Below are 69,771 nucleotides of genomic sequence, written 5' to 3'. Positions count from 1 at the left end.
CTACTCAAACTTGGTACTGCTGTTTGAGGGTAAGAAAACCAACAATCAGCTAGACCAAACCTCATGGAAGGGAACTGCTTGTTTGAGGAATGGCATCCTGCCTCTAGACTGGGACTTCTCATTAAAACACCCATCTAAAAAGGACTCCACTTGGATGAAAAAAACCCTGGTTGAATTTACTTGTCTCAAGTCAGGCAGCAGAGACTTGGCCCTCTCCTAGCCTCCACAGCCCTGCCCTTGCCACTGCACTGGATCATCTGAACTGCAAGCAATGGGTGACTTTTTGTCGCCCAGTATTTGTGGAAAGCCCTCCAGAGAAGCTGTGTTCAACACAATGCAGAAATAGATATTTTTTATCCTAGAGCATTTGTAGGGAAAGGAAACAATCTTTGGCACTGGTCATCTCCATCAGAAAGATGTGCCTGAGGAAGAGGCATGTGAAGCATGTCATGGGCTTTGTCACATCTGGCAAAAGTGCTCAGTACTGTTTGCTAGAAGGCGATGTGGCCTGGGGCTCCTTGGAGCCTTCATTCCTCTTCTTCACCGGCTCCTGCACAGGTGGGCGTTCAGCCTTCTGGTTTTCCATCCCCTACAGAGACACAGAGAAACCCCATCAATCTTTAGAATAGAACTAGGAAATTCCTTCTTTAAAACACCAGTTAGAACCAGGATCACTGCTACCAAGGCCTAGGGAAACATTTCCTAACTTACAGAAATAAACAGACCAGAGATTCAGTGATGCCAACTCTTTGTTTTTGGTACCCCAAGGCAGGTTGTGGGTGCTACCATACTGAGCTGCTGTCTAAAATCCCAAATTTATGAGTTTTGACCATAAATGGGAATTATGCAAACTGGTAGGCAATGAGTGGTCTTAAAGGAAGCAGCAGAAAAAATTGGACTCTTTGGGGGTTGGCCCATTGTGTTGGAAGTTGATTTGGTTCAACACTTACTCTCCCTGCCCCTGCACAAAGAAAAAATCCCTTCTGTAATGTAGATATAAAGAATAAAATCCCTCCCAATCAAAGAAATTATTTTCCACTGGATGCTGCTGAATTTACCAAGCTTCTTCCAGCCCCACAGGGCTTGACAGCAGGGCAGTATTCCTAAAAGACAGACAATAATTGTAGTAATTAGGATTGACTTGGACATCTTTTGTATATTTGGAAATTTTCTTGGTACTACTAAGAGACTTAGAGTCTCTTTTGCAAAGACTCTGTTATGTTCAGAAGCACTATTGTCACTTAATTGCTTTACTGAGGGCAGGGTAGGGAGAGTGCTGTGGGGGCTTACACGTGAATGTAAACCCATTTTCTCCTCTCTCCCTTTCCTCTTTGTGACCCATATTCAAAGTATTCAAAACCCTACTTTTCCCCTAAGAATACAGTTCCTGTGTGGTCTGCAGAAGAACAGGCTGAGGATTAACAGCTCATTTTCAGGAATAAAATGATTCAGCAAAAGAGGAATGAGATACAGACACATTGGGTATATTTGATCTCCTATTAGCAGTGGCAATACTTGCACAAAGGAGACATTTGTCCTGCCAAGCACTTACTTTCTTCTTAATTCTCTTCAGGATATCTTCCAGGTCATGCGTGGAAAGAGATTGTTCCAAAAGCTTTTTAAATTTTTGATTACTAAGCAACATCTTCACCATCTCCTGTCCATAATGCCTAAGGAAGGAAGGAAGGAAACAAAAGAAAAGTGAACAAAGGAAGAGTGTTAACAGAAGATGCTGATACCTTAAACTCATCGGGTGCAATGTTTGCATGAGAAGGCATTACCTAGACTCAGCAAAGAGGGAGATTTACCTCACTTGACACTGCACAGTGCTGTCAGCTGAACACAAGAGGCAAGAGGAGAATGTGGGCCAACAGAAAAATACCATTTCTCTCTGAAACTGAGGGTGTGCTTCTGTGGGATCAAAGGATCCCAGGCAACAAGGGAAACACATCTGCTTTGTTGTCAGAGCCTATTAGCAGTGTTCTGCTGCCCTTGCACATACATTTTCCTTCCTTTAACTGGCAGGGAAGCCAGGACAAAACACCTCATCCTTGCTTTTGATTATTCTATACTATCTGTATACACATGGGCAGCTAGTTGCTCTGGTGTTCTTGGCAGCTATTAATGGGAATTTCATCATCAAAGGAAGGGGATTTTGGTGGCTTGGGGTGATTTTGCCACTAGGAAACCACAATTTTCTTCAAGAAGAAATTTGGAGGTCACTGAGCCACAGATAATAGCACTCTAGAAATCTGCAGAAGAGGTTTAGAAAGACTGAATACATTGGCTAAAGACCTCTAAAATATTTCTAGGGAAGTCTTAAGTTAATGAGAAACAGATGTTTGGGATCCTTCAGTGATGAACATTAGCCTACACTTGGCTTTCTCTTGTGCACCTAAGGCTAAACAAAACTGTTGGACTGGCTAATCAGAGCTCTTGTAATCTCAGTAAAGAATCTCGCAAGTCACAGGGAGCTGGCAATGCTCCTTGCTGCCAACCTCAGGTTACCTAGTACAGTCATTTCCCCAGACAACCCAGAGCAGTGGTCACAGCACCAAGCCTGACAGAGCTCAAGAAGCATTTGGACAATGCTCTCAGGCACATGGAGTGACTCTTGGGCTGTCCTGCACATGGCCGGGAGCTGGACTGCATGACCCACATGGGTCCCCTCCAACTCTCCATATTCATGATTCTATGCCCCTTAGCCACACTGTGAGGTCACTTATTATTGCCTTGAGTCTCCACTCTTTCTGGTTTTAGTTTAAAGCCAAACACAAAACGGTTTTCCTGTTCTAGGAGGTGAAAGAAGATCATTACCTCGTGTCCTTGTGACTGTCCTGAGCAAGTGTCCCTGCCACCTGTGCCAGCCTCTCAGCCATGGGTGTGCCTGCAAGCTTTGTGACTCCCATTTTCTCCATCATGGACAGGAGGAGTTCGGCCGTACACTTCCGTGCCGGGACGTAGCGGCTCCTGGGAAGGAGAGAGCAAACCCTGGGACACAGGGAGAAAGAGCAGCAGCAGCACAGGCCTTGGCCACAGCCTGCTCCCTGTCCTTGCTGGGGGAAGGAGCCTGGCTTCTCCCTGCAGCTGCAGACACCTGTAGAAGGTTCTGTCCTCAGATAAACACAAAGTTAGCATTGTACAGATGGGCTGTCTGCATGGAAAAGGGAAGCATTCAGTCTCCCTGCACTATTGGATGCTCAATTTCTTTCCCGAAGTTTACTCGGAGAAAGATTAAAGTAATAGGTTACATATGAATTATTTAGAAATTAAGGACAATTCGTGCTGACCCATCAGAGGGCACCCACTACCCAGAGCTGCAGCAGGATGAGGCTCTTTCCACCCATTCATCCCCAAATCTGCAGACCCCTGGGAAAACACAAATGCAGAGAAAACACACCGTGGGCCGTGAAGTTGAGGAACACCCAGCAATGCAGCCTGTTTCTTTTGTAAAGCTTGGCAAGGGATACGTCTGAGTGCTTTACCATATTCCAAAGCTGAGGAAAGGGTGGCAGTCAGTTTATCCAGCTTGTCCTATTCTAGAGGCTGTCTCTTGGGAACTATCAGGCCCAGCACCAACACTTCAGGCAGCATTTGCTTCAGCTGTCCCATGGCACTCAGCTGGTGAGGGTGCCTGGAAAGTGCTCCATCATCTCAGGGCTAACATGAAACATCAGTTTGAATAGAAAACAGAGCTCTAAGGCCAGGACAGTCACACAAGACTCCTTTTGGCCGGAGCTGCACCTGCTGTGCAGGCTGTGCCACACCCAGCACATTCTCCCTGATGTGCTCCATGCCCCAGCAAGTACCCTCTTTATTTCTCAGAAAGGAGAAATGAGGTTGATCAGAGAATCAAGTCACTGAGTCCACAGAAGATGCAGGATACAGGGCCCTTCCCTTCCACCATTCCTGTTCTCTCTGTCATCCCTTCCCTCACCCACACACTAGAAGGTCAAGAATATCACAGAAAGAAGAAGAACCTACTTGACTCCATTGTCCATGAGAGCAGTCATTGCTCGTGTAGGAGTCACGTTCTCTACCATCATGCCCAGGCTCTGACAGGCTGCCTTCTGAATAAACTCTGGGGAATTCCGCAACATGTGGAGAAGGACTGCAGCAATCTGATCCACCTCGGAGTCCATGTCCTTCCCCAAGATCGCAAAGAGCTCTCCCAGAGTGACAATTGCAGAGCAGGACACGTTGGTCACCTGGGGAAGTCATGAGGGGAAACATAAGCATCACCTTGCAAAGAAAACCAGTTTCCTTAGACAAGACTCCCAGGAAATCACAACACGTCCCACTGTGTATAAAAGCACAGTAGGAGCAGAAGAGCCCAAGCATGAAAGGCACTTACTCTGGCACCAGTTTCTGCCCACACACCTTCTTACTGCAGGCATGAAAAATAGGCTTCACTAAAGTGTTCCACTTAACCCTTCTATAATGTCTACTGCTTTGATTTTAGGCCCTTTTATTTGAAAAACATAGAAGCAAAATAAAGAAAGGGCTGCTTTCAAACCATAAAGGCACAAGGCATAAAGATAAAACAGTCAGATGCTCCTGTTCAAAAAAGCAACACCTGTAGTTGAAGCACCCAGGCAGAAAACAGAAAACACAGGCTCAGGTCTACAGACTCATTTGCAGTGTTCAATTACAGCTTGGGCAGAGATTGGGAATCTGGCATATCATGTTATTAGTGTCTCTTTTCTGCCTTGCATTATAATGGTACCTCACTCACAGACAAGTGTCAGATATTCGACCTACCAGCAAATACAGCTACATGTACACACAGATCCTACAGATAGCTGACAGACACTAGAAATAGAAGGTCTAAAACAAGAATGAAGGCAGTCCCTGAGCACACATGGAGATGAACAAGCACATATTCTACTCTACAAGCCGTGTATCAAGTATGGGGGACAATTCAGAGCAATGTTCTCACCTCTCTGGTAACTGCCAAGCAAATCTCACGAAGCCGACACAGCAGGACTTCTGAATGGGACTCAGCCAGCAGTGTGATGTTCAAGAGTCCCTTCTTCTTCCGTTCCCTGAAAGGCAAGTACAAAAAAGATTGATTTTTCTCTCTACCCAAGCACTTGGCAGCACCCTTTGAAATCACCAGGCTGGCAGCTCAGTCAAAGCATGGCAGGTGCTTTTCAAGGAGTACTTAATGAAATCGTGGAACACATTGCCACAGGATGCTGTGGCTGTCAAAAGCATACACAAATCCAAGAGGCAAAGAGAGGGCTTTCAGAGTCTTCATTTGTGACTTTTCTGAAAATCTCTGCTATTAAGTCCCTCTGTCATCACTGCTTCCTAGAAGCTGTGAGGCCAGGCCATGCTGCTGGTTCTTGTCACCTCCCTGTACCTGTCCCTGAGACACAGTCCCATTGGGCTGTTACTGGGACATTTTCCTTCTTTGGCAGCCCCAGCAGGCAGTTCAGCACTGAGAGTCTGCACTGGCACTCTAGAGCTGAGTTTCCACTCTACAGTCGAGGCCTGTGTGTCACCCACTCCACCTCACACATTCCCCAAAAAAGCAGCAGGATGTCCCAGAAGATTAAGATTCCACCCCTGGGCAAGAACTGTTAAAACTCTGGCTTTTCCCAGAACACTCCGACCTAAAACAATGCCCACAACAGCAAAGTGTTATTGAAAAGGTGCAAACAACTCCATCTCTCAGCACTTGCTTTGTGCAGGCCCTCAGCTACAGGAAGGTGTGTGAGGCAATCAGGGCTGCAGCCAGGGCTGGCAACTGATCCCATGGGCACCCCTGAGTGTCATCAGGACCCCCACACCTGCAGAAGCTCTCTGCACCTCCCAGGGCATCAAAGAGAAATGGGGAAGAGAAAGTGATGGAGAAGGAAGACTCGCTCACCAGATGATGATCGACAAGTCTCGTCTTTATTCCCGAATCACCGATTATTATACACCCTTTAATTAGCTCATGCATAGTGCAAAATCCCAGCTCACCATTGACTAACTAGCTATCAGCTAACTACGTGCTGTTTTTAGTATAACTATTCCACTTTCCCAGGCTATTTGCTCCACCACCTGTGTATGTGCATTACTTCATCCGTGGGCCAAGGACACAGTTTAATTGGGATAGCAACTCCCTTCATTCTGTATCTTGGTCAAATTAATCTCACTGTGAGCTTTAGCTCGGAGCTAGCTTGTTACAAAGCTCTCAACAAGAAAGCAGAAGAGAAAGGGCAAAGCAAAGAAGACTGCACAAGGAGATGCAACGTGGCTAATTTTTCATGCTTATCCCTGTGAGAATGAAGCATCGACCAGTGAGTGGATGCTAACCCAGACATCAAAAAGACAACCAATATCACCTAACATTTGGAAGGGTATCACCTCTGGGCCTCCTTCTGTCTGTGTAGAGTTTTGGGACGCATTGTGAGTATTGACAAAACATCTCAAGCCCGTATGATTCCTTGAGAAGGAAAAGTTGAATTGCAAAAGTGCAAGATTCCCAGAGGATTTTATTTCTCTTTCCTTCTCTTCTGCCATGAGCCCTTCAGGAGTAATGGTAGGCAGAAGGACTTGAAGGCACAACTCAGTCCATTTCTCAAAAAGAGGAGCTGCCTGGAGCAGCTTCTGGGACTCACATGCAGGAGTCCCTGCCATTGCTGTCAGCAGTGGGAGCAGAGAGGAATCTTACTCAGTCCCACTGGGCCAGTGGCCCAAGGCACCCAAATCTCTACACTCAAAACTGCTGCCATCCTGCTTCTGCCTTCAGCCAGCAAAGCATCTCGTCCTACAGCTTTCTCTCTTCCCTCAGCATTTCCTTTGCAGCTCCATGGAGCAGCAGCCAAAGCCAGGAAACAGCATGGACCTGCTGCAGTTGGAGCAGTGCTGCAGAGCAAGGCCAAGAAAAGGCTGCTCTCCACTCTTTATCCTCTCACAGCTCCACAGTGGTTTCAGCAGTGCCCTTTGGCCCTCTGGGCTCTCGGGGCTCAGAGGCACCAGCGAGACACGCTTCTGACCGACCTTAACGCCAAGAGGGACACAGAGTGATGGGGCCTTTCTTACCAGTCGTCGCTGCCCAGCAAGGACAGTGCCTCCTGCAAGGCCTGCTGTGGATCTGAAGAGGCTCTGTCCTTCTGCCTGTGCCCACGGAGCGGCTCCTCTCGGCGCTGGGCACCAGTGGCCGTCTGCGAGGTCACTGCAAGGACAGGGTCGGCCATGGGCGCTGCGGCCCGGGCAAGGCACCCGCCATGGAGCGGCCTGCAGCCCCATCTCCCAGCCAGGGTTCCCTGTGGTGCCAGCTGGCACTGGGGCTGAGACTTCCCTGCTCTCTGGATCCTGGGGCTCCCTGCTTTCTCTCAGCCTCCCCAGCAGGGCACAGCTCCAGGCTAAACCTGACAATTGCCCCCGCAGCCCCAGCTCCAAGTGCCACAGGTGCCACGGCCAGCGGCAGGTTCCTGAGGCCGCAGAGCTCCCACTCCCTGCCAGGCAGTGCCAACAGCAGGACTGGCCAGCCCAGGAGGGAACCCCTCAGTGCCCCTCTTGTCTCAGCACCCTGATTTCCCCAGCCCTGAGGACAGGGGCTCTCGGCAAGTCCCTGAGGAGAGACCTGCAGCTGCCTCGTGACAGCACCAAGCCAAGCCTGAAGAACCCAGCCCTGCTGGGCCCAGCTCAATCCCCAGGGAGCAACAACCAGGGAACAGCCACACCTGACCCTTCACACCTGACAGTGCCTCTGTTTCCATTGACTTCAAATATTCTAGACTACCAAGCTCCAGTAACTCCAAAGTAGATTTGCTGTTCATTCTCAGGACACACTATGAACCCAAGATCCCGGCTGTGCTGGCTGAGGCAGGAGGCAGTTCGTGCTCCTTTTGCAAGGACAAACCCCTGCAGGAAAATGCTGCCATGGAGCAGGCTTACCCGAGGAGCTGCGTGGGAAGCTGCCATCTCCATGGAGGGTGGGCGTACTGGGCTGTAAGGGCACCGTGTCCTGCTTTCTCACGACTGTTTTCTTCATGGCGCTACCAGCATCTTTGTACACTGGGAGCTGTGCCATTGATAGGTGGTAGGCTGAAGCCTGCAGGGACCAAAGAGGAGCCTGTAAGTGGAGAGTGCTGGACGGGGTGACGATGGAAAAGGCCAGAGAAGTTGCTAGAGCTGGGTAACATCTCTTTGTTGTCCCAAAGAACTACAGGTATAACAATGGCACACTAACATGGGACAGTGATCACAGAATCCCAGAGGAGTTTGGGCTGGAAGGCACCTTTAACCACCATCTAGTCCAACCCCTGTGAGCAGGGACGTTGTCTAGATCAGGTTTCTCAGAGCCCTACGTAAACTGGCCTTGAACACCTTCAAGGATAGACCAACAACAGCTTCCCTTGGCAAATCCTGCCAGCTTTTCATCCCCTTCATTTAAAAAAAATTTCTCCTTAATATCTAATGTAAATCTGCCCTCTTCTAGTTTAAAAGCAAACTGCAGTGACGCTTCTCCTAAGAAACAAAGAAAACCCAGAGTATTGCTTTGCTTTTGTTCTTCTGTTCCAGAGGCAGGCAGGGAAGTTACCAAAGTGCAGATAGCCTGGTGTGATGCCCTTGGGCTGAGTGCTGCCCCTGAGGGCCCCGCTGCCGCCCTCGGGCAGCGCTCACGGCCCTGCAGGCTGAGCCCCTCAGCCAGGATTCAGTTGGGAACGCTGCTTGCTCCTGGGACGAAAACACAAGCACTGCCTGGGGCTTCAGCACAGCTCTACAGCATCAGCTCCTCAGCAGGGAGCAGCAGGAGAAGGATCTCTGGTGTTTTCATCAGAAGGAATGGAATTTTGTTCCTTCCAGGTTGCAGCCTGGTTGAAAAGCATCCTTTTGGCCTCACCTTCCCTGGAGGCTGCTCTCCAGGAGAGAGTCTGAAGCCCCAGTGTACTTTGCAAGACAGAATTTTCTACTCTGAAAGACTTTACAAGTGGAGGTGGGAAGCTAATATTCTGTTACTGACTCAATGAGGCCATGGGCAAGACACTTCATGTCTCTCTATTTTTCTTTGGGAAACAGAATTAAATCCTAATGCAAGCTTCTTACTCAGATGCAAGCAGAACAGCCCCCCCAGTCTGATTGCAACATTGTGCAAAGGGCAAGCAAGTGGTCAAAAAGGACCACTACAAGTTTAGCCACCACTTACTTGCTTCAGCTGCATCTCCAGGCTCAAATGTCTCTGGAGGAAGCTGCAATGATTTTTCATTTTGTCTCCTCTTCATCTCTTCCAACAAAATCTCCATTTTCTTCTGCTCTAAGTTCTCTTTAGCCAACCTGCACAATTCAGCGCGGGTCTAGGTGCAATGGAAACACATCACAGACTGTAAGGAGAGACACACCAAGCAGACACAACATCTCATCAGGAGCACAGAGTGCACAGAGTGCCACAGTCTTCCATGCAGCTCCATATCCATTCCAATAGTTTCAGAGGAATGTCTCCCATGCTCGCCTTGGCAATTACACACAGTGAGGTGGAACACTTCACTGCCACAACCTCACACTGCTGCAACTGCAACCTATGTCAGGAAGCCCTGCTTGAAGCATGAAAGTCATAGGAGTGCTCCAAGACAGATGAAGAGCTCACATGACAGTGAGCAGGCAGTGCAGTTCCTACAGGCCATGGCAGAAGAACGAAAACCATGTGCAATACCCAGCAAGAAGGGGGAATGGCTGTTGCTTAACACTCATGGCCAGGAATTGCAGCTGTTTCTCACATCCTGGCTTCTGAAGGACTCAGCTCTGAAGGACTTGGTCTCTGAGGCCAGCAGACCAAAAGGAGGAGTCTTGTGAAAACAAGTTGCACAAATGCTGATGTTAATGAGCAGAAAACTTGAGAATGAGAGGGCTGTGAGATACAGCCACAAAGGTAACCAGGAAAAAGCAAACTCTCCCATTTTAGTTTGCAGCCTTGCTTACACTCAACATTAGAGTCTTTGCTTCTCTGCATCCAAGGATGCACTTCTCCCACATTCACTGATGTCTAGCATGATCTGCCATTCTGAACTTCTCTAAACCAGCCTTTGCACATAAAGAATGCTTCTGGCGTGACCTTAGCACCATCTCCAAACCAGTCACCTTGGCACTACTGGAAATAGCCAAGCAATTGCTCTGTAGCTGTCAAATACATTCCCAAGAGAATTCCCATCCCCCAAGGAGTGGAAGATTATGATTTTCAGTGGCATTTTGGGCCAAGCACTAAACAGCCACTGGAAAGGAAGTCTGCTCATCCCTGTTCTTATCCCTTACCTTTCCAAAGCTGTCCCTCAGCTCTTTGTCACTCCTAAGACCAGGACTGCTGGGATGATCTGTCTCCTTGGCCTGACTCAGTGAGAGGCCTGGGAATGGAACCAAAGGTTCCTGTAAATCTCTGGCACCACGTGTTGGAAGCAAAAGAAGCTTTGCTTTCCTCATTAGATGTGCCCAGTATTCTGCAATCCTGTATTTGCAGGGAACAAAGTGCTCATCCAAAAGTTCCACTTTTGCTCTCCTTCCTTGTTCCAGGGGTTTATTCTCTGCTTTCTTTTCAGCAGAGACATCCAAACCCAAATAAACATGACCTATCTCAAAATAATTTTGATCTTGGCTGATATTGACAATTCAAAATGTCCTTAATAGAAATAGCTGATGGCTGGTCATTCTGAAACACTCCCCAACAGAGCTGGTAGAACTAGGAGAACTAATTCTTCACATGGTTTCACAGAGGATAAAATCATGTAGCAGTCAAGCACTATGAGAGGTATACCTGTCTTAAAACTGGATTCTATCACCCTGCAGAATGATTGGGTCAGTAACAAAAGAAAGACAGGAAAGGATGAATGACAGAAGTGATTTATAGTCCAGAATTAATCCAGAAAAAATGTCATTTACTTACTGAGGACTACCGCTGCCTAGCTGCAGTAAGCATTGCAGTTGCATATACACAATTAAGGAGTTATTCCAAGGGTGCCATACTCAGGATGTGGCAGAACAAACCCTGAGCAAAGGGAAATTCAAATTTTTCTGAATGGGAAGAGTGGAGGGCAGGTGATTCTGAAATGCCCTCCAACAGAGCTCTTAGAAGTAAGAGAACTAATTTTTTACATTGTTTCACAAAGGGGAAAATAAAAAGGCAGCCAAGCAATACAAAACGAACACTTCTCTTAAAACTGGGGCCTTTCAGACTGAACAATGCTCTGGTCAGTAACAAAAGAGAGACAGGAATCATTCAACGACTTAAGTAATTTCCAATCCAGAATTAATCCAGAAAAACTATCCCCCTGCTTATGGAGCAATACTGGTCTACTGCTGCATTCAGCATTGCAGATGCATTCCAGCAATGAAGGAGCCAATGTGCACAGACTCTCTGGGCTGCCACAAGACCCTTCCTCCCAGCAGAGAGCGGCCCAGCTCCCACCTCACCTCTGTGTGAGGCTGAGCCACGCTCACAAGGGAAGAAGTGAGTTCGGTGAATTCCCACCTTTACAATCAATCCATCTAATGGGTGAGGCATGCAAGGGATATTTTCATTATTCAGAAGATCTCTCTGCTTTTTCTTTTCATGCAACTACCATCACTAGAATTCCTTTGAAATGTATGGAGCTGGCAAACCAGGAGAGAAAGCTTCTACAAATTTGCTTATGTGTTGTTCATTACCCATCCACTACTTTGAAATCCCTTTCCTTCTAAACTGTGGGCAACCCACAGTGGTCAACAGAATTTGACAATTACAACTCAGAAGTAATTGCTTTCCAAGTTAGTGTTCATGGCCTTTGTTTCAGTAACTCCCGCTCAGTTCCAGGTTGGGTTTTATTGCTTCATTGCTTTTCTTTCTCTTCACAACAGAGGAAGTGCTGGCACATGAACAATGGCACCTCATGTTGGAAGAAGCTTTGCAATCCAGGTTACATGTCCCCAGTACTCAAGGAGTCTGCATTTGCAGGGCGTAAACTGGCCATTCAATTGGAAATTGCCACTTTTGCTGTGCTTCATTGCTCCATGGGTTTTTCTTCCTGATTTCTTTCATGCAGTCAACAAACTACTATTATAAAACCCAAAACCTACATAAACATGATCTGCCTCAAAACATTTCTGATCTTGGGTAATACTATCAATTCAAATTTTTCTCAGTGGAAATAGTACAGGGCAGGTCATTCTGATATATTCTCCAACTGAACTGTTGGAAGTAAGAGAACTAAGTTTTTACATGGTTTCACCAAGAATAAAACCATGTGGTATCCAGGCCATTAGTGAGGAATACCGCTCTCTTAAAACTGGATTTGTTTCCTGCTATAAAACGTCCCGGTCAGTAACAAAAGAGAGACAGTGATGGATTAATGAGATGGTTCATTCCTAGTCCAGAATTCATACAGCAAAATTGGCAACGACATTGATGAGTGATACTACTCCCTTGCTGCATTAAGTATTGCAGCTGCATTCCATCAATTAAGGAGTCATTCCAAATAGGGCCATACCCAGCATTTGGCAGAACAAACCCTGAGCAAAGGGACCAGGTGATCAGATCCCTCTTTCTGCATCAGCAGAATTACTTCTCCAAGTCTCATCTCTCCTATCATTACACAACCAGAGATGCCAAAGGAACTACAACAGTGTCATTGAAGCTTACAGCTTGAAAGCAGTGGATGACCCAGAGGTGCCAGAGACTGCATTTTGTCTGGCACAATTCCACTTGTCAGGGATCAGGCAAGGCAGGGACAGGGACAAGGCAGGAGGCATCTCCTCTCCCAGCCTCAGCCTGCAGCACTGACACAGGCAGAGACAGCCGGGGAAGAGATTTGTCATTGGGAACCTGCCACAGGTGGCTTTGGGCTTGTGCTGTCAGAGGATGACAAACTCACACCCTGCCTAGGCTGCAGCCATTTGGAAGTCTCCTTCTCCTTCACTGGAAAATTCAAAAGGACTTTCATCGTAGAAGATATTCCTATTCCTCCCAGTGCAAAACCAGGCAATATACAGGAATCTCCTTCAAATCTCAAGGGATTCAGATCAGAAACTACCCCAAGGAATGGTTTTCTCCTTCAAGGGCAGTCGGAAGGAGTGGAAACATTTCTCATTTCATGCTAATTGGCTTATTTTTCCATTCCCCATTTGGCACTAGAAAGGCTGCAAGGAGATAAAAGGCATGTGCAGGATGGAGAGGAATGTATCCGTTTCCTGCCCAGCTTATCCAAGAGCCCAAGGTACCCCTCCAGCTCCTTCCACTCAAAAATTAACACTGGAGGAATTTTCACTGCACCACCAGAGAACACTCCTAGGGACTGGGCTCTGGGAGAGTCCACTGAGCCCATTAGGAAATTGAAATACATTTAAAGATACCTTTAAATGAATGGGTTTTAACCAAGCTTTCCAAATGTCAACTCAGTGTGAAGACTAGAAAGGCCACTTTTGGACAAAATGTGGAATACAGAAAAGTTCGCCTAAATACGTGGGACAGCTGACTGTGCCAAATCACCACAGGAGATGCGAAGAGTGAGGTGAAAAGTACACTGGAGCCCTGTGCCTACCTGCATACTCTGGGCTCTTCTCTTGGCTTCTGGTGCTGGGTCTTGGCCTGGAGAAAATGGAGGACAAAGGAACATATGAGGAGCTAGAAAGAGAAGGGAGGGAATGGACGTACCATGCAAGGAGGCAAACCTTCTAAGCATGGTCCCTGTGATGAAGGAGGAATTGCAAAACATAATCCCAAAGACGAGTCATTGTCCTTAAGCTTTCAGTTGCTGGAATCACAGAGAGCTGGCCAAGCTCTGGCTGAAATAACAGCCAAGTCCAGCTGGGGACCCATCCTGACATGCTTTGAAGCCCTGCCTCCTCTTCCCCAGCACCACCTCTGCTCTTGGGGCATTGCTCTTGAGTTTGACATTCTGCTGGATCACCATAGATGGGCAAAATGTGGTGTTGCCAGGATTTTTAGTGAAAAAGCCTCTGCTAGGATTTTTCCTGTCCTGAGGAGCTGAGGGCCTCAGGAAAGAAATGTAAACAATAATTATCTGCTGCTGTGGAGTGCCACAGGTGAATCTTCCATTGGTTCATGTGGATTGTTTTCAATCAGTGACCAATCACAGCCACCTGTGTCAAGGCTGTGAGCAGTCACAGGATTTTTGTTATTGATTCCTGTTCTATTCTTGTCTTTGTAGCCTTCTGATCTTTCTCTCTCTGTTCTTTTAGTATAGTTGTAATGTAGCATTTTAGTATAATATATATCATAATAAATCAGCCTTCTGATGAAAATGGAGTCAAGCCTCGTGTCCTCGCCCAAGGGGTTGCAGTCAAAGCAAGAATTGGTGACCCCTGGATGTGTGAAACTGATGGTCACCCCAAGAGTGACCATGGAATCTAGCCTGGAGCTGAAGAAACGAGACCTTGAAGATGGGCAGAGTTCACAGCCAAGGCAAACAGGAGAACCTGTTGGACTTTCCTGGAGATTGTGTCCAGATGCTGCAGAGCAGCAGAGCTGCACAGCTGGATCCACAAGGACACTGTCTAAAGGTACTGTTATTTTTTCCCTTTCTGAAGATCCTGCCATTCGCAAAAGGTGGGAGGAAAGTTGGAAAAATGTACCTTCGGAAGCTCAGGTTCCGTTTACTGCGTCAGAGGAGAAAGTTATTAAACTCTGGTGCAGATGGGGACGCAGGGACAGAATTCCTCAATGTATGTTGGAGAGACGGTGTTATGAGTTCTTCAGATGGGCAAAATTTCATAGATTTATTACAAATGTCATAGACTCCCTTGATTTAGGTTTTTGGGAGTTCATGGACGCTCTTTTTAGGTGGACAATAGTCCAGCGTGTTTCATCCCCAATGATGCATGCAGTGCACGTACTGATTTATGGCGTTATCTTGAAATGGGGACGGGCTGCGGGGGACATCATGGCTCGGGTGCGCAGTCGCGTTCTGTCCCCGCCAGCTTCGGCACGAGAGGAGCCTCTCAAAGAAGACGAACCGCGAGTTTGCAGCCCCCCCGTGAAATAAATGGGCAGGAGATCTTTCTCCTTTTTAATGCCTTTATTAAGAAGAATCAGCTCAGGTGGGAAGAAATCGACGGGTTGCGCCCTCGCCGCCGCTGCTCCCAGGCGTGGCACGAAGCAGGAGGATGATGCAGTTTTGTCCGCTGGTCTGCAGGCAGAACTGGGGACTCTGTCCTCACGGGAGAGTCGTTGAGTCCTTGGTTTGTTGGTTTAGAAACCCGGGGGGTCTCTTTAATCAGTTTCTTTTCAGGTTAGGGTGAGAAATAAAAAGATTCAAGCAGGTACGGGACAATGCTCCCATCCTTAGACGTCACTTTAAGTCACTTGTTGGCTCGTGATTTTAGGGGTTTTTCTTATAAAAACTGTAAAACTGTAAAAATCCAGGGTGCACTGCGTTTCTTATTTGCATGCTGTTTCTGGTGTCACTGCCCATCTCTTTACCCTGGAGGGTTTCCCTTGGTATCTTCTTGGTATGCAGCCAGCATCAGGGAAACAATCAGTTAATCACCTGCCATTAACAGGTATTTGAAAAGCTTTCCTTCGGCAGTGAAACTAAAGGAGGCTGACTCGGTCTGGCTTGGTTTTTTTAACTCTGAAACTTAAAAAAAAATACAGCTTTCTATTCATAACACCCCGCACTGCCCACAGCTGAGCAAAAGTTTTTCTCTGCTCCCTAGGAGCAAACAGATCTGCCTTCCCCCCCCCCGCTCCTTCTCTTGGGGGGGGATGAAAAACCGAACCCGCCGCTTTCCGGGCCGGCCCCGCCCGCTTCGCCGCGAAATTCTCCGCTTCCCCCACCCCGGGAGGGGGCGGATCCGACTCCGCCTCAGCCAGCCCCGCGGGAGGCGCCGGACCCCGCCTGCGCCGCGGCACCCGGAACCGCCTCCCGCCGATCCGCCCGTGTTGCCAGGCAACGCGATCAACAACAGTGATTCCCCGGCTGTGCTGCTGTCCCCGGGAGCTGCAGGAGCTGCCTCCGTGCCTTCTCTCTCTGCATCCCAGTCGGCACCTGAATTCGCAACGGTGCAGGCGGCGCCTGCGCGGGCTGACCCCGCTCCGAGCCCGCCGCCCCCGCCTGTCCCGCTGCTCTCTGCCGATCCAATTGCAGTGCAAGAGCATGCCGAGAATGGTGCTGAGCCCACGGGATCGCCTCAAGAGCCGACACCAGCGCCCGTGCTGCCCGCACCACCCACCCCAGTTGTCCCGCAGGTTTTTGAAGCTCCGTCATTCGCATCAGACCCTGTGAAGAGCCTGTCCTTCCGTGGAGGGGGCATGGCCCTCCAGCTAACTGCAGGAGCAGTTCGGCTGGCTGTGTTCAAAATCAGTATGGTTTCTGGGTCATTTCGTGTGTGGTCCGGGGCTTCTCCCTGGGGGTTGGGGTGCCTGCCTCCCCCCGAGCGCCCCAGCGGCCTGGGGGAGTTGGCTCCTGTGGCATCTGCCTCTGGTTCCCAGCCCAGTGGGGATGGGGGTGCCGAGGGGCAGAAAGCAGGAGCAGTGGCATTTTCATTGCAGGAGCAAGAGAGACAGAGCAAAGCAAGCATTGCTCACTTGCTCTGGGGACAAGAAACCCTCAGATCTGGGATGACAATTCCTGAGAAAGCTTCTCTTCCCGAGCTGCCGGTGTGCACCGGTGCTGCTGGGGGGAGGAAGCAGTGGGTCATTTCTGCTCTAAAGACACTGGCAGCATGGTCCTGCCAGGTTCTGAGCATGCAGAGCCCGCCTCACAGGCTGGTTCTGGGCCGTTTGGCTCATTTCCCTGGGCCGGGGCCACTGCCCCGTCCAGTGCTGGGTTTGGGGACTTTGCTTTCCCCACAGGGACCTGGGCCACCATTCTGTGAGCCAGGTCTGGGTTCTCTGGTCCGCCCACCAGGACCAGGGCCACCGAAGGGTCCTAGAGACCCTCTGCTGCTGCTACTCTTCTTCTCATGAAAAAAAAAAAAAAAACAAATTATAAAGAAAAGTGGAAAGAGCTAGCAGCTCAAAAGCATTGAAAAGCCAAAAATTAGCCTCAGCCCAAGTGGTTCAATGAAGGGCTGTGGCCAGGGCATTCCAGAAATTTTCTCTGAATTGTTTGATGACTGTCGATGGATTTTTCATGATTCTTGTTTTCTTTAGCAGTTCTTTGTTTCAGAATTCTGCAAGCCTGTTTCAGGACCAAAGGGGACTTCCAGAGATGTCAAAGAAGGAACATCTTCAGTCCATGGACTCTGTCCTGAAACTCAGCTGCTTGGACTTGAAACAATGAACTTTCTGTGCATGAATCTTTGCATTTTCTTATATTTTAGGATTGTTTTAGTGATAGGATAGAATTTGATGTTTGATAAGTGAAGAATTTCCCTGAATGTTCTACAGGTGAAGAATTTCCCTGACCATTCCACATAAGCAGATGATTGAGATTTTGATTGGCAACAGATGAACCTTAAGAGGTGCTTGTTCTCTCTTCTGCAAGGGCCCAGTAGAAGAGATTGCAAACATTTCTTTTTCTATTTAATTTAATAATTTAAAAGGGTGAGATGTAGCCAGGATTTTTAGTGAAAAAGCCTCTGCTAGGATTTTTCCTGTCCTGAGGAGCTGAGGGCCTCAGGAAAGAAATGTAAACAATGGCTATCTGCTGCTGTGGAATGCCGCGGGTGCATCTTCCATTGGTTCATGTAGATTGTTTTCAATCAGTGACCAATCACAGCCACCTGTGCCGGGGCTGTGAGAGTCACAGGATTTTTGTTATTCATTCCTATTCTATTCTTGTCTTTGTAGCCTTCTGATCTTCTTCTCTCTGTTCTTTTAGTATAGTTGTAATGTAGTATTTTAGTATAATATATAACATAATAAATCAGCCTTCTGATGAAAATGGAGTCAAGCCTCATGTCCTCGTCCAAGGGGTTGCAGTTTAAGCAAGAAAGAAGCTCAGAAATGTGCTTGTTCAGAGGGGTTTATCTTGAGCAAGTGGCTCTGGTGAATAATTTGCGATCACAGCCACTTGGGCAGTTCTGGAAGCCCTGGAAGTTACTTGCTGAAATACTTAGTACCAATCAATTAATAATACAGAGTGCAATACACACACTCCAACCACATGGCTGTGTCCCATTAGACTCTTTGTGATCTGATGTGACATGTTTGGGGATTTCTGCTCTTTGGCCATTTGTTTCCTCTTACGTTTCTCTGCATTGAGGCAATGCCCTTTTCAGAGAGTGGGAAGGAGCTCTCAGAACTGCCCCAAGTCCATCCCTGCACAACACTCACAACTCACAGCCAGGAGACAGCACTGCTGGCTGAGTCCAAGAGAAGCAAGAAAGAAAAGCTGTACCAAGAGGGAGGTGCACAGGAATGTGTCCAAGTTTTTCCTCTCTCTGTTAATGAGCATTTGTTTTCTCTGTCTGGGCTGACAGAGCCCTCCAGAGAAGAAAACACAGGGATCTCCTTGCCAGAGCCTCAGCACTGGGGCATCTTCAGCCCAGTGAGCTCCAGACAGCAAGGGACCTTGGTGGCCCTGACTGCAGTGCTGCCTGCAGGGCTGGAGCTGTGCCCACCCAGGAGCTCAGAGAGAACAGCTGCTTTGGGAGCTCTTCTGGCTGGGACCAGCCGTGGCTCTCAAGGCTTTGGGCAGAGTTTGAGCTCTCCCCCCACATGCCCAGGTGCCCAAGGGCAGGTTGGTCACAGCAGCACAGGGCAGTGCCCAGCCTGACAGAAGGAATTCCTGTGGCAAAGGGCAGGCACAGAAGCACATGCTGAGGGCTTCAGCTGCACATTGGTTTCACTTGGCTCCTGTGGCACAGCCAGGCAAGGCGCTGGGCTGTCCCTGAAACATCACACAGTGTTCCCTACTGCACCAGGACAGCCCCCACCAACAGCAGCACGGCACAAAGAGCTGGGCAGGGGCTCTGCAGCTTCCCAGCGCTGCTGGACAACAGGGGCAGGGACACCAGGGACACCAGGGCACTTGCCAGCCTGAGCACAGCCCCAGTGGCTACTCACAGTGTTAGACTGCAGTCTTTCCCTCAGCAAAAGACGAGGTGTCGGTGTCTTTTTCGGGAATCCAGAAGCCATTCTGAAGGGAGGATGTCACAGAGGAGCAACAAGGCCTCAGCAAAACCTGGAAGGAGCAACAATGGAACTCTGAAAATCCAGAACCCAATGCGTGGCAGACTCAAGGCATACACTGCTGCTAAACATTTTATATCATTTGAAAGTAGCTAAGTGCTTGCTTGGCATAAGTAGCTAGTATTGTTAGGCCTCTAGTTGGACTTTATTTGGACTAGATGGCTCCCTTGTGCAATTCAAAAATGGATCTTGCTGAAATCTGGAGCTAAAAAGCTGAACATTAATAATACTTAGAACAGACAAAGCTGTAGCTTAAATATTACTTAAAACCATCTTGAGTGGACCTCCTCTTCTTTAGGCTAAACAACCCCATCTCTCTCAGCTGCTCCTCACTGGACTTGGGAGAGACTGCAATGTTATGGCTCATGGCTTAAATATTGCTACAAAGGACTTTTTTCCAATTGTGACAAAACTGTACAAAGAAGCTGAGAGTACCCAAGCCCACCCTTCCCTGAAAATGCCTCCTGACTGGAACTTGAGACTGGCAGTTAAGGCCCACATGGGAACTTGAGGCAAGATAAAGGTGACACTATTGCCCCATTAGCTCAGGTCTCGGGAGAAGTGAACAAGGCCAAGGGAGAAAAATAGATCCACAACAAAGCCAAAGCCAGCAGCTGTCCTGAAAATCAGCTCTGTCTGCCTTCAGGCTGGGCAAGTCACAGCCACAGACTCCTCTGCTGAGGCCAGGTTTGCACACACACCTCCCATCAACAGAGGGGCAGGAGGAAATTTTGGGTCTGTGGCGCAACCTCTGGTAAGGGGCAGTGGACACCCATCCTCCCTCACACAAACTGGCTCAGCTCTAAAACCCCCCACCCCCAGAAGGCCACATCCAGGGGACATTCCCATCAGGGGCAGCTCAGGGGGTGTCATAGCCCATCAAAGACCCCCAAAGTGCCCCCAGAGCCATTCCTGAGCCCTTGCACCAGATGACTGCATGGCATGCAAAGTAGCACAATAGATCCGAAAATCCACAGCCCAATTCGTGGCAGACTCAAAGGATATACTGGTGCTAACAATGTATATTATTTGAAAGTAGCAAAAGACAGAGCCCAACTTGCCCTTCCCCAGGGAGGTACCTGGGCTGTCCCACCTTGCCCAAATCTGCATTCATCCATTGGAGTCTTACATTTTGCGAAACCTCACCACAGAGAAGACCAGAAGAGGATTGAATGGGATGGGATGGGATCCATGGAATGGTGATCTTTTCTACTAAATCTGTCTCTGTCACTCTCTTTCATGCCCCCTTCCCATCAACCTCCGTCCCCCCCTCCTTTTTCTATTTCTTTCTCCCTCTCTCTTCCTCACATTTACTGTTACATAAAATCCAGACTATCCACTTTGGCAGATGGTCTCATTTTGCACCTTAATTCAGGGGCACCTCCTTAATAATTTTAATAACCAGATCATAACAACCCACTGAAATTTGAACAGAACTCACTCACCTATAAGTAGTTTAAATAAACACTACAGGAAAAACTCTATAGACTAGTGTACTTAGGAAATGTTGCATTTGTTCAGTGAGCAAAAAGCACCATCAGTAGACCATCTATTGTTCATCCCCTCAGCTGTACATGCCACCATCCTGTATCTCCCTGTGGCATTCTCTTTCAGAGCACAGATGGGACAAAACCAGAAAGTACAATTTGAGTCAATCTTTACCTTCAAAGGAAATTCAGGAGTCCCTCGCAAAGACCAATGCTTTGCGAGTTCCGGAGTCGCTCACAGAGACCAATTCTCTGCCAATTGACAGCAGTGGCTGACAGAAACCAATGCTGTGCCAACAACTGCCGTGGCAATGGCCGAGTGCAGCCGCCTGAAGGCGCCGAGGCTGCGAACGAGCAGCCAGGGCCGAGCTCTGGCGCTGAGGCCGCGGCGCCGGCACAGACGCTGAGGGCCCGGGCGCGGTTACCAGGCAACCGTGGCATCGAGCGCGGGGCCGGGCCGGGCCGGGCCGGGCCGCACGCATTGCCAAAGGACATTGGCACTGTCCCTGCTGACTTGACTTGTGTCAAGTGCTGCAGAGCCTTTCTGTAGCCAGGAAAGTTTAAAATGTGCTGACAAAGGCACCTATGGCAGGTCTGTACACTGCTCTTTGTACAGCACCAGGATTCTATCCTGGCTGGAGCCCCAGGAGGGGCTGAGGCAGCTGCAAAGGGGCTCAGCCTGGAGAAAAGGAGGCTCAGGGGGCCCTTCTGCCTCTGCACAACTACCTGACAGGAGGGACAGCTGGGTTTCGGGCTGTGCTCCCAGGAACAGGCACAGGAGCAGAGGGAACGGCCTCAGGCTGGGCCAGGGCAGGCTCAGCGTGGATGCTCCCCATGCCCTGCCCACAGACACAGTGGCTGCCCTGACGCCAGGCTGGGGCTGGGCTGGATGGCCCCGCTCAGGGACACGCTGCCCACAGGGGGCCTGGATTGTGCTGCCACAAGCACCAGCCCTGGCCTGCCCTGCACTTGCCTGGGGCCACACCAGCCCTGCCAGCCCTGTCCCAGCTCCTGGGGCCCTGCTGTTAGCACAGCTGATTTTAGTGCTAGCAGCAGAATCCAGCTTTGCTGCTTCCTTTCTTCCAGGACTGATGCCGATGATGGCCACCGATGTGACGCCTCTGTAAATATATTTGAAACGGTAGAAGAATTCTGTAAATATGTTCTGTGGTTAGAAGTTCTCTGTAAATATGTTTCGAAGACTTTTAGTTCATAGGATCCCATGTAAATAAATCCTGTAGATTGTTATTGTTGTTGTTGTTATAAGGATCGTTGTAATGAAAGGTGTTCTGTAAATACTCGTGTTTGCCGATCTTCGGCAAATAAATACTGCCTCTTTTTAAAACCTCACTTCTCTTTGTCATTCCTTTGGGTACAGGCAGCATTTGCATAGTTGGGATTTCCACTTCTTCCGGGATCCTGGGGCTAGAGTTCCCTGGGGCTGCTGCCACGGCCACCCCGCGGCTGGGGCTCCCTGTGCACAGGGGGTCCCACTGACACCACTGCTGCCGCTGGCCACTGCTGCTGCTCCTGGGCTGGGGCACAGCCGCGTCCCCAAGAGCTGAGCTGTCACCAGCACATAGGGGGCTCTCACTGCACTGGCCCCTGCAGCCATGCCACCAAAGCAAGGCAGGAAACTTTCAGCCACCCTTCCTGCTGCAGCCACAGGGCTCTCAAGGCCTTGACAGCCTTGGCAACTGTGGCACCTGCATCTGGGCTGCTGCAGGGGCTGATGTTTAAGCCTTGCAGCCTCCAAAGGCTCCGGGCTCTGCTTCCCGGCCTGCCCTGCACTGCCCTGGCTCCGCCTTGCTCAAGAGACAAAAGCCAAGCCAGGGGATCCTCACCCTGCCCACATTCCTACTGCTGGCAGCAGCCACTGGCTCCTGTCCCCTACTCGGGTGACAGCAGGACGGACAGGACAGGCTCTGCTGGGCAGGGGGTGGGGGGCTTTGGGCCCTGTGGGTGCTGCTGCTGGGGACCATGGGCCCAACAGGGCCCCGAGCTCAGCCCCTGCCTGGGCAGCTGCCCCCAAAGCCCCACACTCCCCAAGCATCACCATCACTGGCAGCAGTGGGAAATCCCACGTGTTTCAGGAATGAAATTCCCCACAGGAACTAAACCAAGGGCTCCAAGTGGAAAGTCAGCACTATTAAAAGACTATGCTGGAGTAGACAGGCAGGCACACCTAACACTAGACCATCTGGCCAGGGAGGGAAATTTCACTAAACCTGAGGATCAAGCAATAGACCTTCCCTGAGCTGTGTTAGAACAGATAAAAGCTACAACCACAGCTCTCATGCAGACACCTGATGGAACACCACCTACTCCAGACTTCACAGACATTTGGCAGGGACCTGGGCAATCCTTTAGAAAATTTATTGACCACCTTACACAAGCAATAGAGAAGCAAGTTGACCATCCAAAAGCCAGGCAGGAACTGCTTACTAAGCTTCCTGAAACAAATGTTAGCAACTCCTGTAAAGACATTTTATGCTCTCTACCCCTCCACCCAAAACCTACCTTAGCACAAATGGTCGAGGCATGCACCCTTAGGGCATCCTTCCACTGTGATGCCAGCATAGCTAAGGCTACCAGGCAGGGTCTAGTAGAGGTGCTAATAGCCTGCCAAGGTCTTCCCTGATGTAGTCATGAAAAAGGATCTTGTTTAACTGTGGGGAGATGGAGCATTTTCAAGAGAGCTCTAAAAATAAAGGCTATTACCAGGGACCTTCTAGGTGTCACAAACATTCTCCTGACTGCCCCCCTCATCAACACGCTTTCCAACACCAGCAAAACTGATGGCCTTCGGGAAACTCCACACAGGCCCACAGAAAGGCCCCACGCAATGACACCAAATGCAAGGCCTTTCCTCCCTCCTCTCCCCACCGTCGTGGAGAACCAGCACATCAACCTTCTCAGACCCATTGGGATGGCTCGATTGCCACACAAGAACTCGACAAATGACAGCTCTGCCCTGGAACCCAAAGGCAGCTGGTAAGCTCCTTTTCAACTCAAATCCACCATGTTTACGTTCACCACATTCCAGCAGGCAAATATGGGCCTGAAGAACGGCCAGGAGACATTTGGATTTGAAGTGACACCAGGGAAGGGATGGAGGGACTCAACAAGGAGACTACCTGAGAAAGTCACCTTGACACCTTTGCAGGACAGAACTCTCCAGGCTCTATGCTCAGACCCTCCCCTTTTCATCCCAAAAGGAACAGTCATAGCACAAGCCTACCTCATAGCCGACATGATCACCCCACCAGCTGATCCAACGGTGATGTGGGCACTGATTATGGGCCAAAATAGCCCCCTTCTGAAGTGTGCTTTGTCATGACAAGGGAGAAAGATATGTCTTTCTCGACTATTAGATACAGGAGATGACATCACCCTGATTTCCCACACTGGCTGGCCAAAAGAATGGCCACTGGTTCCAGCTGCTGGGGTCATTTTTAGCATCAGGGGAAGTCTCTACCAGCTTTTTTTCCAAACTGAAGCAGTTTGGAAAGAAAAGGACTATTGACAGCTCAAGGAAAGCAAATTAAGCATCAAGAAGAAATCTTAAAATTGCTGGAGGCAGTACTAGTACCTCAAGAGGTTGCAGTTATGCACTGCAAAGGACATCAGAAAGGAGAAACAGACCCCAAAAGGGGTAACAGGTTGCAAAAAGAGCAGCAGAACAAAGCCATGCTGAGTTTTGGGCACTAATTCCCAAAGGTAAGGAACAATATGACAATGATGTATGTCGTATAATCAGAAAGATCTAGAATTAGCAAGGAATTTATGAGCAGAACAGAAACATATTGTTTTTGCAACTCCTCAGGTACAGACAATTATACCTGAAAAAGCATTGTGAAAATTAATTACAGATGAACATAATTGTATACACTGGGAAGAGGATGCCTTACATAATTATTTGAGAAGGACAAGAGTAAGATGCAACCTGTACTCTAGTGGAAAGCAGGTAGCCCAAGGGTGTGAAATAATGTCATAGAACCAATCCACAAACTAGGAACTAGAGTTGAGCTTGGCACAGTAGACAAGGGACAATATCCTGGACAGCACTGGCAAGTTGACTTTTCTCAATTGCCAAGGAAAGGGGGCTATAAATAGCTTTCACCTTTCACTGATTCCTTCTCAGCGTCACCTGAAGCATTCCCGACCCAAAAAAATAAAGCTAAAGAAGTTGTCAACATTTGGTTAAACAGCATAATGCCCTGGTTCAGAGTGCCTTTAGACATCTCCTCTGATCGAGAGCCACGTTTCCTAGCAAATATTGCACAGCAACTTTGCAATAAGCTCCAAATCAATGGGCACCTACACATGCTGTATTGGCCGCAGGCCAGCAGCCAAGAGGAAAAGAGGAATTATCTCCTAAAACAACAAATAGTCAAAACTGGACAAGGGGCCAACATACCTTGAACCCAGGCCCTACCTTTAGCTTTATTATGGATTCCAGGAGACCAAGAACAAAAGAAAATCTGAATCCCTTTGAAATACTGTACAGAAGACCATATAAGCATAACTGTCAAGGGGAAGACATTGTACAAGTTGGGGAGGGGTATCTGCAGAACCATGCTGCGCAACTGACAAAACAGCTGCAGCAAATAAATCAACACATTTTGAGCAGAGGAGCAAGAGGATGCTCCTCTCCACAAATCCAGCCTGGGGACCAGGTATACATCAAATCCCCGGGGGGAAAGCCTCTTATCCCAAAATGGAAAGGACTCTATTTAGTACTTTTAATCACTTATACAGCCTTTTAGGCTTGAAGCGTTAACCTCTTGGCTACACTATTCCAGAATTAAAAGACTTCTGCAAAAGGCAAGAGGAGTACACAAGTGGACCTCAGAAAGAACAGAAGAAACCAAGATGCGCTTCACACCATCATTGTCTTCCTGATATTTCTGATCAGAATCCAAGGCACAGTAGGTGACTGTCACTACCATCATGATCTCCTTGGCCTGCGAGATCCTGCTAGATGAAACACTCAAAAATATTCAGGACCTAATTGGCTAAAAGGGATTAATAATGTAAAAACTCTTTACACTATTTTAAGGATTAATGACTGAGCAGTTGAAGATTGAGGAAAACCTGACTCCATGCCAGCCTTTCTTGACCCACCTGAAAGCAGGACCTCTATGGCGTGTGAATTTGAAAATCACATACCTCTTTTAGTTGTGATTATTACTGTGACCATGCACATCTGTGACCTTTCTAACAAGCAGCGTGTGAATCCATTCTCATGTGATTCCTATCAGGATTTTGCGCTATGCAAATTAAAATGGGAGACTATAACCTAGCACAAGATAGTTCCCTTCTTCTGCAGGGCACAGGTGGGGTGGGAGGACCATCATCACACAGAGATACAGGAATTGAGCCTGCCAGGAATGCAACCCAACACATATTGTTTCCAGCAGGCAGCTCTTGTGCCACTAGAATAATAAATCGTCCTGTTGGTATGCTTAGTACATGGAACAGGTCTCATAGAGGATCTGCTTTTGAGAACTGAATTTCATTCTTGGCTTATTCCAGGCCATCAGAAATAGTCACCAATCCAGTTGGAGGGGAAGCCGGGAGCACAATCATCCTGTTAGGATATATCATGCCCAATGTCATGACCGCGTGATGGCAACCCAGATATGCATGGACTCCTGACAGCACAACTACATCCTCTTATGGGCTGAGGTACTCAGAATACTCAGCCATTTGTAGTAGGAACTTTAGTAAAGTAAGTGTAATTTGTAATACTACCAGGGGCCAGTGTAAGGTTTCTGAAGGTTTCTGAAACGCTTGCCTAAAGGCAGGCAATGTATCTGAAGAAACCAGTTACCACGCCTTGGGTACTCGACAAGGAGCGAAACAGAATGGGTCACACAACAGACATTTAAAATTAAAACAAACAACTTTACATTAGCAAACAATGGCATAGCACGGGACCCATGTGTGAAATAATATAGTCTTTCACTCTGTGGTAAGAAAAACAAATGAACAATTGTTGCTTTTAGATCCACAGTACTCTGAAAAAGCTGGATGTAAAGATAGAGGCTAATAGAACCAAAATTAAACAGCAATACTACCCGTTCATACAGCAAAGCCTAAAAGGCTGGGAGACATGGATACATTCCCAGACACCAAATCATAGGTCTAAAAAAGGCTTAAGGGGACACTTTGGGTCTGAACTGGGAATATGAAATTCTATTGATCAAGAAGTCTTAATAAATGAAGCACAGTGAGTTTTTATATTTGACAGACACAAACTCCTCTCAGATCAGCCCTGCTAACACTTGCCCAAACCCACAGCCTGGCAGCTAACCTGTTAACCACCCTGGCCAACAATACACAGCAGGATTGTTTCCAGCAGTCGTTGGCTTTATGGGGAAACTACAGGGTAACATTTCTTTAGCATTTCAGTGTGGACAAGCTCAGCTGTGGCTACAGTCTGTAATCTCAGGAAAACTTAGAAAAAGGAGAGCTGAGGAAATTGCCAAGAGAATTAACTAAATCATGCCTAAAAATGAAACCACAAAGGAATTTGAAAAACACTTCCACACTTGGTGGCAATTGGTCAGTTTCACATAGAATGAACAGAACCCTGCAGTCTTTTACATTAACCATTAAGAATGCAACAAAATACTGTGTAATTCCAGTTTTGGCCCTTGGAGTTATAAGAACTCATGTAACTCTCAGTCCCGTTCAGCATAATGTCTGGGCCATTTTCAACAAGAAAACTGGAAACTGGCAAACTCTTAGTATCAAAGCATGTGTGCCAAGGGATGCACTGAATTTTGTGTGCAAAAATGCAGGGCTTGACAGAGAGGATTGGTGTCTGCACACTGAGGGCAGCCCTTGTATTTGTGAAATGAGCCCAGTAACCCATGCACAGTCACAGGTATGTTATGTGGGAAGGGGATGTGCCTGGGTGAGATCTGCTTGCACAACTATTACAACAGATTCATTAAATGAAACTGCTAATGGTAATAACTTCTCTATTTGTAATTCACAACCAAAAGCAGATATGACTTGAGCTGCACCACACAATAACTTCTCTTCAGATTATGCAGAATGCGTACGATGTGTATCATGAAGCACCCAAATTCCAAACTGGAAGGAACATTGATGTTCCAAAACAAATACTGTACCAGCCTAATATATAATGGCTAGTGGCAGAAGTCAAAAATGCATCTCACAGAGCCTTATGGACACTCAAATTGGTATCAAAGAAGTTACCAAAATCATCACTAAAATAGAGAAAGATAGAGAACATCATGAGTCAGATGTCTTCTTGTGATGGACAAATCTGCAATCACCAACAGCTCCTCAGATTTTTAGCTTCCTCAGCAAACCCGTTCTAAATTTTTAAAAAATTAACCCTCCTCTAAACCATCATGAACCTATGGATGTAGTAGAAAATTAAAAGAGCAGCATAACAGTACATATCTCCTGTGGACTGTGGAGGAAATCTTGCAAAAGAATTTGCATCAGGATAAAGAGAAGGGGAGGATGAAACAAGGCCTTTGTTTGACATAAGCACAAGCAATTCACATAAGCAAACAAGTACTTAGCACAGACACAGGGAAGTACTTAGCAGCAGTTAGCATAAGAAAAACCTGGCGGGCCTAACTTGACAGGAGAGGGACTTGAAAAAAGCTTTAGACACATTCTAGCAGAAGAAGGAAGGGCAAGTAGGGAATGAGCCCTGTGCAGGGAAGGCATGAGGAAGAAGTGCTGCTTTAGGGCATGGAGACCGCTCTGGCCAGCGCCTGCACATCAGCTTCAAGTACAGGAATCTGACAGAATGTATTTCTAACCCCCTGCCTATGAAATCACCTCGGCAGGGTAAAGATGGATGGTATTTTTGATGCAATTCCTACATCAACCCACTGAAATTTATACATGGCAGAGAAGCATTTTGGTGGGGTGCAGACCCCTGCCCTCCCGTCAGCTCAAGAAAAGGGCTTTTGGTGGACAGTGCATTTGTCTGCAGATCTCTTTGAATTAGGGAGACCCCTCGGGACTGCTGTATCCTGAGGGAACACCATGGGCCCTGACCTGTGCCTCAGCTTCCAGGACCGCTCTTGACCAGCATCCTGACGTGGATGCAGGACAGCTGCCAGGCACTGCTGGGACCCAGCGGGACAGGACTGGCTGTCTCGTGCCCACGTAGCCCCCCTCACACAGCCAGGGCCACCCCAAAACCAGACAAAGGCTCACGTGTCAGCAGAGAGGAGCAAGGAGCACTGGGCTCCTCTCAGGGGATCTCAGCGTGGTGCTCCAGTGGGAGGGGCAGGCAGGCCACCCACCTTCAGGGCATCCCCTGCATCAACAGGGCGTGCATTTTGGCCTTTTCATCCCTCCACACCAGAACCAGGCCTGACATCTCCTCCTCTGCAGTTTTTCCACTTAGGACGTCATCTCATGCTTGGCCAGCGCATCAGATGAGGCCGCAATGGCTTCTGATACCACCTCCATGCCAACCACAGCTCCATTGTGTGCTGTTCCTCTTTCACCGGTTGAGTTCCCATCAATTGACCAATCCATTGTTTCTCTCAAGGGTCACATGCCCACCAGTTCAACCATAAGGTTTCCTTCACTGTCTGTTCTTCATTATCTTGCTGACGTGCACAGCAGCGGATCAAATGTGGCAGGGCCTTAGACACGATGTGGCTCCTGACACACAGGCTCCTTGTGCCACTGCTGGCCTTCCGTGTGCTCAGCAGGATCTGTACCTGCACAGTGTTGTGGAACTGCACCTTCAGCACAGGGACCGTGCCAGCCTGAGCTGCCCTTGTTCCTCTGGGTCTGTGCACAAAACACGGCGTGGCAGAGAACGGCAGCAGGGGCCTGTGTGTCCCAGGGCCCCGGATTTGTTCTGCTGCAGCTCCACAGGGATGCAGGCAAAGTGAAGAAGCCAAACTGTTTATTCATGGAAGGCGAAGCAAAGGGTTGAGCTGGGAGGGGGAAAAGGGGAAGGGCAGGATCTGAGGACTAGAGGGAAAGAGCCGTGAACAGGGAGGGAGAATGGAGGGAAAAAGAAGGGATGGGCAGAGTCTGAGGGCTGGAGGGAGGGAGCTATCTATAAGCAAGGAGAGGGCTGAAGCCATGCAAGTTTCCCACAGGCTCAGCTGTGCCAATCATCAGCGGTGCCTGGAGCTCCAGCTGGTCTCTTCTGGTCTCAAGGCAGTCTCATCTTCCATGGCATTTGCAGGTCTTCTACAAACTCTGGTTCTTCTGTGCCAGTTCTGCAGCTCTCCCACTGACTATCTGTTGAACTAACATGTATGCCTGGGAAGGGCTGTCATCTCTCCTCAGGGCTTGAAGGGCTGGAACGGACAGGAACAGAGCCACAGTCAGAGCTTGGATCTGTGGGAATCCTAGGAGACCGTCCTGCCAGGGCCATCCCACCCAGCTCTGGCCATGGCCACAAGAGAGGGGGTGTCAACTGGATCAGCTGGCCACGAATCCACACTCCCACATCCCTGCAATCTCTCTGTGCTCTGCCCATGCCACCCCTCATGCATGTTATGAATAGAAAGTTGTATTTTTTTAAGTTTCAGAGTTAAAAAAACCAAGCCAGACCGAGTCAGACTCCTTTAGGTTCCCTGCCAAGAAAAGCCCTTAATCACCCGTTGATGGCAGGTGATTAACTGATTGTTTCCCTGATGCTAGCTGTATGCCAAGGAGATACCAAGGGAAACCCTCCAGGGTAAAGAGAATGAACAGTGACACCAGAGACAACATGCAAATGAGAAATGCAGTGCAACCTGGGTTTTTACAGTTTTACAGTTTTTATAAGAAAAACCCCTAAAATCACGAGCCAACAAGTGACTTAAAGTGACGTCTAAGGATGGGAGCATTGTCCCGTACCTGCTTGAATCTTTTTATTTCTCACCCTAACCTGAAAAGAAACTGATTAAAGAGACCCCCCGGGTTTCTAAACCAACAAACCAAGGACTCAATGACTCTCCCGTGAGGACAGAGTCCCCAGTTCTGTCTGCAGACCAGCGGACAAAACTGCATCATCCTCCTGCTTCGTGCCACGCCTGGGAGCAGCGGCGGCGAGGGCGCAACCTGTCAATTTCTCCCCACCTGAGCTGATTCTTCTTAATAAAGGCATTAAAAAGGAGAAAGATCTCCTGCCAATTTATTTCAGCTTGGGGGGCTCGTCCGGGATAGCCACGCCTGAAGAGGACACCAGGACTGGGACGGCCGCCCACCCTGGACCTGCAGGACAGCTGGCTATCAGGACCAGAGAAGATCGGCTTGGGACAGTGACACGGAGCAGCGTCGGATAGGTGAGAATATCCGGCGGCGGGAGAGGGAGGCGAGCGAGTGTGTGTGAGTGAGACGAGGGCCGGCAGCTCGGCTCCTCGAAGCGAGTGAGGACCCCTCAGTACCGCGGTTCCGCACCCCCGCGAGGGGGCCGGCCGGGAACAGGGGGAAGCGAGTGGAATTGGTGATTGAGGCGCCTCCAAAGGGGTAAAGAGGACCCCCCTCCGGGCGTGCGGAGGAAATAGTTGTGTGAGTGGCACGCACCCCACAGGACCCCCCTCCGGGCGTGTGGAGGAAATAGCTGTGTGAGTGGCACGCACCCCAAAGGCTCTGATACAGGTCCTAACGAAGGAAGTTAGGATTTAGGATGTCAGGCAGTTTGGCTCTGACAGAAGAGGTCAGGCACCCCTCAGAAGCCAGGGTTTCGAGGTTTGACTGTTTGAGCCTTGGCAAGGGAAGGCCAAGGTCTCTCTAAGTCCTGACGAAGGAGGTCAGGCGAACCTCAGAGGTCAAGACCTCGAGGATGTTTTTTTGTATTTTGGTTGTTTGTTGAGTCTTGGCAAGAAAGCCAAGGTCTTAACAAAGTCCTGACGAAAAGGGTCAGTGAAATTGGAGTTTTGGCAGGAGGTCGAGACTTCTTAAATAAGATATATTTCCTTTAGAGAAAAAGTCATCTTGTGATTTGTTTAGAGGCAGAAAATAATGGGAGGGTGCGGTAGTAAGAAAAGTGGCCAAAGATTGAAGAATATACCTCCCCACAGTCCCCTAGGTGAACTATTAGAGAAATGGGACTTTATAGAAGGCACAGAAGGATTAGATAAAGCTAAGATGATTCATTACTGTTCAGAAGTGTGGCCAGACTTAGAAGTGCAAGGAGGATGGCCATGGTGTGGGACGAAAGACAAGTGGATGTGTCAACAGCTGAGTAATTATCTGACGGCTAGAGAAAATACTGATGCTGAGGAACTATTGTATATAGCTTGTTGGTTGAATGCTATAAAGAATGAAGGAGTGCAAATTTGTAAAGTGCAGAGCAAGAAAGAAGGGAATGAAAGAGGAGATGCTAGAATTAAGGAAATTGGTAAAAGGTGGGACCCCCTAGACTACTTGCCTCCTGATGCCCCTCCACCTTATAACCCTCTCCTTCGAGCACCTCAAATAGCAGATCCAGTTCTTCTCCCGGCTGCCATGGGGGTCATTCCCTCACCACCCCCTTCGACTCCTTCAGCTGCTTCTGCACCACCACTAATACCTACTACACCTGCTGCATGCTCCACCCCTTCTCCAGCTCCACCTAACATGCACCCAAGCTCTTCTCCCTCTCCTACGGCAGTCCCTCCACCTCCTCCTAACTGTGACATAAATACCTCCTTATCTAATAACCCCTTATCACCAGGTATAGCCGTTGACTTACAGCAGGTCCAAGTTAATGCTATTACCCCTCAAGTGAACAATCTTGTGTCTGAAGATGGGCCATACTGTAGTACCCGATCCAGGACCTCCAAGGCAGAGAGACTTTTTCCCCTTAGAGAAGTTCCTATGGGAGGAGTAGCAGGAGGTGTTGGTTTTGTAAATGCTCCTCTAACTGCTTCTGAGGTGAGAGGATTCAAGAAGGAGTTAGGGAATCTAGTTGAAGACCCCGTAGGCATTGCTAACCAAGTGGATCAGTTTTTAGGTCCAAATTTCTACACTTGGGGGGAGATGAATTCCATTCTAAATATATTATTTTCCCCAGAAGAGTCCCGAATGATTAGGGCCGCAAGCATAAGAGTTTGGGAAAAAGATAACCGTCCAGGGCCCCAAGTGCCATCAGGAGAAGACAAATTGCCACTAGTGGATCCCAATTGGAATCCTAACCAGGAGGAAGGGAGGAAGGCCATGATGGAGTACACGTCCTTGATAATTCGAGGGATAAGAGAATCAATTCCCAAAGGAACCAATACAAAACTGGCATTTGAGAGTATACAAGAGAAAGATGAAACTCCTGCCACTTGGCTTAATCGCCTGAGGCGGAACTTTCAATTGTACTCCAAAATAGACCTGGACACCAGCGAAGGTGAAATGCTACTAAAAGTCCATTTTGTTACTAAATCTTGGCCTGATATACGAAGAAAATTGGAAAAGATTGAGGATTGGCAAGAAAAAGATATTAATGAGTTATTGAGGGAAGCATTGAAAGTGTATTTAAGGAGGGAAGAAGAAAAAGCAATAGCCAAAGCCAAGATCATGCTTGCTATAGCCAGAGAAAGTGTGGGAGCAAACAACTCTTTCCTACAGTACAAGGCCACAAAAGAGTGGGGGGGGCCACCACCAGCAGCAGGCAAGGATAAGCCAGTACTGTCAGGGACAGGAGGCATGGAGAGGCCTCGAGTCCCTTTGAGTGAAAGCTGCTGCTATTACTGTGGAGCAACTGGACCCCCCCCCCCAAGACTGTTTAGCCTAAAGTTGTGAAACCTTTGCTAGCTGATCAAGATAGCAAAGGAAGCAGCTTTAAGACCAGAGGATCTGGTAAAAGGTTTTTTTTAAGCAGAAACCACACCCGAGTAGGGAAAAAGAAAAAAAAGAACTCATATTTTGTGAAATTTAAAGTTACATCAAGGGATATGGGGGAGTGGTTAATATCTGACGGACGGGTGTTGCTAAACAAAGCACTTGCTGGGATAGTGCTAACAGAACTACAGAAACTAACCCACTGGGGAGTCCAAGGACTATGTGATTATTTCCTAAGAAATAACCTGTGCATAAGCGGATATGACCTAGCAAAAACAATTATAAAAGAGTGTTTAACTTGCCAAAAAGGTGAACCAGAATGAAATAGTGAATACCTTAGACTCAGACTGAGGTCCTAATTTGTGGCCCAAACATTGCAAATTATAATTGAAGCTTCAGGAATAAAGTGGAGATTGCATACTCTGTGGCACCCCCAGAGTTCTGGGAGGGTGGAACAAATGAACAAAATTCTCAAAAATGAATTGGCTAAAGTGTTTACCCCTAGCACTCTTGCGCATCAAAATAAGACCCCGGTCTGATATAAGGATTTCACCTTATGAAATGATGTTCGGATTGCCATTCTTGTTAACACCCTATAGCACAGGAGACTACCTGGAAGGAGAAGAAGCTACAAGGAAATATTTAGAAGTAATTGGAAGAACTCTAGAAGGACTTAGAAAAAGAGGATACCTCCCCCAAACCTCCCCTCTTGATACAAAAGCACACGACATCAACCCAGGAGATTGGATTTTAATAAAATCCTGGAATTATAGACCATTAATGCCTAAATTTGAAGGCCCCTTTCAGGTACTCCTCATCGCTAATTCGGCTGTGCGAACCAGAGAAAAAGGTTGGACTCACATTACGAGAATTAAAGGACCAGTCCCACCCCCGAGCATTGGACAAGATTCTTCAGTGTCTGGTATTGGACCAGATTCCACACCACTCTCACCCCCGGGCATTGGACAAGATTCGTCAGTGTCTCCTTCTGGTATTGGACCAGATTCTACACCACCCTCACACTCTAACTCAGGACAAGATTCAACTGCATCAGGAGTTAATTCAGCTGAGTATACTATTATAAAAGGACCAAATGACTTAAAATTGACATTCAAAAAGACTGATGAACTGCATAAGAAAAAAGTTTAGAATCATAATAACATGTCTTGAAGTGTTTTAAGAAATTTGTAAAAGTTAAAAATTGTTAATAAGTAATTCTGGTTAAGTCGGCCCAACTTGGTACCAAAGACCCCAGGTTAATCTTCTCCAGAGTGCTCCCCTAGGAGGGACCAAATTAGCAGGGACAGATCAAGAGAGGTTTAACCAGAGGAGCAAGAGACTCTAAAGAACTTGGAGACTTCTTCTCAGTAAAATCCTCAAGAGGCAAGGCCGGGTGGGCAGGCTGTGCAAGATGACCCATACCGGACTCTTGGGAAGGGTAGTAGTGCTGGCTCTGATTGCTGGTGGTGCTCTGGAGAGCCCAGGAGAGCTGTGCAATGAGTACTACCAACCTTTCTATGAGAAAGAAGTAAGCTCCTTGCTGAGAGTCCACAACAATTGTGTTAACCTCTCCCAATTGATCTTTTATCAAGAGAATAAGAAAATATATTGGATAACCCGGAACACCGCCACCTTTAGGCAGCCACTCCTGGGAGAGCACCCTGTAGGAGAAACCTGGTGGTGCTTTGAACGTGATGCCACTGAAGCAAACCTGGTAAATCTGGTAAAAGGAAAAAGTATTTCTAAATATTGGGAGGGCACGACAAAAATTAATCTCTTTCAGGAAACCCTTAAACGCCTGTTTTGGGTCAATGGTACCACAACATCCACTGAATTGCCAAGAGGCTGGTCTAGTAGTAGCATCATTAGAATTATAAAACAAACTGTCTTTATAATACACAAAGAATCTGGATCAAGTTTAAGAGTTCCTATATATGAAGATTTGAGAAAAACAAAACTGAAGGAACAATATATGTTAAACAAAATTTTGAAACTACAATCAGAATTGGAAGTAATATCTAATCAGACCGCATTGGCTCTTAATCATATTAATGACCAACTCAACCAAACCAAAACAGTAGTTTATCAAATCAAATTAATTGTAGCAGTCATTAGAAACACTTTAAACGAAATAAAAGAACTAGCATATTTAAGAAATCAAAAGACTCTTACACTTGATTCCAGTTGGTGGGATAATCTATGGATTTTCAAAAAAAGTTGGAAAACTATAACCTTCACTGTGGGTACACTTGTTAGTCTGTTCTTATTTCCATGTTTAACAAAAATAGTGACATCTGCTGTACAGAATAACCTAAGGATCTCTAAAGGAATTAACCTGAAAAAACCAAAAAAGGTAATGAAGCTTAGTAAATATGATCACCCAAGAGCTGAAGAAATGAATTATCAATACAAAAAATATAGGAAATTCTATGTTAATAAGCCAAAAATTATAAGTTGATGCAAGCTTAAGCTTGATCAAAGAAAAATAGGGGGAGCTGTTATGAATAGAAAGTTGTATTTTTTTAAGTTTCAGAGTTAAAAAAACCAAGCCAGACCGAGTCAGACTCCTTTAGGTTCCCTGCCAAGAAAAGCCCTTAATCACTCGTTGATGGCGGGTGATTAACTGATTGTTTCCCTGATGCTAGCTGTATGCCAAGGAGATACCAAGGGAAACCCTCCAGGGTAAAGAGAATGAACAGTGACACCAGAGACAACATGCAAATGAGAAATGCAGTGCAACCTGGGTTTTTACAGTTTTACAGTTTTTATAAGAAAAACCCCTAAAATCACGAGCCAACAAGTGACTTAAAGTGACGTCTAAGGATGGGAGCATTGTCCCGTACCTGCTTGAATCTTTTTATTTCTCACCCTAACCTGAAAAGAAACTGATTAAAGAGACCCCCCGGGTTTCTAAACCAACAAACCAAGGACTCAATGACTCTCCCGTGAGGACAGAGTCCCCAGTTCTGTCTGCAGACCAGCGGACAAAACTGCATCATCCTCCTGCTTCGTGCCACGCCTGGGAGCAGCGGCGGCGAGGGCGCAACCCGTCAATTTCTCCCCACCTGAGCTGATTCTTCTTAATAAAGGCATTAAAAAGGAGAAAGATCTCCTGCCAATTTATTTCAATGCACACAGGGAGCGAGCCTGCCGCAGCCAGGACAGGGATGGCAGCTCCCTGCCCAGGCACTGCAGCTCTCCCTGCCAGCCCCGCTGTCAGCCCGCTGCCCTCACTCACTCTCAGTGAGGAGCTGGAGCTCTCCTGGCTGCCCCCTCAGGTGCCGCCCGGCCATCCCTGTGAACACAGAGCCTGTCACGGCGGCAGCGGCACAGCTCCCTGCCAGCGGCGCTGCCAGCGCTGCGGCCACACGCCCTGCTGGCCCGGCAGGGCTCAGCCCGGGCCCTTGCCGCACGCTGCCGCCCAAGGGCACGGCTGCCAGAGGGCGGCAGCAGCGCCCGGGCCAGGCGGGGCTCCACGGCGCCAGGCCCGGATGGCGCTGCCGGGGCTGCGGGCGGGGCTGGGGCCGAGCTGCGGCGGGCCGGGGAGGGAGCCCGGCCTCGGGGCTCACCCATGAACCTGATGGCCGCCTCTCGCAGGGGCTCCTGCGGGCTCTCCAGGTAGCGCAGGGCCCATTGCATGCGCTCGCTCGCTTGTCTCCTGTCCTCTAGCAGCTGCAGAGAGCAGCAGCAGGGAAGGCTCTGCGCGGGCTCAGCCCCTGTGGCGGGCGCTCCCTGCGCCCAGCCCCGGCCTCCCCTGCCCGCACAGCCCTGAGGCGCGGCCAGCAGCCGCTGGCGCCGGGCTCCGCAGGGGGCAGAGGGCCGGCTGCTGCCCGGGGAGCCGCGGGGCCGCCCCGCAGCACTGGGGCTCCATTGGGAGTCTCATTCCAGAATGAATTTGTGGTAGACTAAAGCCCCTCACTCCCCATGTCGAATAAATTAAATTCCTGCCCCATAGGCCTTATACTACGCAGTACTGTTTGCTTTGATTAATTTCTGGGCATCATTACGCAATGGATTTCAGTAGCATCATCCCAGGAAAGCTTTTGGTCCAGCCCTGCATCCCTATTTCAGACTGTACAGAAATTTTGTGGACTTGTTCCCACTCTACCTGGAATCTTCCAGCTTTGCAGATGTTCAGCTATTACAGCCCTACATGGGAGAGACATTAATTCATCGAGGAAATGTTTCCAAAGGCTTTGTGGGCAATCCTTGCTTGGTTTCGGTAGTGAAATTTGTATCCTGGCAATGTTGGAACTCATTGACTTTTTCAGCATGTGTTTGCTGATGTTTGCATCTGGAAATGGAGAAGAGATTGTTGGAAGCTTGATATATTGCGATGCCTGAACTTCCCTGTTTGTGGCTCCCCAGTGCCGTGCTTAGCAGGCACCCGGTTGTGTTTGGACATGAGCTACCACTGTCAGACACGCAGCAGCTGGAGCATTGAACATCAAAGACTGAGCTGACGTTTTTCCCAGAACACAAGGAAACATGGCAGTGCCTCTGTATAATCTGACTGTCCTGTGAAATTCAGCAGCTGGTGGTGTTCAGGTGCTGCTGCTGCTGTTATAGATACACAGTACAATACTGGCCTTTTCAAATGTTGAAATGGATTCTACATGTGTGGTGTTAAAAGAACTTTGCTATAAAGATCTCGTTTTCATTTCTGTTGTTAACTAAAACTTAGAAACAGCTGATGTAGTATGCTTGTGTTAAAATGCCTGCTTGCATGGGATACCATCCAATGAACATGTGATGAGGACACCTGCTACAGATATGTCAACTATCAGCACTCACGGTCTGAAGAAAATGTGGACCAAAACCTGTCACCGTTGAGTCAGGAACCGAAGTGAAGTGACACATTAACTCTCTTCAGCAGGTTAATGCTGAGTTTATTAGAAAGCCATTCCTTTTTATACACTGTTCCAATACAGCTGGACCTGACTGGTCATTTAATCAACACCCCGTCACCACTGGCTAATTAAGAAGATGCCCTTTGGTAACCATCTTATCAGAAAACAACTGTTCAAAACACCAGCCGCAAGATTGTTTTCATTCTTTCTCTCAGCCTTTTCAAAACTCCCCAGAACAATTCCTGGGAATGTTTATGTGGCCTTCTCACTGACCAGGCTGTCAGTATCCACAAAAGCCCGTAAATGGAGGTGATGATAAGAATGGACTAAAAGCACAAACAAGGAATACACATGCTCTAAAAAGGCAGGCATGAGGAGGAGCCATGCTAAACAGTTCTTGAAACATGGAAACTGGTTTGGAGAAAAGTTCAACATGCATAATTGTTTGTGAATATGTAACAGGCAGATGCAATAGAAATGGTATACAAAGAGTGTTTTCAAAATAGCTGGGATAGTCTAGGCTGAATGGCAAAAGGCATCCAGTCAAAAATATTTGCTTTATTCTCTCCTATTGTACTTTATTACATTTTCTAATTTTTTTAACAGGAGAGTGAACCTTGTTTTTCACACTGCAATCCCTTCTATGAAAAAAATCATGACTAACAGCCTCTGCCTTCTCCCAGACACCAAGTGTTGCAGCAGTGCTCCAGGCGCTCCTGCCAACAGCCCCTGCAGGGAGGAGCACAGCCCCCAGTGCACGTGGGCTTTGGCTCCCTGTGGCACACAAGCCCCCCGGGGCACAGGTCTCTGGGGCAGGAGAGGGGCAGCAGCGCTGCCAGGGCTCGGGGGGTGGCAGCTCTGCTTGGGTGGGGACTCTGCCACACCTGCTGATGGCAGCGCTGCCTGGGCCCCAGGGCTCAGAGCAGCATTGGTGCCCTGGCCCACACGTTCCCTGTGCCTGTCACAGCCGCGGCTTTAGGATGGCCAGCAGCCGGGACGTGTCCCAAGGAGGCCATGCCAGCTTCCGTGGAAGGCCCCGTGCCCTTGCCAGCACGGCTGCCTCGGCAGCCCTGGGGGCTCCTTCTGCTGCCCTGAGCCCGCAGAGCAGGGCAGCGTTTGCTGATGGGCTGAGCCGTTCCTAAAGATCCTGTCGGGCTGCCTTAGACACTTGGGGCCAGGGATTCCTTCCAACCGGGGCCACTTTGGGTGGGCTGGGGGCGGCCCCAGGGCAGGTGGCAGTGTGTGCAAGGTTCCTTTGTGACACACTGCAGCACGGTCACTGTGGCATGGAATGGAGGAGTGTGTCCTTTGTGACATGTGGTGACATAGGAGCTGGCGGTGACAAGAGCACGGCACAGCGCACAGAGCAGGCGACAGGACAGGACGGGACAGAGCGGTGCTGTGAGGAGCCCCCGCACAGCGCACTCGTTCGTGTCCGACCCGGAGCTTTTTCCAGACGCTGTTCCTGCAGCTGGCCTTGCGGCCAGACTGTGGCATTTGGTGACTCGGATCTTTTCCAAGACATCTATCCCTGTGGCCTGTGCACTCCAGGCCAGACCGCGGTGGTGACCTGAATCGTTGTTGAGAAGTCTCCTGTGATTTTGGCGGGAGTCCTCAAGACCAAAGTGCAGGTCTTGCTGCTTGCTGTCCTGCTGCCTTCCTGAGGCTTCTCTCTTGCTGGTGCTTTCAGCAACTGCAAGACTTGTTGACTTGGCAATATCCTGAGGAACCTCTATTTAAGGTGCCCTCTAGGCCAGACTCTGACATGGCAGGCAGATTCCTTGGCTTGTTCAAAGTGCTCAGGGGGAAAAAAAACAAAGGCCCTGGAGCTGCCCCAGCAGAACAGCCTGAAGAGCCGGAGCAGATCCAGACACTGCAGGATGGTGAGTGTCAGAGCTGGGCCACAGGGCTGATGGCTGCAGCCAGTGTGGGCCCATCCCATCCCATCCCATCCCATCCCATCCCATCCCATCCCATCCCATCCCATCCCATCCCATCCCATCCCATCCCATCCCCTGGGGACATGCCCATGGACAGGACGGAAGAGGGCCCAGGCAGACACCCCACAGTGGCCGTGCTCCATCTCCCTGGGGCACCCCGGGGCTGTCCCTGCCTGGGGAGCGCAGGGCTGGGCTGTGTTCTCCGGCCTCTCCCGCAGCCCCTCAGCTCTGGCTGTGCTCGCTCTTTGCCAGATGCAGCCGTGGAGCGCACACAAGAGCAGCAATCCAGCCGTGGCCGCTTCCACAGAACCCTGAAGGTACCTGCAGCCATCCCAGCCATGCGCTGGGCCTGCTGTCCCTGCTCAGCCGAGCACTACGCTTGGAGAATGCCATGCAGCATCTCTGGCTTCCCTGTCCTGCAGATGTTCCGGAAGTTTCTGCGAATTCAGCGCAGAGAGACCGGGACCAGTGCAGCTGAGGGCCCAGCTGAGCCTGACTCGGGGCTGACCGAGCTCCAGGCAGAGCCTGATTTCAGCCTGGATTCAGCTGAGCACTTTCAAGACTCTGACACCATAATGAATGAGGACACTGCAAACGGAGACAAGGCAGTGACTGAGGACGTGGCCATGACAAATGCCAACACTGGAGAGACTGAAGCCACCGCAAATTCTGACACCACGCCCACTCCAACTCTGATCGAGGAATTAATACCAGAGTATTTCAGGGACCCTTGTTTTTCGTCTCAGGAGCAGCTAAGCAGGCTGGGATCAGGCCTGGAGGCCTCCCAGGACTTTGTGCCCCCTCAAGCCGTGATCACTGGGGCCCCTCAGCCTTTGAGGCCAGCACAGTGTGGCAGGAAGGGAAGCTGGGGAAGTTGCTCCCTTGAAGAGCGCTCCAAGTTTCCCCCAGGTGTCCTCCAGGTGCCAGCCATTGTAAGGAACATCCACCAGAGGCTGGTGTCCCATGACACTGTGGATGCCAGGCTGAAAATTGACATTGTGAGGCTGGCTGAAGAGCATCCTGTTGATGTGGTGCTGACCCTCCTGCGCTGTGCCCCAATGTGTGACAGGTACGGGGCCCACGTGCCTTGAGAGCTCAGGGCTCACCAGCCTTTAGGGCCCGTGGCCCATCACAGCCCGTCCAATGGGCTCTGCCAGACAGGCAGAGAGCTCCAGGACCCTCGGGCCCCTCTCTTTGCCCAGCCTGCTGCCAGTGCTCCCTCCCTGCCCCTCAGGGCACCGGGGCTCTGTCACCTGTGCCCCCACAGCTGCACAGGGCATGGTACGGTGACTGAGACACCCCTGACACAGAGCCCTGATCCCACAGAGCTGCTGCAATGATGTGGAGAGCCATTGCTTCATCAAGACTAACAATGGAGAAAGTGCTGCCAACACTGGTCCGTGTAATGGAGGATTGGCCTCTGAGCAAAATGTGCACCTCCGATGGGGACAATCAGGATGTTTTTGCCCTGGCTGTGAGTTTCTGGAACTGGTCTCTTCTCAGCCCCCGGATGCCTCTCCAGCAGCTCTCCATCCTCTCCCTGCCTCAGTCACTGGGCTGAAACCTGGGCTAGGGCCAGGCTCAGGGGCCACCAGGCCCACTGCTCCCCCTGCATCTGCCCCTGGGCCCTGCCCCAAGGACACCTCGGCACTGAGCTCCGTTTTGGGCTGCTTCTCTTGCAGGCAACTCTGGTGATCTGGGTGATTGTCCAGGTGCCTCTGTACCATGAGACAAGGATTCATTCTTTCTACCCTCTGTTTACGGCTCTGCTCTTCCACGTTGTCATCACCACACAGCAGATGCCACCAGAGGAAGTTGAAAACTTCTGGAGAGCATGCCAGGAGGAAAATCGCCTTCCCTGCAGGCCCAACAGGTCCCAGTCCTCCTGTCCTTCCCATGCCCTTGTGGCCAGTGCCAGTGCTCCCAGTGTGACCTGGGCTTTGCTCTGCACACAGGTTTGCAGTGCAGGCCATGAAGGCTCTGCTCTACCGACTGCAGTGTGACCAGGAGGTGATGGATATGGAGCGTAAGTGTGGCTGGGACACGCTGCTGACTGCTCACACCCAGCACTATGCCGTGGGTCTGCTGGCCAGGTGAGACCCCCTTCTCCTCCACACTGCCCTCAGCATTTCTGCCCTGTGCCCGGGTGCCCCACACAGTCCCTGTGGTCAGGGGCCAGAGGGCCTTGACGCCGAGGGACGGCCAAGGAGACTGGAAAAGGCTGGGAGAGGAGGGTGCCCCAAAGGGGCCACCTCCCACAGCGCTCACATCCCCTCCAGGGATGCTGGGGAAAGACCAGACCTCCGTGAGTCAGTCCTGGCAGAGGTTTGGTCCCCCCACCTCAGGCTCTTGGTGCCTTTTTCCCCCTTCCAGGGAGATGCGCCATGTCTTGACCTCCATGTGTTCCCATGTCGCATACCGCCTTCTCCTCGTGCTCAGCTGTGAAAAGCCAAGGTGGGATCTGCCCTTCCTGGCATTCCTTGTGGAGGTGAGCCTGGTGGCCAGCACTGCATCGCTGAGCTGCCTCCCAGCTCTCTGCCCTCTCATAGCCACAGCTGCCTGGGACGGTGCCCATGCCCTGTGCTGCTGCCTGGGCCCAGCCCTGTGCGGTTCTGGGCTGCTGCTGGCCGGGTCCCCCATCACTGCCTGTGCCTTTCAGGTCCTCCAGTGCCTGGACTTGAGTAAAGGTGCTCACACTGTCCTGAAGATCATGTCAAGTTGCCTGCACAGCAAGTGCAGGGAGAGGCGTCGCCTGGCACTCAGAGGCCTCGTGGTGCTCAGCAAGGATCCCTCAATGGTGAGAAGGGGCAGCGGCTGAAGCTGCGCTGGGGAAAGCAGCCCCATGGGCTGGCAGGGCTTCAGCAGCTGAGGCAGCTGCTCCTAGCTCTCCTGCCTCACCTGCCCCAGTGCTTTGGGTCAGGCCTTTGGCCTGTGGGCCCTGCAGCAGCAGGCTGGGGTCGCAGTGCCCGGGCGCTGTTGGCGGTGCAGCCGTCCATGGCCTCCCAGCTCAGCCTTGTGTTCCACACAGGCCAGACCTATACGCAGCGTGTCTCGAAGACTTCTGGAGCTGCTGGGTGATGCAGATGGACAGGTGGTCAGCATGTCCCTCTCTCTGTTGAAGAAGATGCTCCAGAAAAAACATCTCATGATATCCAGCACTTCTGCCCCAAAGCTAGCTGAGGCACTCCTGCCACTCTTTGACCGTGTAAGGCTCTGTGGCCCCAGCCATGGGCACTGGCCGCTGGCCAGAAATTTTGTGCTCTCTGGATATTCAGGCCTTTGCCCAGGAGTACTGCATATGTGATGCTTAGGCCTTTTTCTCCTTCTTTCCTCCAGGACAACAGCCATCTGCAGCTGCTCTCCATTTCCCTCTTCTGCAACGTGATGGAATTGGTAGTGGAAGAGGGTAAAAAGCCCCTGAAGAGAATTGTGAGCCAGAGCCTGCTCCCACTCTTCTTGCACTGCCATGAGGAGAACCAGCATGTGGCAGAGGTGAGGTTTTGTGTGATGCTGGTGGATCTCTGGCAGGGGGCTCGGCTGCCTCCTGCCCGGTGCCTGGTGGGCTGCAGCCTCCTCCAGGCCCTGGCACAGGGATGTGAGTCCGGTGCCCTGGGCTGTGGGGCTATCTCTGGCTCTCTGCTGCTCTCCAGGCCTCTATGAAAACGCTGTATTGTGCGGCTGGCTTCTTGGAGAAGACGGATCTCCAGAGGGTTCTGAAGACAGAGCAGCCATTGAAAATTAATGAGTGCCTGGTAAGGAGGGCCTGGAAGACCCAGGCTCAGCCTGGAGAAGGCCCCTAAGCGCGGTGCTCAGTGTGCGGGGCTGGCAGCTGTGCCCCTGCCTGCTGCTGCACCCAGAGGCGGCGCGGGCTCTTCTCCAGGCTGCTGTGGGCCCGAGCCGGGTGCCCATGGAGCCCCGGCGCGGCGGGGCTGCGGGGCGGCCCCGCGGCTCCCCGGGCAGCAGCCGGCCCTCTGCCCCCTGCGGAGCCCGGCGCCAGCGGCTGCTGGCCGCGCCTCAGGGCTGTGCGGGCAGGGGAGGCCGGGGCTGGGCGCAGGGAGCGCCCCAGGGGCTGAGCCCGCACCAAGCCTTCCCTGCTGCTGCTCTCTGCAGCTGCTAGAGGACAGGAGACAAGCGAGCGAGCGCATGCAATGGGCCCTGCGGTTCCTGGAGAGCCCACAAGAGTCCCTGCGAGAGGCGGCCTTCAGGATCATCGGTGAGCCCCGAGGCCGGGCTCCCTCCCCGGCCCGCCGCAGCTCGGCCCCAGCCCCGCCCGCTGCCCCGGCAGCGCCATCCGGGCCCGGCGCCGTGGAGCCCCGCCTGGCCCGGACGCTGCTGCCGCCCTCTGGCAGCCGTGCCCTTGGGCGGCAGCATGCGGCAAGGGCCCGGGCTGAGCCCTGCCGGGCCAGCAGGGCGTGTGGCCGCAGCGCTGGCAGCGCCGCTGGCAGGGAGCTGTGCCGCTGCCGCCCTGACAGGCTCTGTGTTCACAGGGATGGCCGCGCGCTACCTGTCCAGGAAGAGGGAAGAGCTCCAGTTCCACAGTCAGGGTGAGTGAGGGCAGCGGGCTGGTAGCGGGGCTGCCAGGGAGAGCTGCAATGCCCGGGCAGGGAGCTGCCATCCCTGTCCCGGCTGCGGTGGGCTTCGCTCCTTGTGTGCATGAGGGATGGCGTGGCCAGAGCACACAGAGCGATTGCAGGGACACTGCTGGGGGGATTCGTGGCCAGCGTCTTGTGGCTGATCTCGTGGGCCCCTCCTCTCTTCTGGCCGATAGAAGAGCTGAGTGGGACACCCTTGATGTAGTGGTTTTGCTTTGCCAATTTAGGATTTCCTGGCCAATGTGCCAGTTGCTGTGGTGGGTTCAGTTCTGGTTAATCAGCAGTTCGCTCACCAGAATGTATTTACTCATTTCCCCTTTGAGATAGAATTAAGAGAAAGCCAAAGCAGGCTCGAGCCTTTAAAAGGGTATGAAGAACAATTTAAGAGTAACTAAAAGAAAGAGTAATAAGAGTCAGAACAAAACCTTCGGAACACTTCTCCTCCCCCTACAACCTTTTCTTTCCCACTGACAATATAAAGAGACCAAACGAAAATTTTGAGTCAGTTTACTACCTCTGCAATAGTCTTTTGTCTCTTTGCTTAAGGAGAGAAGTCCCTCTTATTAATGTTATGGAGACTTTTCCATAAGAAAACAGTTCTCTCGTGGCTCTCAATTTCCATGAATAGCAGCCACCCAGGGAAATGTGCAATGCTGAAATCACTCCCATTTTCCACAAGCTTTTCCCACAGCTGGGTTTATGTGGCATGTCAACTTATGGGCAACTGTTTTAAAGATGAGCTGTTCAAAAGCAAAGTTCTTGTTCTCTAAAATCATCTTCATCTCTAGCAAGAGAGATCTTCTGTTCCTGGGGGCACAGGATCTTCATCACTCTTCTCCCTGTCTCTGTTGAAACTTCTCCAAGAATCACAGCTACTTTAACATCTGCTGACTTTAGCATGGAGGTCTTTGCTCAATACCTACTATTTGAACACTTTCATCTCCCCATACCTTCATGCGTTATAGGGAAAAAAGTATCATTCTCCATATACAGGAGAATTACAAGAGAATTTTGGCCTAAAACTAAAGGCATCTCCTCATCTTTCCCATCTAGGGCTTGACTTCTTCTTCACGGACCTCAGCCAGGCCTTGGCTGGGCCAGCAGTGTTACCTCTTTGTCGGCCAGAAGGGAAAAGAGAAAGTTCCCTGAGTTTCTTTTGTTTTTAAGATGTGTTTTTCACAGAGGCTTTTGTGTACAGCTTTCCAGATTATCAATTCCCAAAGGCAGCCATTGATTGGTTTCCTAGCAGACACGGAGGAAGCTGCCAGCAGCTTCTCCCAAAACATGATGTCTGGGGTGCACAAAGCAGCACACCTTGGCAGGAGGGTCTCCTAGGATTCATGCAGATGTGGGTGCTGACTGTGGCTCTCTTCTTTGTTCCAGCCATTTCAGTCCCAAGGAAAGACACTAGTCTGTCCCACTGAAACCTGAATATTCACGCCCGGTTTGCCAGAAGAGCTGAAGAATTAGGTCCATCTTCAGGATGCGGTGAACCAGTGTCCCAAGAACAGCAGCAGGAGACACTGAACAGGACACCATTTCCCATTGCCACTGGAGCTCCAGGCACAGCTGATGATTGGTACAGCTGAGCCTGTGGGAAGCTCGCATGGCTTCTGGCCCTTCCCTGCCTGTAGATACCTCCCTCCCTCCAGCCCTCAGACACTGCCCATTCCCTCTTCCCCTCCCATATCACCCCTTGTTTTTGGCTTTCATTAATAAACGGTTTGGCTTCTTCACTTTGCCTGCATCCCTGTGGAGCTGCAGCAGAACAAATCCGGGGCCCTGGGACACACAGGCCCCTGCTGACGTTCTCTGCCACGCCTTGTTTTGTGCACAGGAACGAGGGCAGCTCAGGCTGGCACGGTCCCTGTGCTGAAGCTGCAGTTCCACAACCCTGTGCAGTTACAGATCTTGCTGAGCACACGAAAGGCCAGCAGTGGCACAAGGAGCCTGTGTGTCAGGAGCCACGTCGTGTCTAAGGCCCTGCCACATTTGATCCGCTGCTGTGCACGTCAGCAAGACAATGAAGAACAGACAGTGAAGGAAACCTTATGGATGAACTGGTGGGAATGTGACCCTTGAGAGAAACAATGGATTAGTCAGTTGATGGGAAGTTAACCTGTGAAAGTGGAACAGCACACAGTGGAGCTGTGTTTGGCATGGAGGTGGCATCACAAGCCATTGCAGCCTCTTCTCACGTGCTGACCAAGCATGAGATGACGTTATAACAGGAAAAACTCCGCTCCAGAGGAGGAGATGTCAGGCCTGGTTGTGGGGTGGAGGGATGAGAGGGACAACATGCATGTCCTTCTGATGGAGGGGATGCCCTGAATGTGGGTGGCCTGCCTGCCCCTCCCAATGAAGCACCATGCTGCATCTCCTGCTCAGTGGCTTTTCACCATTCCAGGGGTTGGTACATATTCTTTGCAAGAGCAGCTGATCAAACAAAACTGGATTTCCAATCACAAGTACAATTAAGTCTTTCTGCATGGGAATCCTCCAGAACCTGTAACACCCCTGATTTTAGAAGAGCCAATCTGAGGATGCTCTGAACCCAGCTGAGAGGGATTCCATGGCAGGTATCCATGGAGAGCACAGGGGCTGGGAATGCTGGAAGTTTTCAAGCATAGCATCCTGAAAGCACGGCAGGGCTCCATCTGTGCACAGCATCATCAGGAAGAGGGCAGAACTGATGGAGAAGGAAGACTCGCTCACCATATGATGATCGACAAGTCTCGTCTTTATTCCCGAATCGCCAATTATTATACACCTTTTAATTAGCTCATGCATAGTGCAAATCCCAGCTCACCATTGGCTAATTAGTTATCAACTATCTACGTGCTGTTTTGGTATAACTACTTACTACTTTCCCAGGCTGTTTGGCTTTACCACCTGTGTCTGTGCATTTCTTCATCCGTGGGCCAAGGACACAGTTTAGTTGGAATGGCAACTCCCCTCATTCTCTATCTCGGTCAAATTAATCTCACAGTGACCTTTAGCTCGGAGCTAGCTTGTTACAAAGCTCCCAACATTTCCCCCATTTTCTTTTTGGGCCAGAAGTGTTGTTTTCCAAGCCCTTCCCATCATCTGACTCACTATTCTTTGTACGCAATTAAGCAAGCATGGTAATACAGCATTAGCAATACTATTACACCTAATATCCCTATAGCATACATTGCTGCTCTATTCTGCAATACTGCATGATTTACACTTTGTACATCTTGAGACAGCATGTCCAATATCTGTCTTCTTTGCTTGTTGAATGGTCAACGTTTCTCTTGCTCTTGATAGAGTTACACATTCTTCATTGAAATCCATCTGGACTTTGCACCTGTTAAAACACAAACAAATCCCACGTCCCTGCAGGACTGAAGAATCTTCTCAAAATCCTGGAGGTGAAGAATGGGTCCTGGTTTCATTTTGCAATGTTACATAGAGAAATGTTAAGATAAGAGTAATTAGGAATCAATTTAGATAATACACACAACAACATATACAAGATCAGAAAATTACTAAACACTACAACACTGAACTTTTATCCCAGAGTCTGCGACAGCTGATAAACCTTAAAATGACAGAGAATTGGAGAAATCATGTCCGGATTCATGTTTCCCCCAACTCCTTCTGAAAATAGCTCAGCTATCATAGATGGTCAAATCGCCAAGTCAAAAGGACTTGAATACTATTTGATGCAGAAAACATCTGGGTTGATTGTCAGTCACTCCATCCAAATAGAGCTAGAGCTTGGCCAGAGCCCGAACTCTGTAATAATAATTAAAAGAACGACAAAACTGGCAATTTGGATAAAAACTTTCAGAAACATCTAAATAGTTAGGAAATAAAAGACAGAATCTTGAAGAGACACGTGTCTTGCAGGTGATCACACCAAAAAAATAGAAAAACACATGAAAGCTGGCTGTAAATACTACAACAATACCTTAATAATAATTCTTATCACAAAAATCAGAGAATTCACATAATGTAATCAATTTATCAACAGCAAGTGTTCAAGGAAGTTAAGACAACCCCTTTTCTAAGCATTCATGTAATATTAACAACAATCACTATCAGCATTACTTATAAAAACTAAAAATAACAAAGGTTATAAACTTAATATAAATAATTCTTAAAACTTTGAATCATTGGGGAATCGACTGATGACCCCATAACAGGGTCTGATTGACCTTTTCCAAATGCTCTGTCTTCCAAGACGCCTTGGGTAATTGAATCTTTACTAATATTTTCATCTTTACATGACATTTTGTTTCCCTGGGAATAATTTTTTACAATAAAAGCAGTTCCTCTGGCATTTTGTTACACTGAGATTTCTTACTGATTGACAACAATCATTAACTGAAGGATAACAGGCTGGTAAAGCTGGACAGTTTGCATAGATATTTAAAAACAAAACTGAGAAAGATGACAGATAATTTTAAACACAAATAATTTCACTTAAAATAAGGACAGTACAAAAACAATTAGCACATTTACATCCATTTATCTAATGCCATCTCTTAATGAATAGAAGAGAGCAAAGACCATAAAGACTATAGTATACAGAAATATTACAGTTTAAATCTTCTCACATGTAGTCCAAACAGAAACTAGGAAGTTTACTTAGACTCTGCCCCCCTAAAAGGTTGCTCCCGCCTCAGGCAAGGGAAAGGCAATGAAGTCATCAAACTTAAAGCTATCAAACCCAAATACTCAATCACTTTTAGAAAAGCAAACACATTTACAAAAAAACCTGGGAAACTAACTGTAAAGCCTGTGGAACAGTTGGGTGAAATGCCCCGTATAACATCTGCTGCATGATGAAGCACTGTGTGAATTTGCAGAAGTTTTCTATCCTGATCTTGAAGGAAATTCCTGACCTGTTTTTTCTCAGACACTTGTTTGAATTGTTGCGATGGGCTGGTTGCCAGGCAGCTGTGACAGGGCGGTGCCCTGAGGAATGTCTGCCCACGCCCGTCCCCGCCTGCTTGGGCACAGCTTCAGCCTGCGCCACCTCGGGGGTGCGGAAAGGAACGCCCTCGCCCGGACCCGCGCAGCCGTGATCTCCTTTGGGCTCCGCTCTGCCTGGATTTCCGCTCGGGCTGGTTCCCCCTGGCTCTGCGCCAACAGCCGCAGCCTGCGGGAGCATGTCCCACACCGCTGGTGCTTTTGTGCGGTTGCAAAAAGTGAAAAAGCCCTCCCAGGTCCAGCTTTCGGGTTTCGCGTTACTGGTGCGCGTCCGCCGCCGCTACCACCGGCACTGCGCTTGACGCTGCCACGTATTCGGCCCCCGCGTCTCGCCTTGGCTGGCCCAGCCCCGGCTGGCACTTCCCTCGCGATCTGTGCTCTTTCCCTACGGACAGCTGCCGTGCGACTTTTTGTCACCGTGCGTGTCACTGGACCCATGGTGCGCGTAACCGCCGCCAGCACCGAGCATGCCGCCTCCGCAGCGCTCGGTCCGCTCCGCCGCTGCACCGCTGGGACCGCCGCCAGCACCGAGCATGCCGCCGCCACCATACGCGTTCTCGCCGCCGCGTCCGCCCCGGGCTCTCCCGCGGCCCCTGTCGCTTTCCTGGTCCCGAACTTACGCCACTCTGTTAATTCATGTACTATATAAGGATTTTGAGAAACTCCTTGTGCATACTCGTAAGCTAACAACTGTGGGAGCTCTTTCTGCAAGTCTATGTCCTTAATCTGCTGCTTTTTTAAAAAGCAAGTAAATAAATCATATGCTGCTTGCCTTTCCATTTCTAATCAGCGCTGTTGCAAGGCTTTCAGACTCCGGAAGCACGTAGGTTGGGACTATCTATATAGCTCCCAGGGCCGCGAACTCACAGTGGATCGTTTGCCGTCCCCCCCTTGCTTCAGAGGGACCCGCTCCTACTTCCCGATCCGTGGCAGCCGTGTCCGTCCGTAGTCGTCTTACGGGTTCACGTCGGGGTCAGCCATTTGATGGAGAAGGAAGACTCGTTCACCAGATGATGATCTACAAGTCTCGTCTTTATTCCCGAATCACCAATTATTATACACCCTTTAATTAGCTCATGCATAGTGCAAAATCCCAGCTCACCATTGGCTAATTAGTTATCAGCTATCAACGTGCTGTTTTGGTGTAACTATCACTACTTTTCCCAAGCTGTTTTGCTTTACCACCTATTTCTGTGCATTTCTTCATCCGTGGGCCAAGGACACAGTTTAATTGGAATGGCAACTCCCCTCATTCTCTATCTCAGTCAAATTAATCTCACAGTGACCTTTAGCTCGGAGCTAGCTTGTTACAAAGCTCCCAACAACTATTGATATTGCCAACGCATTTTTCTCCACTCCGCTGGCAGCAGAATGCAGGCCACAGTTTGCCTTCACCTGGAGAAGCTCCAAAACATCTGCACTATATTGATGACATCATTGTATGGGGGAAGACGGCAGCAGAAGTGTTTGAGAAAGGAGAGAAAATCATCCAGATTCTCCTGAAAGCTGGCTTTGCCATCAAGAAGAGCAAAGTCAAGGGACCTGCTCAAGAGATCCAGTTTCTGGGAGTGAAGTGGCAAGACGGACGACGTCAGATTCCCACTGATGTCATCAACAAGATCACAGCAATGTCTCCACCATCCAACAAGAAGAAAACACAAGCTTTCCTAGGTGCCATAGGTTTTTGGAGAATGCACATTCCTGAGTACAGTCAGTTCGTGAGCCCTCTCTATCTAGTCACCCGTAAGAAGAACATTTTCCGCTGGAGCCCTGAGCAGCAACAAGCCTTCGTCCAGATTAAGCAGGAGATCGCTCACGCGGTAACCCTTGGCCCAGTCAGGACAGGACCAGATGTGAAGAATGTGCTCTACTCTGCAGCCGGGAACCATGGTTTGTCCTGGAGCCTGTGGCAGAAGGTGCCTGGGGAGACTCGAGGCTAACCACTAAGATTTTGGAGTCGAAGCTAAAGAGGGTCTGAAGCCAACCATATTCCAACAGAGAAGGAAATTTTAGCAGCCTATGAAGGAGTCCAAGCTGCCTCAGAGGTAATAGGCACCGAAGCACAACTCCTCCTGGCACCCCGACTACCAGTACTGGGGTGAATGTTCAAAGCAAAGGTTCCCTCTACCCACCATGCCACCAGTGCTACATGGAATAAGTAGATTGCTCTCATAACACAGCGCGCCCGTATTGGAAAGCTGAATTGCCCTGGGATTCTGGAAATAATTACAAACTGGGCAGAAGGTGAAAACTTCAGTCTCACTGATGAAGAGGAACAAGAAGTGACACGTGCTGAAGAAGCTCCTCCATATAACCAACTGCCAGCGGAAGAAACACAATATGCTCTTTTTACAGATGGTTCCTGTCGCATGGTAGGAATGAATCGGAAGTGGAAAGCAGCTGTATGGAGCCCCACACGGCAGGTTGCAGAGGCCACTGAAGGAGAAGGTGGATCAAGTCAACTTGCTGAACTCAAAGCTGTTCAACTGGCCTTGGACATTGTTGAAAGAGAGAGGTGGCCAAAGCTCTACCTCTACACTGATTCATGGATGGCAGCCAACGCTCTGTGGGGATGGCTGGAGAGGTGGAAAGAGGCTAATTGGCAGCGTAGAGGAAAACCAGTTTGGGCTGTTGAAGAGTGGAAAGACATCGCTACCAGTGTAGGGAGGCTACCTGTGAAGGTCCGCCATGCAGATGCCCATGTCCCCAAGAGTAGAGCCAATGAGGAGCACAAAAACAATGAGCAAATAGACCAGGCTGCAAAGATAGGCGTGTCCAAGATAGACCTAGACTGGGAGCATAAGGGAGAGTTATTCCTAGCTCGAGGGGCCCATGATGCCTCAGGTCATCAGGGCAGAGAGATGCCACCTATAAGTGGGCACGAGACCGAGGGGTGGATTTAACCATGGACAGTATTTCTCAGGTTATCCATGACTGTGAGACGTGTGCTGCCATCAAACAGGCCAAGAGGGTGAAGCCCCTATGGTATGGTGGGCGGTGGTCCAAGTACAAGTATGGCGAGGCCTGGCAGATTGACTACAACACACTGCCCCAGACACGCCAAGGCAAGCGCTACGTGCTCACAATGGTAGAAGCCACCACGGGATGGTTGGAGACCTATCCTGTGCCTCATGCTACTGCCCGTAACACCATCCTGTGTCTTGAAAATCAAGTCCTGTGGAGACATGGTACCCCTGAGAGGATTGAGTCAGACAACGGGACTCATTTCAAGAACAGCCTTATCAGCACCTGGACCAGAGAATATGGCATTGAGTGGGTGTACCGTATCCCCTACCATGCACCAGCTTCGGGCAAAGTGGAAAGGTACGATGGGCTGCTAAAAAGCACCTTAAAAGCCTTAGGTGAGGGATCTTTCAAAAATTGGGAGCAGCATCTGGCAAAGGCCACCTGGTTAGTTAATACCCGAGGCTCTACCAACCAAGTGGGCCCTCCCCAATCAGAGCCTTTGCACAGAGTAGATGGAAACAAAGTCCCAGTGGTACATGTCAGGGGTTTGTTAGGGAAGACAGTTTGGATCAATCCTGCCTCGAGTACAGACAAACCCATTCGCGGGGTTGTTTTTGCTCAGGAACCAGGTTGCACATGGTGGATAATGCAAAAAGATGGAAGAACACGATGTGTACCTCAGGGAGATCTGATTGTTGGGTGAGAACCATGTATAAATATCACTGTTTGCTGAATGTTGCCACCATTGTCTGTCTATACCTGTATATTAGATGTATAATGTATGTGTTTGTAGACTTAAAATATATATTAGTTTTAGTAGTAAGCCGACGATATGGGGATAAGGGGTGGAATGTCCTGGGTTGACTATATGACGCTTTAATCCCCAATCGTCTTGTTCTCTTTATACTGAAGAATAATTTTTACACCTTTAAGACTCTCTTCCAGACAGTGGAGAGGGGAGGGAAGAAGCACACAGTTTGTTTTCAGACTGCTCTCACTCCTCCACATTCCTGCTCCTGGACTGTGTTGTCTGCGGATGGACAGACAGACGGACAGAGCTCCTTTTTTCCCTTTTTCTTGCTTTTAGTTAGTTTTAGCTAGCTGAGGCAAAGAAGTTCTCCGGATTGTGATTTTTTCCTTTTTTCTTGGACCTGTTCAAGCCTGCTCTGGACTGAACACCCAGAAGAGCACCGGCAGCTCCACCTGTGGCCCCTGGCCGGGCCTGGGCAGCAGCATTTCCAGCACCAAAGAGACTGATCAAAGACTGAGTGAGCCGAGCTGCAACCCGGGGAGGGGACTGTTCTGAGTTTGCTTTCCTAGGATCAGTGAGAAGTTTTATTGTTTAATATTGTTTGGTTTCTATTGTTTAATAAACAGGTTTCTTTCCATTTTTCTGCAAGGAGATATTTTCTCCCGAACTGGTTGGAGGGGGGAGGGGCAATTGAATCTGCTTTTGTAGAGAAGCCCCTTTGGGGGTTATCTCCCAAACTTGCCCTAAACCAGGACAAATACAGTTAGTGGCGCCCAACGCGTGGCTTGAGAAAATGGAAAAAAGCCTTTTATGGATTGTAGGTGTCCCTGTCTGTGATGTCCACTGTTCCTGGAAGAAAAGCAAGTGCCACGGTCACTCCAGTCAGGCACAGAGGGTTCTTCCATGTGCCCCCAGGCTGGCAGACACTGGCACAGCAGCAGGACTCTGCTACCAGAACTGAGCCTGGCTGGGTCTGGGATGGAGCTTGTGCGGAGCAAAGCAGGCACAGGACAGGCTGTGGATGGCCACCAGAATCCAGTGCCCTGGCTACAATGTCCCTGAGCAGGGAGCACCCAGCCCAGCCCCAGCCTGGCAGCAGGAGACCCACTCTGCCTGTCCTGCTGCTGGCATTGCTCTTCAGCCCAAGATCACGGCCTCTTCCTCACCTTTTCAATCAATGTCCATGTCCTCAATGGACTCTTCCATATCAACATCCATCTCCTCTTCCTCATCCACATCCACGTCCATCTCTTCCTCTCCAGAGTCTTCTCCATCAATTTCCATCTCCTCATCCATATCAATCTTTGTATCCACCTCCATCTCCTCCTCTCCGTCTGGGACAGCCTGCAGAGGTAGCAAAACCTCAGAGTGGGCTCCCTGTCCCACTCCATCCCCCCAGAGCTCCAGCCCACCTGGGCAGGTGGAGGGTGTCCACCTCCATGGAATGGCACCATACCTTCCTCAGGACAAATGGGAGCATCCTGCAGGGCTGGATGATGAAATCCAGGCACTCAGGAGCTGTCAGGAATGATCGGGGTATCGGGGGGATAAGAAGAGTGAAAGGCGAGGGCAGGAGCAAGGTGCAGAGCGTGTCAACACAGCGGCCAATGGTTGTGTTGTGCCCTTTGCTGGGCGCTGGACGTTCCAGCTGGAGCGTGGGCTGTGACATCACAGTTCCCAGGCTCCATCTGAAGTGGACAGTGGAGACCATGGAATGATGGAGTCCCTGAATGGTTGGGCTTGGAAGGGAGCCTGAAGAAACATCTTGTTCCAAGCTGAGCAATCTTCCCCCAGAGCAGGCTGCTCAGAGCCCTGTTGCCAAGGATGGGGCATGCACAGCCTCTGTGCACAGCCTGGGCCAGTGCCCCACCACCCCCAGTGGAAAAGAGCAGCTTCCTTAGATGCAGCTTCAATCAACCTGCTGCAGCTGAAAGCCATCCCCCTTGTCCTGTCAGCACAGGCCCTGCTGAACACTCTGTCCCCTTCTTTCCTGTGGGAGCCTTCCAGTCCTGCACAGCCACAGGGAGGCCTCCCAGAGTCTCCTGTCTCCAGGCTGAGCATCCCCAGCCCCACTTGCCCAGCACTCAGTCACATCAGGGCCAGTCAAGGCTGAAGGGTAGCAAATAGCATCAGGAACTGAGAGATGCAAGCTTTAGACCCAGTTTTGTCTCTAAATGTACAAAATTAATAACAGTGGATGGGAAGATGGTGGGACACTGGTTCTGTTCTAACTGGTGATTTATTTTTCTTCTTTTCTGTCATGCTGCCCCAGGTTTTTCTGTTTGAAAGGAAGCTTGGCACAATGTCCATTGTCTTCTCCATTTGTGAAACACCAAGCGGAGTCTGGGCAGGCTGATGATGCAGAGCAAAACCTGAAAATATACTAGTGATCCTGAGCCTGGGGGATGCAGCTAAACCCAGCCAAAAGGAATTTCTGAAAAGCTGATCCTGGTTTATATTTTCTTGAGTTTGGCTATGCCAACTTCCCCAGTCATTTCTAAAAAAGCAAACAAAAACTCAAGCCAATTCAGACAAAAACCCAAACAAACAAACACACAAACAAACCCACGCAAACCAATCCAACAACTAGATAAAAAACCCCAAATAAAACCAAAGGGATTGAGGAGTTAGTATTAGTGGTGAGAATAGCACAGCAGGCAAATGGCTGCTTCCCACAGGATCACCATCAAAAGCCACATAGAACAGCTGCTCCAAAATATACCCAACAGCAGAAAAAGAAAAAGTGATGCACGGCAACTTTGGGGGCAGCTCCACATTCAGGTGAAGGATGAGCACGCAGTGGTACAGATCCAGCATTGCCCACCCTCCAGGCTGCTCTTTGCTCCTGATGAAAGACCCTTGCAGGACTGTGGCCCCTCTCAGTGCAGTGTCAGTCACTGCCAGAGCTCTCAGCTGAGCCACTGGCATTTCCAGAGTGACATCCAGCCACAATCCTGCTGCCTGCTGAGCACCTGTGGAAGATCCTGAGCATTTTCATGCCTAGCAGCACAAAACAGCTCAGGCTTTCTCTGAACTGGTTTTCAGGAGAGGTTTCCATATCCCTGTGAGATCTGTTCATCCCTCAACACGTCTGACTTGATGTACAACGAAGTATTGGGTTCCTCCCTTCCTTCCTCCTGTGTGCCAGTGAGAAACCATCCATGGGAATGGAGGATGTTGTGTGCAGGGCAATGTATTCCTGGCTTGCCATTTTGCTTCACTGTCACTCAGCTGAACATGGTCCTTGTCTAAGAAGGACTTCGAAGAAATGGGTAGGAATTTTGGCTCTGAGAGGAGCGGAAAGCATATTTTCTAGACCACATTGCCAGCAGATGCCGTTTGCCTGGCAGAACAGTGATTGCCACTCATCTTCCTGGAAAGAATGTCAAGACCCATTCAGAGATCCCAGGTTCAGCTGGCCTTTGGCTTTGTCTGTCTCATTTCACACATCCACTTTCAAGGGCCATTAGAAGAGGCACATGTCTGCCTTGCTACCCAGAAGTGCTGTAGTTATTCCCAGGAAAAAAAAAAAAAAAAAAAAAAAATTGGCTGTCCTGTGGTGTGGTAGAAATCCCATCACAACTGTGACTCTGTGAGCAAAGACAACTGGTGCTTTTTGGGGCTGTAACAGCTGAGAGTGTGGCAGAGCAGGTTTGATATTCTTTTTAGAGTCCTGACAACATTGTTCCCAAACAATCTTTCTCTCCTGTCTTCTGTCATCAACTGTGGAACAGAGGAAATGGAAGGGATCAGAGGTTTGTTTAAATGTGCGCTTATTTTTAAGTCTTCAAATAGTGTCAGCTCGATGCGTGATACTTTAGAAATTGGATGAGTAGCACCTGTTTCATCCCAGCGAGAGGTGGGATTGAAGACTTCCAACAACAGAAACACTGGATGTGCAAGAGCTCAGTTTTCCACCCCTCACACAAGTAACTTGCTGTACTATTTTCAGCAGCCTCAGCCAGATCGATTAAAATCCTGCTCCAAACAACAACAGAATGAAAATGTTCCACCAAATGGGGAAAAGGAAGAAAAGTGGGCCGCAGCCCTTTCTTCAGAGCTTGTGTTGATTTTGCCAAGTCAGATGCAAACAAGGTTTGCCATATTTCTTTCCCAGAAAAATGCAGCTATTGAATAGAAATCTATCTCTGAGGCTGCTAAGTTGGGTGCGATTTTAGAGCTGGGAGGAGCAAAACAGGTTCCAGAGAAGCCGTGGTTGTGTCACCCTTGGAAGTGTTCAGGGCCAGGTTGGATGGGGCTTGGAGCAACCTTATTAGCGGAAGGTGTCCTGAGTCTGGTGAGTCCCTGAAAAGAAACTTTTGGTTTTCCTGAAATGCTGCCTTTGCAAGGGGAGGTCACAACTACCCCACCTAATTTGAAATGCCCTGATCAGAACCCAACTGTGTTTTCTCACAGGTGAGGAGGGATTTTCACTTGTATTTTATGGGGGATTTTCACAGTGCAGAGCAAGAGCAGCTGAATGGGTTTGACAGGCAAAGAGGGCCAGTGTGGCAGCAGCTTAATTCCATGGAGCTTTTCCTTCTGTGATCCCGTACAACCTGAGGCACTCTGGGGCTCTTGAACCTGGCAGTTGGGCAAGTTAATCATTGGAACAAGTGATAAATTACCCTGCTCCACTCTCTTGAGCATGGGTGTGATGAGCCTTAAGTAAACCTGTGAGCACTTGTCAGGATGGGAGCTTGTTCTTTGCCAGGGAGGAGGGAGAAAATATTGCTTGGAGTAAATAAAGCAACTCTGCTTCCCCTGGAAGAGGAAAAGAAGGAAATAAATATGTGAATGCTGCATGGAGTCATTTGCACAAGGCTATATCTTGTCTGCTATGCAGGAATGTTCCAAATAAACCAGGCTTCTCCTGATCATTATTTTTCTGGGTTTCCACCACATGATACAAGAGACTCTCAATAGATCCCTGTCTCCCCAGCCCCAGCGCCACGGCCTCCCCCAGAGGATGTTCCACGAGATCGACCCCAGAGCCTGACACGGGGACGGGGGGCCGAGGCCCTGGGGGGTGGGACAGGGGGACAGGGACCCCCGGCAGCGTCCCTGTGTCCCCCAGGGCCAGAGCCTGGGCCAGGGCTCCTTCACCCTGTTACAAACGAGGGCTTGAGAGCACTGAAAAAATCCCAGGAAAGATATCAGCAAAAAAACGTATTTAATATTAAGTGATAGCACCACAAAAATTCCTCGGCAAGAGTCACTCTGCTCCTGACTGGACACTTCAGGCACACCGAGAAAACAATCCAACAACAAAACCATACCATACCAAACCAAACCCAGGCAATCAAACCAGAAATGAGTAACAAATCCTATGGAAAATGTAGTTTTCAATCCTGTGGAAAAGAACTGTCCCTCTTGGCCAGGTGATCATTGCCAAAATTGAAGTTTCACCTCAAACATTCCCTGTTGTGACAGGCTGGAGGAGATTGTTGGCTGGAAACATCTTGTGTGTGGGGGAGGAAGAAGCAGGTCCACCTTGTCCTGCCCTGAAACCCCAGTGCTGCCCTGCCCTGGAACCCCAATCCCCCCAGAGCCTCTATCCCAGCCCAGCTGTGGCTGCCAGTCCCTGGCACAGCACAGGCAATGCTCCACAGCCACCTCTGGAGCCCCAGCCCAGCTCCTGAGTGACCAAATGAGTCCAAGTCCCACCTGGGGGAAGGGCCCAGCAAGACCAAGGGGTATTGAAGGCTGACCACAAGGCAAGCACACATCTTGACCCTGCAGCCTCTTGGAATTTCTGTCTGAACGCTGCTGGAATCCAGGAGTTGGTATCTCTGTGTGTGCTTCTTAAATCTTATTTTTCTCTCTTTCTATGTCTACTTCTATTTCTCTCCTGTGGCGAATTTTGATGAACTTAAAGTTTGTCAGGCTTAGAGTTTGTCAAGTGGAATGGCCAAGTTAATGCTTCAGAAATGTTTTTTTGTTGATTGAATGTCATATTAAACCTTTTGCCATAGTTTCTCTGATTTTCTAGAGTTGCCAATAAAAGCTGCTTTGAGCTCCTCAAAATCTCTTGTACTGGTATTTCTCCAGTGCCTCCAACTCAGAGGACACAAACAATTGTAATTCCTTTTAAATGTCTCCTTGAGATAGTTGTTTGGGGGATGGGAGTCAGGGCTTGTGTGTCCTGCTTGGCACAGCCCAGGCAGGGCTTTCCCATCCACATTCCACACTCCATTGCCCAGCTGGAGCCGCTGGTGCTTCTGAGTTCTGCTGGCCCAGCCCCAGGGACGCTCTCCTTGTCTGCCCATTCCCCCATGGTCTCTGGGCAGGGATGGCCTCAGTGGGGGCTGCTGACATCCTCAGCAACTTGGAGGCTGCTGCTGGATTTCACTGCTCCAGAGGCTTGTTCAGCCTGTAGCTCTTCAGTGCAGGAATTCAGTGTCCCAGGGCTCATTAACATTCAGAACACGTTAATAAGCCAAGCCTTTGGGAATAATTTGATTTTAGCTTTCAAATCTTGTGTGGTGAATTCAACACATTTCATAAGTGTATTCAAAGTGAATGTATAATTGAATGAATATTTACAAAGAGAGTGAGAAAACATGTTTTAGGTCCTAATTTGTTTTTTCCTGATGATAAATTGATATGTGCAATCTCCAATTGGCACTGAATCCAAGTACCTCCTCATGTAGTTTGAATAGATATGAATATCAAGACCCTCCATGGCTGACAATCAGACTCTGTCCCTACCCTCACCCCACCATTTCCCCCATTCAAGCCCTGGCACTCAGAGCAGCCTTGTGCAAATCTGAGCTCCCTCCAGCCCAGGCTGCACCTGCAGCTTTCAGCTGCTTGGCTCCAACTCCCACCTGCTTTCCTTGGAGAAGGATCTGCCTGAGACACAGAGGGATGTTCATTTACTGTCAGCCAACAAAGCCAAGAGAAGGCACAGCTCCATCAAATGCAAAAGTCATTCTTCTCCCTGGCTCTGCCCTGGCCCTGATCCCCACAGCCTGTCCTGTTTCCTTCATCCCTCCTTTGCCAGGCACTTTCTGGGACAAGGGAGCTCTGCTCTGGCTATGGAGGGAGATCCAAGTGCAGCCACTGGAGTGGGAACCACAACTCAGCAGGTTTGTGTCCTTTGAGGGACCAGGAACTGGTGAGACTCAGAGGCACAGAAGGGTTTCTCTTCATGGCCAATATAAAAAATGTGAACATGATAAAATTTAAGAAATATCAAACCCCTTCCCTAACTACCTTGTGATATCCCAGCAACATCTGACATGTCCACCATCCACAAGGGATTGCCATACAGGAAGGATTTTAGACAGAGACTTAAGAAGAGGTGATAGAAAAGATAAAACTACAACTAAGATGCTGACTAGAGAGGTATTTAAACTTCAGAGAAATTGGGCAAGTCCCTGAAGCTCGAAGCATGAAGCCTGGGATGCACATTGGAATGACCTGAGAACAGCTGCAGGAGGAAATGTGGGAGCAAGGGGAAGGGCATAGATCCAGCTGCCCTAATGAAGAGATGTCCTTAGACACGGCCATTTTAACAGGAGAGCTGCAAACACCTGAAGGACAGGGTCATGAAATATTAGAGTGAATATTGGTGGCTCATGTAGAAGGGAAGATCAGAATTTCTTCTCCTGCCATCAGTTGAAGAATCCAGTAGATCCAGGAAATTCCTGCTCATGGTGGGAATACTTTGCCATTTCTTCAAAGCACTCAAGTGACCCAGATAATAAAGATTCACTTGTTTATTATGAAAGTAACAAGTGTTAAAACCTGTGCCCCTTTCCAGGCAGACATCAGCTGTGTGCCCATAAACAGGCAGTGCCACTTGTACCCTGAGGTGCTCAGCTGGGATTGGATCTCTCTGAGAGCACCTGAGGGAGAGCAGAGCACCTTGCAAGCTGCAGGTCCCTGAGAGCCCTGCAGGGCTCCTGTCCCATTAACATCTGCTCTGCTCCAGTCTGTAACAGGGCCCAGCATGGTGCCGGGGTCATCAGAGAGCTGAGGTGTGTGCTGGAATTCCATGCTCTCCCCATCCTGCAGCAGCCCTGCATTTCCCTGCTCCAGCCTTGGTCTCCAGCACAGCCATGGAGGCTCTTTGGGCTCCTGACTGTTCCTGCAGCCCCCAAGGGCAGCTGAGCTCTGCCTGTGGCACAGTCAGCCCTGGCCAGCGCAGGCCATGCTCAGCAATTGCTTGTGTGTGCCTGGCCTATCTGTCAGCCCCGGCAGCGGCTGCGTGGCCCCTTGGTGGCCCTGTGCTGGCCCAGCCATGGTGGCCCAGCCCCTGTGAAGGCCCAGCCCAGGCCAGGAGCATTGAGGCTGGGAACGGCCCCTGTGCCGTGGGGCCCACAGCAGCCTTGGGGCTCTGTGCCCCATGGCCTCCCTGCTGGGCAGCCTCTGCCAGCTCCTGCAGAGCCCCTGGCACCTGTGGGCCTGCACAGACAGCCCTGCACCGGGCTCTGCCGGCCTCTGGGCCAGCAGAGAGGCCAGCCAGGGCTGGCCATGGCCGGGAACAGGCCCTGAGCCCCGCAGGAGGATGGAGCTGGGCCACAGCCAAACTCAGCCCAGGGCAAAGCTGGGCTCAGCAGCCAGGGCTGCCAAGGCCTGGGCACAGAGGCTGGTGGTGACAAATGTCCTGGGCTCCCTCCCTGCTCTGTCCGTGCCCCCAAGGGCACAGAGCAGCCTCCTCTCTGGGACACTTGCCTGTTTGCAATGCCTTGCACAGGCGCTGGCCCTGCCCCACAAGGCCTGGCCTGAGTCCTGCCCCTGCACGCTCAGCCAGGCTGAGATGGACACTGATGGTTTCTGGGGCAGGCTCTCTGAGCCCAGCCCAGCTCCCTGCAAGCTCTGCCAGCTGCCCTGAGCTCTGGGCAGCAACAAGGGCCTCTCCCCAGCCCAGCCCAGCCGGCTCTGGCCCCACAGCTCTGCTCAGGCCAGGCTGCTCTGGCCACTGGCCCCACGGCCTCAGCCCCTGCCAAGGGCACAGCAGCAGCTGCAGCTCACACAGGACTCTGCCCCAGCCATGGCGGAAGGTGCTGGCACAAGGCCAAAGGAGGCTCCCTGCCTGCCCTGCTCCCCTCTGGCTCAGGTGCTGAGAGCTCTGCAGCCCCTGCTGCCATCCCATGTGCCCAGGGCAGCACAAAAGCCCCGGCCTTGGGGCCCTCAAGAGCTGCTCCTGCTCCAGGCCCAGGGCCTATCCCAAAGCTGGGGCAGCCACAAAGCTGTGCCCATTGCTGTTCATTGCTGCTCTGATGGGGATGGATCCTCAGCCACTTGGAGGTTGATGATGAATTTTCCTACACCCAAGGCCTCTTCTTTCTTGAGCTCTTCAGTTCAGGAATTCAGTGAGAAAAGCTCATAAACATTTGTTCAACATGCCCAAAGAAGAAAAGCCATTTGGAATAACAGAAGTTTTCAAGTTTTCTGTAATTAATTAGACAGATATCTGAAGTGTATTCAAAGTGTATATACTGTCTTGAAAACAATGCAGAGAGAACAGTTTGTTCTGTATAATTTTTTTTCCTGTTTATAGATCGATATCAGCAGTGTCCAGTTGATATTGACCCCCAGCACCTTCTAATGCAGACTGAATAGCTATGAAAATCAAGACCCTTCATGGCTGAGAGTCAATCAGACTGTGTCTCCTGCCCCCTCCCAACCATTTCCCTCATCCAACCCCTGGCACTCCGAAGGACCAGGAATGGTGTCACCAGCAGGACCAGGAGAGCAATTCTTCCCCTGTGCTGGGCGCTGGTTGGGCAGCACCTCGGGTGCTGTGTCCAGTTCTGGGACCCCAAATTTAGCAAGAATTGGAGGGGCTGGAGTGTGTCCAGAGAAGGGCAACAAGGCTGGTGAAGGGTCTGGAGCAAAAATCCTGTGAAGAGAGGCTGAGGGAGCTGGAGTTGTTTATCCCGGAAAAGAGGAAGCCTGGGGGAGACAAGGTGGTGTCAGGGCACAGGTTGGATTTGATGATCTCCAAGGTCTTTTCCAACCTTGCTGATTCTGTGATTCTCTGAAACCACCCTTGCAGCAGTTGCACGATGAGCCCTGGGCCTCCTCTTCAGAAGCTCCAGCAGCCCAGGTGCCTCAGCTTCTCCTCCCAGGCCCAAAGCCCATCCTGTCAGTCCTGCAGAGCCTCTGCAGCTCCTCCTCATTGCCCAGAACAGGGAGCCCCACAGGCAGACACAGCAGCCCAGATGTGCCCCCCTGGCCTGTGGTGCCTCTGGCAAGGGAGCAGCACCAGGCACTGCAGGAGCCTGCAGACAATTGCTGCAGCACTTGGAGGATGATCCTGCTCCCCAAGGGACGTTCCCATGGTGCCAAGTCAGGAACTGCAATGGGGAGTGGGGCCAGAGAGGAAAGGGCAAACAGGGATGGGTTTTTTGCAGGGGAGGGAACAGGGGTGGGCAACAGGAAGAAATTTGTACCAAAAAAAAGGGGAAAAAAAGCAAAGGTGAAGCCAAGGAAATGCTCAGGGCAGTTTGGGGGTGGCTGCCAGGCTGCCCTGGCTCTGAGCAACAACATCTGCAGTGGGACAGGAAACTCCTAGCTAATGGGAACAAAGTTTCTGGCTGACTGCAGAGGCCAGGACAAAGCTGAGTGGTTTCCCTGCTGTCCCCAGCCCTTGCTGGCCCCAGGGGCTGATGGCATTTGTGCTCCCTCAGGTTCATGTCCCCACAGCAGCAGCATGGGGGTGCTCCCACCTGCTCTGTGCAATGCAAACAGGGGCTCCTGAGCCAGTGCTGCCGTGGCTGTGCCTGCAAGGATGCGGCACCTCTGTGAGCTGGGGGAGAGGCCAGGGCTGCAGAGGGGGGATGTTGTTGGCAGCTCCATGAGGACGCTCTGGGACGCTGCCCTGGGCTGTGCAGCACCCTGGGGATGGATCAGCCCCTGCTCTGCTGCTCCTTCCTGTCTCCCCAGGGCCCTTGCAGAGCCCCAGCCATGCTGTTTGCCCCCAGCCTGCCCACGGCCAGCCTGGGGCTGCTCACCCTGGGGCTTTTCTGTGCTGAGCATTGGCCTGGCCGTGTTCTTGAGAGAGCCTGGGCAAGGAGCCTGCAGCCCCCAGGGCCTGGCCTGAGGCGTCAGCGCTGCCCCAGCAGTGCCCATGGCCTGTCCCTGCTGCAGCCCCGGCACTGCCACCCCCAGGACTGTGCCCGGCCCCGAGAGCACTCAGGCCCTGCAGCAACACCAGGGCCACCAGGGCAGCGGGGCAGGGCCACGGCAGCAGCACTGGCAACACCAAGTGCTGCTGCTGCTGGGCACAGCTGCTGTGCCAGCACTGATCTGCCCCAGCTCTGCACACCGACATTGCTGCTGCAGCTCCAGAGAAGGCAAGAATAGAGGGATCTCTGCAGAAAACTTTGCTGGGATATCCCTTAGTTCCTTTAAAACCTTTGAGACTGCAGCCCCTCATTGGCACAGTCTGTGGCCACAGGGAAGGTGGAGAGAAACAAAGTCAGAGATGGCAGAAACAATCGTCTAGCTTTAGGAAGAATATTTAAAAAGGAAAACGACAGGGAAATCAAAGAACCAAACCAAAAGAGCTAGAAAAGATGACTTTTATTACAAGTGATTTGCCGAAATTGGCAATCACTTTAATGCTTCCTAAGATGTCCAGTCATCAGTCTCCTCACTGCAGCCTTGAGCTCCTGGTTCCTCAGGCTGTAGATGAGGGCATTCAGGGCTGGAGGCACCAGCGAATACAGAACTGACACCAACAGATCCAGGCATGCAGAGGAAATGGAGGAGGGTTTCAGGTGGGCAAGTACTGCAGTGCTGAGAAATGCATTTCTCCTGCATTTTCCCTTTTCAGATTCTTTCCGTCATCTCCTGAGAGGTCCAGTTTGTTCTGGTGCTTTTCATGAACTGATTGTACTCTTGATTTAGATGGAGACTGTGGAATTGTTTTCAGATGTAGAAGAATCTGGACTGAAGACAGAAACAAACTCCCTGTCAGCCCATTTTCATCTTCTAGATCATTTTCAAGATGTCCTTGGGGGTGTTGGAATGATTATCACACAGCTCTCCACTTCTGCTGCAGGCTCTAGAGTTTCTTTCTCTGCATTCAGTCAGGCTTGCATTCCCTAAGAGTTCTTGGTAGCCTCTCATCTTTTCTTAGGGTAGAACAGTAACAATGAAAACCTTACCAATGGCACAACTGCCCAGCCCACAAGGAAAAGAAAAGAACAAGCTGTCAAATTCTTCAAATATTTCTCCTGCTTTGCTGCAAGTGTTGTGCTGCACCCACAGTGTGGAAAGCTGCAGTTGGTGGCACACCTTGTGAAAGAAGCTGCACCTCGTTCTCCGGGAAAGGTTCTTGGAAAAAGCAAACAGGACTGAGGAGAAGATTCTGGAAAAACTGAAAAAGCTTTTAAGAAATTAAATGAAAATTGAAACAATTCAAGACGTTTTTCTCGATATGTTTTTATGCTCCCCTTTTCCATCTTGCACTAGTTGTCCATCCCATTAATTCCAAACAGATCTCACTTCTAAGATCCATGAGTTGGCAAGTTTTAGACATTTTAAGATACCATGACCTAGACACACTTTGGCTTTCCCTGTTTTTCTTGGAAATCAATGCTGGAGAGGTTAAGTGCAGTGCTTGGGTCAGGTACAAATTCTGCATTCAGGGAATGCGCTCTGAGAGTGTTTGACCCTCAGCAGGGACAATGCACAGCAGGGACTGAGGGGATTCCTGAGCCACTGTGCAGGAGTCCAGACTCTGGGTCTGGGCTGAACTCGGCAAAGTTCCCGTGTTTGGACAGGCTCAGGGGCTGCCCTCGGGGAACGTGGGGCTCGGGGCGGGGGCGAGCGGGCAACGGACAAACGGACACGGGGACAAACGGCCCCGGAGCTTCAGTTGCAGCAGCGGCAGCAGCGGCAGCAGCAGCAGCAGCAGCACCTCAGCAGCAGCAGCAGCAGCAGCAGCGGCGGCGGCAGCAGCAGCAGCAGCAGCAGCAGTGACAAAAGAAACTTTAGATTCCCTTCTCCTCTCCCTCTCCCGCTGCCCCGTACCTCTCCCGCTCTCCCTTTCCCGCCGTCCCTCTCCTCTCCCCTCCTCCCTCTCCCCGTGCCGGGCTGGGCCATGCCCCCGGCCCGCCCCCGGTCCCGGGCAGGGCTGCCCCGTGCCCGCCCCCGGCCGTCCCGCCGCCGCCTGGCCTCAGCCCGGCTCTGGCCATGCTGGCGCTGGCGCTGCTGGGCGGGCGTCAATGCCTGGGGCTGGGGCGGCATCGCCGGCTTTTGGCTCCGCCTGGCCCGAGCCCGGCCCCGGCCCCGGCGCAGGGTCCAGTCCCGGCCCCGAGCCCGAGCCCGAGCCCGAGCCCGAGCCCGGCCCCGGCCCCGGCTCCTCCCGGGGCCCGCGGAGGACACAGGCGGCGTTGCCTCTCCCGCCGCCTCCGCTGCGGCTCCGCCACTCGGCAGCGCAGCCGCCGGCCCCGAGCCTCCCGTGTCGCGTTCCCAAAACCGAACGCCGGGAGCTGGCCGGGCCGGGGCGGGTGAGGGGCGCTCGGGGGCCGTTGCTGGCCCCGGGCCAAGCGCTGACAGCTGCTTCCCGCCCGCAGGGAAGGCGCAGGAGGCCCTTCAGGAGCGCTACTGCCTGGGTTCCCTGCTGGGGCGCGGAGGATTTGGCAGCGTCTGGTCAGCGACGCGGCTCTCGGACGGCGCCCCGGTGAGCGGCGGGGCCGGCGGCGGGCGGAGAGGGAAGAGGGAGACAAGGACGAGAATGTCGGAGCGCAGTGGGAAGGAAGTTGAGCTCAGCCCGCTGCTCTCCCTTGCTCGCAGGTGGCCATCAAACGCGTGCCGCGGGATCGCATCCGGCACTGGGGCGAGCTGGTGAGTGAGCGGGGCCAGCGGCAGAAGCCGGGCCGTGCCGGGCGGCGAGGAGCCGGGGCCCGGCTGGGTGGGAGCCACCAGGAGCCCTGTGGGGAGAGCGGGCGTGGGCTGAGCAGGGCATGCAGAGCATCCCGGGCTGGCTGAGGGGTCCCAGAGCCCTGGCATGGCCTCAGCTCCACTGACGGCATCGCGCTCCTCCCGCAGCCCGACGGCACCAGCGCGCCCCTGGAGATCGTGCTGCTGGCCAAGGTGTCCTGTGGGTGTGCTGGTGTCATTCAGCTCCTGGAGTGGCTTGAGCTCCCCGACAGCTTCTTGATGGTGCTGGAGCGTCCAGAACGGTGCCAGGAGCTGTCGGATTTCCTGGCGGAGCGGAGGTTCCTGCCGGAGGAGGAGGCGCGGGGGCTGTTCCGCCAGGTGCTGGAGGCCGTGCGGCACTGCACCAGCTGCGGGGTCCTGCACAGGGACATCAAGCCCGAGAACATCGTGCTTGACCTGGCCAGCGGGCAGCTGAAACTGATCGACTTTGGCTGTGGCGCTTTCCTCCAAGACACAGCCTACACCCAGTTTGCAGGTGAGCCCTCGCAGGGGATGCTCCTGGGCATCTCATGGCCCAGCCTGGGTGTAGCACCGGGGCTTCCCCCTACTGCAGCTGGGATGGGATTAATGCTGGAGCCAAGTTGATTTGGTTGGGGTGTGAGGGGGGCCAGCTCCCAGCCCTGCTGACAGCCTTCAGTACCCAGTGTGCCCTGGGCTGGGGCTGGAGCTGGTGCAGCCAGACCGACAAAAACCCCCATGGGGGTAGTGGAGAGGGGAGTCTGAACCCATGCCCTGGATGGTTTGGTGTGCAGGGGAGGAGAGGCTTGGACTGCTCCACTCCCCTTGTTTGCCTTGGCTTATTAACATTTTTTGGGGGCCCATGCAGGCAGAGAGGAGAGTGGGTTTTCTCCACCAGTGGGTGGGTTTTTCCTTTCTGTGTCATGGTTGGGCCTTCCCAGGGTTTCTGCTGCCCTCTTCCAGCACCAGTGGCTTCTTTTCCAGCCCTGAGTTTGTACACAAGTCCCAGGTGATGGTGAGAGGGCAGCGGTCACCCCGTGTGTTGCTAGAGCAGCCCCCACATGCCCAGGGATGCTGGGGCCAGGCTCTGGGAGCAGCAGCATCCCCCTGCTGAGCTCTGTCTGTGTTCCACAGGAACCCTGGCCTACAGCCCTCCAGAGTGGACCCAGCACCAAAGCTACCATGGCGAGGCAGCGACGATCTGGTCCCTGGGCCTCCTGCTGTACCAGCTGGTCGTGGGGAAGCACCCGTTCAGGAGGGGCCAGGAGATCATCTGGGGGCGCATCTTGTTCCCACCACGGCTCTCTCAAGGTGGATCCTCATCTCTGGGCACAGGGGGAATACCAGTGCTGGGAGACAGCAGCGGGCTGATGGGCATCCTGCTCTGGCAGCTGCTGAGGAGGTGGCACATGTCCTGCTCTCCTCTAAACAGAGAATCCATGGGGAAGTTTAGGCCCAGCTCTGGGCACACCCAGTATGGCCTGGGCACAGGAACAGGGGGGAAACTTCTCCAAGTGACTGGTGATTTCTGGTTTGTCTCCCCAGAGTGCCAAGATGTCATTAAGAGGTGTTTGTCCATGCAACCCTTGGACAGGCCATCATTAAAAGAGCTTTTCTGCCATCCTTGGGTGCAGGGCGTTCCTCGGCCCTAGAAGATGAGAGAGATCCATGTGCACAGTTGGATCCAGGAGCCTGGCAGGTAGGAGCTCCACACATCTCTTGGCACTCAGTGGCAAAGCAAACCAGACTGGTTTTGTCCTGCCTGTAGCTCTGAGCAGGGGTCAGCAGAAGGGAACATGCAGCTCTTGGGCTGGAGCTGAGCTGGAGATCTGGTGTGGCAAGCACTGGTGGCCACCATCCCCCCTGGTTTTGCTTGTCTGGTTCATGGATGGCTGGGGCCCTGGGCAGAGTCCTGACAGCCTGGTCTGGTCCCAGGGAAGGAGAAGGAGCTCCTGGAGAAGCTGTACCAGGTGGGGCTGCTGCTGGAGACAGCAAGGACAACCTCAAGGACGACAATCTCTTCCTTGGCCTGGCCAGCTGAAGATGATGGACTTGGATTCTGGCAGCTTCTCTAAAGACACACTCCACACCCAATTTGCAGGTGAGTTCCACAGCCAGGGGGATGCTCCCAGATCTGGGCATGGCATGGCCTGGCTGGGCACCAAAGGTTCCCCCCTTTGCTGGGAGGGATGCAACAAATTCTTCAGTCGACTGCCCAGCTGCTTTTTGGCTCTGGGCAGCTGCTGAGGGCTGGATGTGCCATGGCTGGCTGCAGGCTGGGCACATGTCCTGCCCTCCTGCCCTGCTTCCCAAGGCAGCACTGATGGGCAGCTCTGGGCACAGCTCTGGGCACAGGCAGCACGGCCTGGGCACTGCGGGCAGCTGGGACTAGGGGACAGGAGCCCTCAGCTGACGGGCAGTTTCTGCTTTCTCTCCTTGCAGCTGGGCTCTGCGGATGCTGAGGCTGCTCTGGGCTCTGCCAGGGCTCTGCTGGAGCTCAGCACCGGGCTGGAATCAGCCAAAGAAGAAATGGTGTC

The 69,771-nt window shown here is 50.7% G+C and overlaps 2 protein-coding genes and 2 long non-coding RNA genes across 4 annotated transcripts; 3 read left to right on the top strand and 1 right to left on the bottom strand.

Moving 5' to 3' along the window:
- Positions 1–39,530: 39,530 nt before the first annotated feature.
- LOC135284538 (maestro heat-like repeat-containing protein family member 6) lies at positions 39,531–44,568 on the top strand. Its single transcript, XM_064396092.1, has 13 exons — positions 39,531–40,042; positions 40,352–40,416; positions 40,522–41,168; positions 41,426–41,573; positions 41,782–41,972; positions 42,055–42,192; positions 42,473–42,587; positions 42,759–42,896; positions 43,128–43,304; positions 43,436–43,591; positions 43,750–43,851; positions 44,210–44,380; positions 44,524–44,568. The coding sequence occupies exons 1-13, from the start codon at positions 39,925–39,927 to the stop codon at positions 44,566–44,568; spliced, it is 2,211 nt and encodes a 736-aa protein (XP_064252162.1). The 5' UTR covers positions 39,531–39,924.
- A 12-nt stretch (positions 44,569–44,580) lies between these two features.
- On the top strand, positions 44,581–46,427 carry LOC135284854 (uncharacterized). The gene is made up of 2 exons (XR_010349974.1): positions 44,581–44,643; positions 46,075–46,427. It is a non-coding gene; the product is annotated as an uncharacterized LOC135284854 (long non-coding RNA).
- A 986-nt stretch (positions 46,428–47,413) lies between these two features.
- LOC135284851 (uncharacterized) lies at positions 47,414–54,975 on the bottom strand. Its single transcript, XR_010349971.1, has 3 exons — positions 54,828–54,975; positions 54,538–54,715; positions 47,414–48,022 (listed from the first exon to the last, which is right to left on the bottom strand). It is a non-coding gene; the product is annotated as an uncharacterized LOC135284851 (long non-coding RNA).
- Positions 54,976–62,372: 7,397 nt separating this feature from the next.
- Positions 62,373–69,433, top strand: LOC135284537 (serine/threonine-protein kinase pim-1-like). Its single transcript, XM_064396091.1, has 8 exons — positions 62,373–62,438; positions 66,210–66,234; positions 66,925–67,016; positions 67,130–67,180; positions 67,385–67,751; positions 68,369–68,545; positions 68,780–68,933; positions 69,170–69,433. The coding sequence occupies exons 1-7, from the start codon at positions 62,373–62,375 to the stop codon at positions 68,884–68,886; spliced, it is 885 nt and encodes a 294-aa protein (XP_064252161.1). The 3' UTR covers positions 68,887–68,933; positions 69,170–69,433.
- Positions 69,434–69,771: the final 338 nt, after the last annotated feature.

Source organism: Passer domesticus, chromosome 21, assembly GCF_036417665.1.
Source record: "Passer domesticus isolate bPasDom1 chromosome 21, bPasDom1.hap1, whole genome shotgun sequence".
Lineage (NCBI taxonomy): Eukaryota > Metazoa > Chordata > Aves > Passeriformes > Passeridae > Passer > Passer domesticus.
The sequence above is the reverse complement of the archived record's forward strand: the minus strand, read 5'-3'. Positions and strand labels throughout refer to the sequence as shown.

Bases quoted from the DNA above. Each gene is read 5' to 3' on its own strand.
- LOC135284537 (XM_064396091.1), top strand. From the start codon at position 62,373: ATGGCGGAAGGTGCTGGCACAAGGCCAAAGGAGGCTCCCTGCCTGCCC. The intron at 67,181-67,384 runs GTGAGTGAGCGG...CTCCTCCCGCAG, and splicing joins TCCGGCACTGGGGCGAGCTG to CCCGACGGCACCAGCGCGCC. The intron at 68,546-68,779 runs GTGGATCCTCAT...TTGTCTCCCCAG, and splicing joins CCCACCACGGCTCTCTCAAG to AGTGCCAAGATGTCATTAAG.
- LOC135284538 (XM_064396092.1), top strand. From the start codon at position 39,925: ATGGCAGGCAGATTCCTTGGCTTGTTCAAAGTGCTCAGGGGGAAAAAA. The intron at 40,417-40,521 runs GTACCTGCAGCC...CCTGTCCTGCAG, and splicing joins GCTTCCACAGAACCCTGAAG to ATGTTCCGGAAGTTTCTGCG. The intron at 41,574-41,781 runs GTGAGTTTCTGG...CTTCTCTTGCAG, and splicing joins AGGATGTTTTTGCCCTGGCT to GCAACTCTGGTGATCTGGGT.